Raw genomic sequence first — 72,089 nt, 5'->3', positions numbered from 1 at the left:
AATATATTGGTGTGAATTTCTGCACGACATGAAAACATGACATAAACCTAACATAGTAGGTTCGCAGGTTGACCCGTTTGACCCACTTGTTTTTTTTTTAAGTTTTTACTTTTTAAAGATGTATTTGATATCATTGTATTGCGTATTTTATGCCCAAATTTAAAACTATAAACAGAATTGAAATTGATATAAGATTTGATAGTATCGTTTCATTCTTTCATTTGTACTTTATCATATTTACGTTTTCGAGTTAAACAGGTCATGTTCGTGTCAACTCACAACTATGTATTGTGGTCGGGTTCACATGTTTAACACAATTTTTGTTCTTATCGGGTTGGACCCATCTACCCGCAAACCCAACCTGCTTAACGCCCCTAGTCCAATCCAACAACATCACAGATGTAATTTCAACGTAAGAGCAATAAATATTAGATTATATATTTATGAAATATAAGTTTACTAATTACGTCACACAGGTTATATTAATTCATGGTTTCCATATGAAGGTTTGAAATTGATAAACTGTAACTCTCATTAGCGGCGACATGTCGCCCGCTAAAAGTCTTTTTTCTTTTTTAATTATTTTGCTGTTTTTACAGTATTTCACGTATTTCACGGCATTTATGAAAACACAAAACCTAACGATTTCAAATTTTCAAAAACACACAAACAAACTACATAAACACAATAATTATATGTTCGTACATACTAACATTACTTAAAAGTTAGTCGTTTAATTCAGACAAAACATCCTAAAATTGCATAAAACATGAAAAACTACCCCATGTCGTCGTCTTCATCGTTATCGAAAATGTCATCATCAACGTCTACAGGTTGCTTTCCCCTCGAACCGAGATAGTCTTCAAGGCGGCTCAAAAACGACGGAGTTTGGAACAACCCCGAAACAAATTCCTATGATAAAAATATATCAAAACCCAAATTATCATATTAATATACATACTACTACCATATTTATACCAAAGTTACCAATATTTTCAAACCATAGCGAACGGTTTGGTTTACGGTTTATAAAAAAAAAAACAAACTGTACAAATCCGGACCGGCCGTAAGAATTGGTTATGTTTATTTTTTATTTATATCTCATAGTGTATATAGACCATATAAACCGTGAAACCAAACCGTTACTAATGGTTCGGTTTGGTTAGATTAGCAAATTATCTTACTGGCTAGCTTTAGGGTATACGGGGCACCATGTGGGGAGGGCTGCGGTGACCCAAGTCCCCAAGCGGGAACACCGCCGCCATCACTGCGGGGAGCGAATTCGGTGACCAAGATCGGTGTGTATTCACCGATGAGAGGAACGAGATTTAAACGGCTATATAGCCGTTATACATTTAAAAAAAATCCTAACCCCTATAAATACTACCTCTTTAATCATTTTATTTTTCAAACCCAAAACAACTCTCACCCATTCATATCATCTAATTTTTTTAACCAATCTTTAAAAAAAAAATAGATTCCAAGTTCCCGTTTTTTTCTCCCCTGCCCGACTTTCCCGACGATGAAGATTCATCGTCAAACGATGGTAGTTTAATTTTCTTCCAAAATCTCATCCAACAAGCGGAGCTACTAGACACCGCATCGTCTAGTAAAAAAAAATTGTCCGTCGAGATCGTGTGGGAGGCCACGAAACACTCATGAACGATTATTTTGTCGAAAATCCAAAATTTAATGCCAATATTTTTCGTCAGAGGTTTTGTATGTCCAAGTCTTTGTTCCTAAAAATTGTTAGTGACGTGGAAGCGAACAACGAGTGGTTTCAAGAGGGCTTGGACGGGAGAATGAAGAAAAGTTTCACGCCGTTGCAAAAAGTTACTTCTGCGATTAAACAACTTGCAGCCGGTAACCCACCAGATGAAAACGACGAGTATTTAAATATGGCTGAAAGGACCTCTCGTGAGTGCCTTGAATATTTCTGCGAGACGGTCTGTAAAATGTATGCCGGTGAATTCTTACGTAGACAAACGAGCCACGACGTTATATATGAGAGACGATCATCAATACCCGACAGTTATGTTAGAGGCGGTGGCGTCTCAAGATTTGTGGGTTTGGCATGCTTTTTGTGGCCCGGCGGGTTCACAAAACGACATCAACGTGCTCCAACAATCTCCGTTATTTCTTACTCAACGAAAGGGAACGGCGCCAAATTGTCCATTTCAGGTGAACGACCACTTATACAAACGCGGGTATTATCTTACTGATGAGATCTACCCTAACTGGTCCGTGTTTGTGAAGTCTTTTCCATATCCTCACATCCCGAATGAAAAAAAGTTCAAGAGGCAACACGAGGTCGCAAGAAAAGATGTGGAACGGGCATTTGGTGTGTTAAAGGCGAAGTGGGGAATGCTAAATCGTCCAATGCGTTCCAAAACGGTGAAAAGATAAGGTCCATCGTGTATACGTGCATTATTTTACATAACATGATTATAAAAGACGACGGAAGGGCGATAGCACCGGTACACATTCAAGATCCTCCAGTCGAAACCGTCTTCGATGATACAACTTATAGCGAGCTCATTGACGAAGAAACGCATTGGAGACTAAAACACGATCTCGTTGAGCATCTCGGACGTTTAGATCTACCTCACCTTGAAGTGAGTTCTGACGACGAGTAGTTTGTTTTTTTATTTTTCTAGTTTGAATGTAATTTTTATTTTTAATTTAATGAAATGTCTTTTATTAAATTTTATTTAATTTTTATTAATATTTGTTTAATTTATAAACATGCATAATTACAACAAATAAAAAAAATAAATAAAAAAACAAGTCCCCTAAGAGAGGAGTGCCGCTATCAAATTGAGGGTGTGAGGGGAGTTAAGAGGAAAGTTGACGTGGCGCGTGCTGATTGGCCGTACGTAAGAGAGGGGACTCTCCTAAGAGAGGAGTGCCCCTCTCACCCTTAGTTTGGTGTTCTTATTAAGGTTACAAACATTGTTAATCTCTACTTCCGTCTCTCTATCAGTAGAAATAAATAACCTTAATTGGTGATGGCGGTTTTAATGTAATAACGTTGACCAATAATTTTACCTTCATATTTGTTACATGAAACGGTGTGTATTCTCCGAGCCTATACAAAACACAGGGATGTATGAAAAGGACAGAGATGAAATTAAGAACAAATGGCAGTTTATTTCTGCAGCTTGTTGTGACATTTTACAATCATATCACATGCTTGCTATGGCCTTTTTTCGTCACGTACTCGTTTAGATGGTGTTTCGGATGTGCGTTTAAACTGGTCAATTTTCCGTGTCTGGGATTATGATTTACAAATCTAATTATTTGTGGTAAAAATAAATGGATTTAACGAATACTATGAATAATGAATGGTGAACCATAAGGCAATTTCTAACCTTAAGCCCCCACCCTTAAAATCGGTGCTTAATTTCCCCACAATAATTTCTTGAGAAAAAGTTTGATTGTTATCCAGATTTGAAGGATCTATTCCATACTTCTTTCTCCTTTTTGCAATTGTTTTTTCACCTAATTCTCCAATCACACCACCAACCATGGTATGTATTTCTTCACAAACTTTTTTTTTTTTTTTTTTTTTTTTTTTTATAAACTATTCAGAAAGTATATCTGATATTTGTTGATCATGATCCCATTAGGATGTATTGCCATTTGATTTCATTTTTTGTTCTTTGTTTTATGTTGTAATGATTGGTGGATCAGGCGAATGCGGCTTCTGGAATGCATGTTCATGATGACTGTAAGTTAAAGTTTTTAGAGTTAAAAGCCAAACGAAACTACCGATTTGTTACCTTCAAGATTGAGGACCAACAAGTGAGGGTTGACAAGATCGGTGGCCCTAACGAAAGCTACGAGGATTTCACAAACTCACTCCCTAATAATGAATGTCGTTATGCCGTTTTTGACTTCGACTTCACAACCGATGAAAATGTTCAGAAAAGCAAGATTTTCTTCATTGCATGGTACCTGTTATATAAGATCACCTACATAGGCATCAATCTTGGTTTCCTAAAATAACAAAAAAAAATTATTTATCTCAGGTCACCAGATACATCAAAAGTGAGAATGAAGATGGTATACGCGAGTTCAAAAGACAGATTCAAGAGAGAACTCGACGGGATCCAAGTCGAGTTGCAAGCAACTGATCCTAGTGAGATGAGCTTTGACATTATAAAATCAAGAGCGATTTAATCAATAAGAATGAACCATTATTTATGCCATATTTTTAACCCTTGATTAAATTTATGGTCAAATTTTCTTTAAGAAATAGTGTAATGCAACAGTACTATGCCTTTATTGTTACATTTATAATCAATTTGTACATTTAGTCAGCCTTCATGCATTTTCTCACCTAACTTCTAGACACAAAGTTAAAGAAGTTTTGCAACATAATTGTGATTTGGGTTATTTTGCCAGTTTAGTCCGAAGATTTCATCGTTGTCATTTTAGTCCACTGGGTTAAGTTTATCCATTATTTCTGTTAACGAGAAGTGCAATTCGGTCATTTTATATGACCGAATTGTCTTTCTAGTTAACAGAATTATATATAAAATGACCGAATAGCCTTTCTCGTTAACAGAAAAAATGGATAAAGTTAACCCAGTTGACTAAAATGGCAACAATAAACCTTTTAGACACACAGACGAAAAATAAAACTTTGGACTACACTTGGAAAATGGCCCAAACCACATGGACTAAAATCACATTTACCTCTAACCAATATAAGGTGTGAAGAGAAAACCATTTGCTAGGTAAAGTCAAAAGACTTATAAATTCCGTGTATTGAAATAGTCAAAGTGTATTTTCTTGACTTTACATATGGTGTCATCTTGTATAAACTATAAAGTACAACAAGATTGACCAGCTTGATTTATCATGGCACACCTATGGGGTAGTGGCTTCTTTCTCTTCTTCATCTTTGCAACTACAAACCCTTGTTTTGGCTGCTTAGAACATGAGCGGCAGGCTCTAACACAGTTTAAAAACAGTCTTACATCAGACTCTTCAAATCGATTATCATCGTGGACTGGAAACAACTGTTGCCAGTGGCTTGGTGTGGGTTGCAATAACGCCACCAGACGTGTGACTAGGCTTGATCTCAGAACCGATGCTGAGCAGTTACAGGGAAACGAGTTGAGCACGAGTTTGTCCGAGTTAACTCATTTGAGCTACCTGGACTTGAGTGGAAACTATTTTGGTGGCGGTCCGATTCCTGAGTTCATCGGGTTGATGACACGGCTCGAGATTCTGAACCTTTCTTCTGTAGGCTTTTCCGGTGTTGTTACACATCAAATTGGAAAACTTTCAAGTTTACGTGTACTTGATCTCGGTGATCATCATGGCGGTAGCCTGGAACTAATCGTTGATGATTTTATCTGGGTGTCGGGTCTTTTGTCACTGGAATATCTTGATTTGAGTAGGGTGAATGTTAGCGGTGCTCGCGATTTCGATAAGGTACTGTTGTATATGATCCCTTCTTTACTAGAGTTACACTTGTCGAATTGTGAGCTATCGAATTCTCATTTTGATCGAACTCATCTTGATTCTAATCTTACGCGTTCCACCATACAAACACTTGATCTTAGTTGGAATTTGTTCGAAGGAGAATTCCCCCGGTTTTTACAAAACTTGACCTCTTTAAGGGTTCTTGATCTTTCGGTCAACAAACTTAATTCTTCAATTCCTGTCATGAACAACGTTGTTGAACTCAATCTTGCGAGCAACAGATTCTCGGGTATTCAAGAAACCGAGGCGTGGAGACTCTGTGAGTTAAAACAGTTGGATCTTTCGTTCAACTATATGGAAGGGCCACTCACTATGGTGTCCGCATGCAGCCGATATGGACTCGAGAGACTGATATTAAACGACAACAAGTTACGTGGCGAAATCCCTGCATCTCTAGAAAGGCTTACATCCTTGAGAGGACTTTATCTTGATTACAACTTGCTGACGGGAACAATTCCGGAATCTTTAGGAAACTTAACAAGTTTAACAGAACTAGTTCTATCCGGAAATCAATTAACGGGTCCAATTCCTACGTCTTTAGGAAATCTAGTGATGTTACGAAGACTAGATTTATCTGAAAACGTGTTAAACGGGAGTATTCCATTCTCCATTGGACGACTACCGAATCTAGAGATCTTGTATTTGAGCTTCAATTCTTTGTCTTCAATCCCATTCTCCATAGGAAACCTGTCAGAACTCAAGTTTCTTGATTTATCATCGAACTTATTACAAGGGCCTCTTCCGGATTCCACCGGACAACTTTCTAAACTTCGGTTTCTTGACATATCGAACAATTCTTTATCTGGTGTAGTCACCGAAGCACATTTTTCAAACACATCCGCGTTGATACATTTAGCTGCAACCTCGAACCACTTTTTAAACCTCAAGATTTCACCCAATTGGAAGCCACCTTTCCAAATAAGAAACGTTCTGCTCGGATCTTGCAAAATCGAATCAGAGTTTCCTCCATGGATTCAAACACAAAAGAATCTGGCAATTCTGAGCCTTTCAAACACGAGCCTTTACGGACCTCTTCCAGATTGGCTTTATGGGCTACCTGTTATTGCCATCCTGGATCTCTCCCATAACTCTCTGAATGGTCCCCTGACAAACCTTCCATCCAACCAAACAACCAACACGACCAAGCAATCAATGACTTTTACTGAACGGTTGGCGGATTACGAGAGAGTGTCAAGATTACTACTTCTTAAGAACAATCTCTTCAACGGGTCGATTCCAGATTCATTGTGCAACACTGCAGATTTAGTTATTCTCGATCTTTCGAGAAATATGTTGTCAGGTAACCTCCCAGATTGTTTTGGAAATTTCAGTGATCTAATGGTCTTGATATTAAGTTCCAACCGGCTATCGGGAACCATTCCATCCTCTCTAGGGAAACTCGGTTCTTCCATACAATGGCTACATCTAAACAACAACTCTTTCCATGGTGAACTTCCAGAAACCCTATCGAATTGCACAAGTCTAGACGTTCTGGATTTAGGAGAAAACAGATTCTCCGGAACCATACCGAAATGGATCGGAGAAAAGATCAAATATCTAGTTGTTCTTAGGCTACACAACAACAACTTCACCGGTCAAATCCCCGAACAATTGTGCCAGAATACAGACCTTCAAATCATGGATTTTGGAGAGAACAATTTAACCGGGGAGATCCCTCGATGTTTCGAAAACTTACGTGGAATGACTGGAGGTGACTCCAACTTATATTTCTTCGGTGGGTTTGAGCAGAGTGTGATTCAGGTAATGAGAGGGGTACCACTTGAATATACAACAATAATGAGCTACGTAGTCAACCTGGACCTTTCAAGCAATAATTTGGTCGGAGAAATACCCAAAGAGTTGACTTCGCTTTCAGGATTGCTTGGTCTTAATTTGTCAAACAATCATCTAACCGGTCGGATCCCTGACGAAATTGGTGATTTGGGTTCGTTGATGTCGCTTGATCTTTCTGCAAATGATCTTTCTGGGATGATACCGCAGAGTATGTCGTCTTTGACTTTTATTAGTCACCTGAATTTGTCGTACAACAATTTATCAGGGCGGATACCGACTGGAAATCAACTCCAGACACTCGTGGACCCTTGGATATATGCCGGCAATAATGGGCTTTGTGGCAGTCCGTTACCCAAGAGTTGCAGCCGTAATGAAACCTCCGATACCGAGCCCGAAAACATGGACAAAGACGATGATGATGATGATGATGTAGAGAGGATATGGATTTACGCTATAGCGAGCGGTTTCTCAACGGGGTTTATTGGTTTCTTGGGGATTCTGGTGCTTATCAAGAGATGGAGACTTGCATTTTTCAAATTTTGGAGGTTTATGTAACGAAGATTGATAAGTTAAATAAGTTTGATTACAATTGTTTTCATTTAATATTTGTAAGTTAAATAAGTTTTATTGTTTAAATATAAAGTAGTAGAATATTCAACAAACTGGGCGTTGTGCAGCTCGGAATCACTAAGGGGGAGAGGGTGGTTATCACTTGCAAAAATTTCATCACTTAAAACATCCAATCAAGTTTCACCATGTCATCAACCATTATTCCATCACTCACAACCTTTTTTAGTGGCATTAGTATCACTCACCACCACACCCAACAATTTTCCCCACAACCAACAATTTCCCTCATCACTCAATACCCCATCACTCGTGAAAAGTTCCACACATTATTAAATTCACGCGTTATCAAAGTAAGTGGTGGTGGTGTTGTTTTTTGTATCACTCGTTATAAAAGCCCATCATATGCTAAAACTTCACCGCCCCGCCTCCCCTAATAAAATTGTTGACCAAAATAAGGTATATGGGACGGTGTATTTGGAACTCACGCGTTGTTGTAAAAATAAGCGTTAATAACGCGAAAGCGTATTTAAAACTAGAGAAGTAAAAATATATTACATTCGACCCAGCTTAGTTTTGAATACAATTTTCATCGAAACTTAGATGGTATCTAAAGAGAACCGCATGAAGTTGTGGCGGCTCGATTTTTAATAACGAAACGTTAAAGAATATGTGACGAAGGTACGTTTGAAATTAAGAAAAAGTTTCGTCGCTGTAAAAACAAGCGCTATGAGACACGAATGTGTATATAAAGAAAGAAGTAAACATATATTATATTTGAACCGACACGGTTTTGAATACAATCTATGTTGAAACATAGATAGGCTTAGTATTGAACAAAATTTATAATGAAACATAGACAAAAATAGCACACTTTTATTGTATGTTCAAAGTGGACAAATAAATTAACTATTTAAAAGTTATAAGGGATAAACATCTTTGTAAATAATTAAAAATACACGGATAGTCTATTTGTAAATAATTATAAATACATGGATGGTCCTATGTTTAACCAAAATTTTAGATTCAGTCCCCAGTTTTTTTTAAAAGTACACGGATGGTCCATGTGGTTTGCACTTTCTAACGCAACTAGTCTCTAACTTTTGCCAAAAGCATATGAATGGCTCATGTGGTATGCACTTTGTAATGCATTTAGTCACCAAAAGTTGGGGACTAAATGCGTTACAAAGTACAAACCACAAGAATTATCTATGTACTTTTGAAAAGGTAAGGACTAAATTCAAAGTATTGATTAACACAGGGACCATCCGTGTAATTTACTTTTAAAATAAGAAAGAAACAAAAAATAAAATAAATAACCGTGAATTGTGTGTAGCATGTGGGTGCGTATAAAAATATGCACAACAATGAGAGAACAGGATTCAAACGTAGGACACTTCCTTTAGTTGGAGAGGACAAACCACTCAACTAGATTACGGATCCACTACGTGGCAAAAGGTTAGACAAAAACATAAAGACTAACATGTAATTGTGTTCCTGTATTTTGGTGACGGGATCAACTTGCGTCCCTAATCTGAAGGGAGCTGAGGGAGAGTTGGTAAAGTGGATGTCAATCGCCGAAAGGAGAGTTGGCAAGATGGTGTGTGCAAATGGCCAGGAGCTAAATGGTGGGGTTGGTATATGAGATAGGGTTTGTGTTTGAGTGTTAAATGATCAAAGTGTCCCCATTTTGTTAAATACTAAATAGTTAACGAAAAAACTAACGTCGTATCTAAAAAGAACTCAGAATGTAGTAAAACGTAAATGTCAAAAGACATGAAATCAAAGACGAAAACTCTTATTAAGAACTTGAATATTTACAAATCACTGAAACAATCTCGAAAGAAAGATCTCACACACTCTTACACTCCTAACACACACAGATCAAACTTGATGATCTGTTATATACCTTGACTCACAAAACGAGATCTAAACACTAGATCTTTACAGCCGAAGAGAACAAGATAAACCCTAGGAGAGAGAGTGAAACAATACAGAGAACTCTAGAACAAATGATTGATTTTTCACAACAGATGCATGAAGAGTTTACTTGTACGAACAATAACTAATTCGGTCAATAAGTAAAGCCCGGTCCAGTCGAGTAGTCCACATGTAAAGCCCGACATCCAATCCAGAGTCCAGTAGCGTATCCCATGTCCAGTAGCATAGCCCATGTCCAGTAGTCTTCAAGCTCGTTAATACATGTCACTCAAACAACATATTAAATCAAATGTATAATAAAAATAATAAAAGTGAAATGTAAAGCGTTATATATTTTCAACACCCCCCCCCCCTCACTTTTATTACTAAATACATCGAACAGGTTTAACCACTTACACGCCTCAACATGTTGATGTACTAACAGCCCCTTTGTAAAAACATCAGCTACTTGTTTTTCTGAACTAATCCCAACAGTTTTAATGCTTCCAGTTTGTATTTTTTCTCTTAAAAAGAAAAGATCCAACTCAAAATGTTTTGTTCTATCGTGAAACACCGGATTAGCAGCAATTGATATTGCTGCAGTATTATCACAAAACACAGAAACTGGTAAAATAACAGATACATGTAATTCGGATAAAAGATTTATTAACCACAAAATTTCACATGTGGCAGCACACATCGCTCGGTATTCAGCTTCTGCTGTAGACCGAGATACCGTGGACTGCTTTTTACTTTTCCAAGCGACTAAAGACTGTCCTAAGAAAATACAATAACCAGACACAGATCTTCGTGAAACCAAACATTTGCCCCAGTCATATGCAGATAACTCGAAACCACCAATTTTACTTAACAATACTCCTTTTCCAGGAGAATTTTTAAGATATCGCAACACTCGCATAGCCAAAAGAAAATGTGCCTTTGTTGGTTTATGCATAAATTGACTCAAAACGTGCACAGAATATGCAATATCTGGGCGAGTATGAGACAAATAAATTAACTTGCCAACCAACCTTTGATACCCAGTAACATTAATAAAACTAGCACTTTCTTTTTCACACAAAGCATTAACCACAAAGTTTGGTTCAATCGGACTACTGACTGGTTTACACCCAGTCATTCCATAATCTGCTAACAATTCTAGACAGTATTTACGTTGTGACAAACATAAACCATCATTAACCTTAAGTACTTCAATACCTAAAAAATACTTAAGGGTTCCTAAGTCTTTAATTAGAAACTTAGAATTAAAAAACTTCTTAACCTCAATAATTTCGTTTTCAGAATTACCGGTAATAACAATATCGTCAACATAAAACAGGAGAACAATAAACACAGAATTAGAAGACTTCACAAACATAGAATGATCACATTTACTTTGGCAAAAGCCCAATTCAAACAATACACTTAACAGTTTAGCATTCCACATACAAGGAGCTTCTTTAAGCCCATATAACGACTTATTTAATTTACAAACTCTTGTTTCACTCTTTGAAAAATACCCTTCAGGTAACTTCATGTAAACATCCACAACAAGATCACCATATAAAAATGCATTATTTACATCTAATTGATAAATTTTCCAATTATACTTTACAGCAAGTGTTAAAACAGAACGAACAGTAATCATTTTAACAACGGGAGAGAAAGTTTCATCAAAATCAATACCTTCTCTCTGACTAAACCCTTTAGCCACTAATCTGGCTTTATATCTTTCAATTTCACCATTCAACTTATATTTTATCTTAAAAACCCATTTACACCCAATAGCTTTTCTATCAGCAGGTAAATCTACTAGATTCCAAGTATTATTTCTATTTAGTGCCTCTATTTCATCATTCATGGCATTAACCTGTAACACCTCGAAATTTTGTGTCCAATAATGTGTTAACACGTGTCGTTTGTTTACACGTGGCATTGATATTAAATAAAGGACTAATATTGACAAACCTTGAAAGTATATAAATTCGAGGGTTATAAATGTCAAACAAGGGTAAATATACTGTATAGTAACCCTAAATGGTGCTTGTACCTTCAAACGAATAAATCATGGATCGTACGGAAGCGAAACGCGGAAGAAAGTGAGTGATTACAAGCTACAGGGGTTAACTGTGTCAACATGTTTAATTATACCTCTGAGTGACCCTTTAACGCTCCCGAGGCCTTGTAACAGTATTATACGCTCACAAGAACATATTGTATAAATTCCGCGAAGTTCCGTTTTAAAATGAGAAAGTTATAATCGAATTCGTATAAGAAGGGTTAAAAGCGTCAATAATGAAAGTTAAGGCTTTCTGAATAATTAATAAACAAACCGGGGATTTAATAACGCGGGTAAATAACACGAGGTCCTTAGTTGTAATTAACCGAGGGCCAAACCGCAAAGTTATCCCTTCAAACCCGAAAGGTCAGGTAAATCATTACGAAAGATTTCGTTATTAATTATCAGAATTTCGTAATCATTACAAAAGATTTTAAAAACCTGAAATTTTAACCTATCGCGACCCGCGTAAGGATTAGGCTTAAGTTGAGGCGGGCCGCGAGCCACCTCTTTTACTCGCCTGATATTTGAATCTCAGGCGACCCGCATTAAACATGCATGGAACTCCCATGCGGGCCGCGTGGGACGCCCAGATGCAGAATGTTTGGACAGACTTGCCTTTTGAACTTGTGAACGATCATTTGGACAATTAGTGCAGCATGGGTGCCCCCTACACAACCCATAACCCTCTAGGACACATGCCAAGCATCCATGATCAGTTGTAGGGTGTTGTGTGATGATCTTGGACCTTGACTTTGGCTATAAATAACATACTTGTGTTCATAACTTTCATCACAACACAACAACACTTCTCTGGTCATTCTAAAGGCTCTCAAGTGTTCCTCATTGCTCTCTAAACAAGTCCTAACTTCTGTAAGTTCATAAGATCCTTTGTAGTTCAATTTATGCTTAGAAAATCACTAGAAACCAAACCGTCGTAAATACGGTTTGACTTTAAAATAAATCCGAGACGGTTCAGTCTTATGACGAATCAAAGGTAGTTATGAGTTGGTATTAATGTGGGTAATAAACCCCTAAAAGGGTTCCCTCTGATCACCACTCTAACTATGTCAAATGTCGAGTCAAACGTGCACTTAAAAAGTCAACAGAAAGCTATTTTGCCGTTTTATACATAATCTGTAATGTATATGTTATGGAACCTGTTTTGACACTCATAAAACATGATATTAAGTATATAAACTTGTTTACGCTCGTTTGAATCGACCGTTTGCTATATTGACCCGGTTCGGAGCCGAATGTCGCAAAAGTTTGACTTTTGCTTTGACTTCAGTTCTGACCCGTTTTAGTGAGGTATAGATATGCCTTAGGACCCTCTTAGGACCAGGTTACATGATGGTATAGACCTCTGTGATCGGTTAATGATTTGTCCGAGTCTTTTGCGCATTTCCGTTAGTCGCCTAAAAGTTGACCATAACGGCCTTTTAAAAATAAAACGAGTATTTCGGACACGTGAACGGACCATAACCTTGCTTACTAAATTATAAGCATGTCCTTAAAGTTTCACGTCAATCCGAGGTCTAGAATGAGAGTTATGCTAAATAGCGCGATTAAAATAAACTTTTGTAATAAAAGGCGCAATTAGCATAACACCTATCTAAGCCAAGATTTCGTCACCAAAACTTTTACCCACTGTTATAAAATAATATTTTGGGAATTTTAGAGATTTTTAATAATTTTTACCTTGCTCATAACCTGCGGTTATGGCTACGGTTCGGTAAAGACCGAATATGCCCTTTTCGGCCAAAACTTGAGTTCTACAAGGTCTTTTGACCCGATTCCAGTTGCTACTGATTTTAAATAATAAATAAAGTATTTTAGACTTTATAAACTGTTCGGGAAACTCAGATTCCCTGAAGAACTCGAAAAGCCCTTTAAAAGTCTTTAAAATGACCGAAAAGCCCCTACGGCGCATAATATTAACTTAAACTCGTTACAGGCATCACGGGAGGTATCCTACTGATACCACAACCTCTTCAAGGCATATTGACCTAGGAAATAAGCGTAGGACTCTCATGGTTAACCGTTTCGCCTATTGCGCGCACGGTTCGGCTTATGAAACTAGTTTTCATAAATTAGCCGATACGGGTCAAATTATATTATTTGGACCCCAAAATCCAGAGTGTGAACCTTAGACCTATATAAAACAAGTCTCTGAACTTGTTGGGTCAGAATCACACTCCATTCTCGGTTTTTGCCTTTTCGCGCGATTAAACCGTATTCACATATCGGAACCAACCGGTTTAGGCTACGGCCATTATAAAGACTCGTTAGGATTCTAAGAGGTTAATTAAAACCTTCGTTCCAGATTAGGAGCCTAGTAAAAGCTATCGGTGATTTCATCAAATTAAGGAAATATACTTGCAAAGGTAAATACTTTAACTTATTTCCCCTATACGGGCTTGGGTTACGGTATGTTAATACCGCTTGATTGAGCATTATATTTTTCCATCGCTTAGGTGGTTAATTAAATAGTATGATCGGCTCATTTAAACAGTTTTGTTTCTTAAAAGCCTTTGGGGGGTTTAATGACCGTTGTCCCGGATATCCTTGGCATCATTTTACGAAATGGCCACGACCATCGACATCCCGGTGTAGGCGTACACCCGGTATATATTGTCGACATTAAATTAAAAGACGTAGCCGTTGGTTTTTATACTACGGTTTTACGCAATGTGGTGTGTCTATAAATCTTTAACCCGGCACGACCCGGGCTACTGAACGCATAAAAGAACATGTAATACGTTCATAAGATTTTATTATGATTTTCCCAAGTTATAAAAGAGTTTGTGCCTTGTGCATTCAAATCAATTTTAATAAACATTTTCAAATGTGTCAGTTGAACGTATTTACCAGTGTAAACTGACGTATTTTTCCCCAAAAGATTAAGTGCAGGTACTATACGAAATTGGCTGGTAGTAGCTTCCTAAGCATCACGAATAGTCTCGCAAACTCGATGCCGAATCTGAATGAACAATATTTTATTATTTTGATCCGATGTGGATACATTCGACTTCTGTAATACATTTGATATTACAACCAGAGGTTGAAGTATATATTTATCTTTAAAGCTTCCGCTGTGCATTTATATAATTGTGTGGTTTGACTATATTGTTGCCAACATCGTCACGGTAATCCCCCACCGGGCCCACAGGTGATACACGTGGAAATCGGGGTGTGACAGGTTGGTATCAGAGCCAACGTTGAGCGAATTAAACACTATCCTATTGTGTTTAATCTCAATGACACAATTGCACATACTTGAGTCTAGACAAGAACTTAGGACAAATTCGAATTGTTATTCCAATTTTGTCTTCTTCTTTTATTATTGGTATTTAAAGTTTTATAAAGCAGGAAAAATGCCGCCCGTAATATTCCGAGGAAGAGGAAGGGGAAGAAGAGGCAGAGGAGATATCGTGACACATCACGATCATGAAGCTGGACCGTCAGGTACAAGACCTCCTTCAATGACAAGGAGCGAAGAACCACAAAGACGAAGAGACCTTTACGAACCCGCGAGGCATTCCACCTCGCACAGCTCGACGCCATCCTACCGGCACTCCTTTGGGCCAAATTCAGAGAATGATCCCAACAACCCACAACCTTCCTTCATACCTCTACAACGTTCGGTATCGCACCGAAATTACGACGACCCTACTCCATACTTCATAGGTCAGTTTAATCCAGCTGACTACATACAGGAACCTTCAGGCTTTGTTCCATTAGGGCCACAAGATCACTTCTCCGAGGACCATATGGATGAAGATACTGATCCAACAGAACCTGCTCGTGGTACGCCCACGCATCCGATAGAAGTCTCTGATGGGTCATCCTTCCATGGCACACCCTATCAGGGACCAGACAGTTTCCAAGCGTTGTTTGACCGACATGAGTGGTACTACACACCACCTCACCAGACATCACAACAACCGCGACATCCACAGGATCCCTCTGAGGATTCACGCTTTGAGGCAGTTACGCCACCACCTCCACCACCGGCGCAACCAGTAATGCCTGATCCGCCAAGGCGTAGGAGGACAAATGCTCGTATGTCCACACGAGGAGGAGGGGGTATCCACTTCAGCACCATCGACACTCTAGTAGTAGCCACTATCCGCCACTACAAGAAGAAGGACCTTCAAGTCCTATACAGGAGGCGAACTCCGCACCAGCTGCAGCAAATTCGCCACCATTTGGGTACGACCAACCCATACCTGCTTACACGGGTCCAACGGCTTACAACCCGTTCGAACCGTCACAAGCACAATACAACTACAATTATGAGCGCGACCCATATGTGGTGTCGGCTAGATATAATGCACGCTACCCTGACGGAGCACATGGAAACATGGGAGCTCCGGACTACTCAGCTCATGGGTATCCAATACCTCCCAGACCTCCAGTTCCGCAACAAGCGCCACAACCACGTTTCTCTCCTCCTGAACAGGAAGAGATACTCCATCGACTAGATCGTGTGGAGAGAGAGTTCGAGGAAGAGAAAAAGAGCCACCGAGGATTTCTCAAAGGCTTGGCGAACCTACTAAAGGGCAAAAAGAAGAAACGTGACCACTAGCCCTTAATAGTTGTACTAATATAATTTCTACTTTAAAAGAAGTCCCTGCGTGGACTTGTCACTTATTTTAAACCTCTATGGAGGTATGTACTATTTGAAAGACCCGTTTAGGGCAATATGTGATTGTATCTGAGATTATAAAATGTATGTTATGAATTTTGTTTTCATATGTATGAAATAAATCAAAACCATTCCTTTTAAATTGATCTGCCTAAATAAAGAATCTTACGAGTGAAACCTAGCCTGGTGTCTTTTAAGATCCGGCCAAGATGGTAGGACTTAATTAAAAGATTCAGATTCCCTGTTAACCGCTGCAAGCATGTTAACAATCATGGCAGAAGTGATTCGTTAAAATCACGCACGTCATTTTTATACAATAATCCTTTAAGGATTCCAAAACCCAACTAAATGATTTATAAATCATGGGTTAAAATCATCAGTAGAGATGATCACTTATTAAAACATCCATTAGTGATGTAGTGCCTACGGGCCAACCTTATTTAAACATCCATTAGTGATGTAGTGCCTACGGGCCAATCATATTAACATCCATTTGTGATGTAGTGTCTACGGGCCAACCTTATTAAAACATCCATTAGTGGTGTAGTGCCTATGGGCCGTAATAATTGTCTTATAAAGACAAAAGGCAGTGGTGGTCTATGACTCCCTGTCAGAAAGAGATAAAAAGAACTACGGTTCAAATCTCTATGCCTTTGATTCTCTGAAATCTCGGCTAATATTATAAAACATCCTCGTAATTAGGCTTTATGCCGCCAATATTATTGTTATAGCTAAAATAGGATGTATTCAAATCCTAAGATTTAATGAGTAATAAGTTAACCAAATATGGTCTCTGTTACCATGGTTGACAAATTGTCATAAAAAGACAATTATATAATAATCCCCTGAATAAAATTTTGTTATCTTCTGTAACAGATTCAAGTTACAATGGCGGATCCCAATGGAGAGAATAGCCATACAAATGAAGATGACTACGACAATGCGCCAATGCATCTGACAGGCGCACAGTTAAAGGCTCTGATTGACAATGTTGTTCAGGCAGCTTTGGATCGTCAATATACTGAGTCCCAAGGCAGAACCGTATCAAAACCACCCTCCAAACCAAAGTCACAACCCAAACCACCCTCTCAACCCAAGAAAGATGACGACAATCACTCGTCAGCTGAGAATAGTATTCGTCGTGAACGAGAGTACACTGATGCATCTGGTGCCAAGGGTTGCACCTACAAGTATTTTGTATCTTGTAAGCCCCGGGAATTTACGGGGGAGAAAGGTGCTGTTGATTGTATCACCTGGCTAGATGAGATGGACACTATTGTGGACATCAGTGGGTGCGCAGAGAAGGATGTGGTGAAGTTTGTGTCCCAGTCATTTAAGGGCGAGGCCCTGGCATGGTGGAGGGCGTTGGTGCAGGCATCGGGTAAGTCTGCTCTGTACAAAATGACATGGGAGGAATTTATTGCTCTCATTAAGGAAAACTACTGCCCTCAGCATGAGGTTGAGAAGATCGAGGCTGACTTTGTGCCACTGGTGATGACGAACCTGGACTGCCAGGCTTATTTGACGAGCTTCAATACGATGTCTCGCCTGGTTCCGTACCTTGTGACACCAGAGTCTAGAAGAATCGCCCGTTTCATTGGGGGCTTGGAGCCTGCGATAAAGGCGAGTGTAAAGGCCTCCCGGCCGACGACCTTCAGGTCAGTTACTGACCTCTCCTTGTCTCTCACCTTAGACGCTGTCCGTCTGAGGACACTAAGGAGCAAGGAGGCTGAGAAGAGAAAACGTGAGGATGATACCTCACGAAGGTCTGGGAAGAAGCACCGTGGAAACGGTGACGGCAAGAGAGGGGCTGAGATGAAGAAGGATGGGCAAGCTGGTGAAAGACCAAATTGCAAAATCTGCAAGAAACCTCACTCTGGGAAGTGTAGGTTTGCTTCGAACTCACAGTCTTAACCAAAGACTTTTTCCTGTGGACTATGCAAGTCCAAGGATCATAAGACTGTGGATTGCAAGAAAATCAAAGACGCAACCTGCTATGGTTGTAATGAAAAGGGGCATATCAAGAGCAACTGCCCTAAGAACGCCAAAAAGGCGGATGAGACCAAGAAGTCAAATGCGAGAGTCTTTCGCATGGATGCAAAGGAGGCGGTTCAGGACGACAATGTGCTTACAGGTACTTTTCTTGTAAATAATATATTTGCAAGAGTACTATTCGATTCTGGCGCCGATAAATCCTTTGTAGACCAGAAATTTTGCCAACTGTTAAATATGCCGATCAAAACCCTAGATGTAAAATACGAAGTAGAGCTAGCAGACGGCACGATAGAGACCGTCTCTACTATTCTAGAGGGATGTGAAATGTCCATTAAGAACCATTCTTTTCCCCTATCTCTACTTCCTTTCAAACTAACAGGTTTCGACATTGTTCTAGGCATGGACTGGTTATCCCATAATCAGGCCCAAATCATTTGCGGAAAAAGGCATATAGTGCTAAAGACTCCGAGTGGTGAATCACTCACCATTCGAGGAGATACGCAGTTCGGATTGCCCGAGGACGTATCTATGCTCAAAGCTTCTAGATGTTTGAACAGGGGCTGTGTCATTTACATGGCTCAGGTGATAATTGAAGAACCTAAGCCGAAGATCGAGGATCTTCCTGTCATTTCTGAATATCCCGAGGTTTTTCCTGAAGAACTACCTGGTTTGCCACCAGATAGACAAGTGGAATTCAGAATAGATATCATACCTGGAGCAGCTCCCATAGCAAGAGCACCTTACAGGCTAGCTCCTACTGAAATGAAGGAACTGAGAACCCAGTTGGATGAATTGTTGGCAAAAGGTTTTATCAGACCTAGTTCGTCTCCCTGGGGAGCACCTGTCCTGTTTGTAAAGAAGAAGGACGGATCGATGCGTTTGTGTATCGATTACCGTGAGCTGAACAAAGTTACCATAAAGAATAGATATCCTTTGCCAATGATCGACGATCTGTTCGATCAGCTGCAAGGAGCAAACTACTTCTCAAAGATCGACTTAAGGTCGGGCTATCATCAGCTAAGGGTCAGATATGAGGATGTACATAAGACTGCATTTAGGACTCGCTATGGTCATTACGAGTTCCTAGTGATGCCTTTTGGGCTCACAAATGCACCGGCTGCGTTCATGGATCTCATGAATCGCGTCTGCAAGCCGTATTTGGACAAATTTGTCATAGTCTTCATCGACGATGTCCTTATATATTCCAAGAACCAAGCTGACCACGAGAAGCACCTCCGTTGCATTCTCGAATTACTACAGCGTGAGAAACTCTACGCCAAATTCTCGAAATGTGAATTCTGGCTACGAGAGGTTCAATTTTTAGGTCACGTTGTGAGTGAGCGTGGTATCCAAGTGGATCCCGCTAAGGTGGAGGCGGTCATGAACTGGCAAGAGCCAAAGACGCCTACCGAAATTCGTAGTTTCCTGGGGTTAGCAGGATACTACAGGAGGTTTATTGAAAATTTTTCGAGGATTGCTGCACCCTTGACTTCCCTAACCAAGAAGAAAGAAAAGTTCATTTGGGGCCCAAAGCAGCAAGAGTCCTTCGAAGTTCTGAAGCAGAAGCTAAGCAACGCACCTGTGTTGACACTACCTGAAGGTACAGATGAATTCGTAGTTTACTGCGATGCATCACACACAGGCATGGGGTGTGTGCTTATGCAGAAGGGCAAGGTGATTGCCTATGCTTCAAGACAACTAAAGGTGCATGAAAAGAATTACACCACCCATGACTTGGAGTTGGGTGCCGTTGTATTTGCATTGAAATTATGGAGGCATTACCTTTATGGTATTAAATTTGTGATTTATTCTGATCACAAAAGCCTCCAGCACCTGTTTAACCAGAAGGAGTTGAACATGAGGCAGCGCCGTTGGATGAAAACCTTGAATGACTATGATTGCGAGATCAGGTACCATCCCGGCAAGGCGAATGTGGTCGCTGATGCCTTAAGCAGGAAAGAAAGGGTAAAACCTATACGAATCAATGCCAAGAGCATTGAGGTCAAGAACAATTTAATTGAAAGGATTTTAGCTGCACAGCGAGAGGCTGTGTTGGAAGCTAATTATCCTAATGAAAAGTTAGGAGTAACTGAGGAGCAGTTAACTCTTAGCAAGGATGGAATCCTTAGACTGAACGGACGTATATGGGTTCCGATTTATGGAGGACTATGAGATGTTATCCTCCAGGAAGCCCATAGTTCCAAATATTCGGTCCATCCTGGTGCAGACAAGATGTATCAAGATTTAAAGGCAAACTATTGGTGGATAGGCTTGAAAAAGTCTGTGGCCGCCCACGTAGCAAAGTGCTTGACTTGTGCTCAAGTCAAAGCCGAGCACCAAAAGCCGTCTGGCTTGCTACAACAGCCTGAACTTCCCGAGTGGAAGTGGGAATGCGTAACTATGGACTTCATAACCAAATTACCCAAAACCAGGAAAGGAAACGATACAATATGGGTCATAGTCGATAGGCTGACTAAATCAGCTCATTTTCTACCCATCAAGGAGACGTATAGCTCCGATATGTTAGCCCAACTTTATGTTGATAAGATTGTAGCCTTACACGGCATACCTGTGTCTATTATCTCCAACCGGGATACTAGATACACGTCTCACTTCTGGAAGAGTTTCCAGCAATCTTTGGGCACGCGTTTGAACTTCAGTACGGCTTACCATCCACAGACGGACGGTCAAAGTGAGCGTACTATCCAGACGTTAGAAGACATGCTTCGTGCATGTGCAATCGATTTAGGCGGTAACTGGGATAAGAATCTACCCCTGATCGAATTCTCCTACAATAATAGCTACCACACCAGCATAAAGGCTGCGCCTTTCGAGGCATTATACGGTAGGAAATGCAGATCGCCTGTTTGTTGGGCGGAAGTAGGAGAGGTCCAATTATCGGGACCAGAGATAGTTTTTCAGACAACGGACAAGATTGTCCAGATCCGGGAACGTCTCAAGGCTGCCCGCGATAGGCAAAAGAGCTACGCTGATCCGAAGCGTAAGGATTTTCACTTCGAAGTGGGTGAAAAGGTATTGCTTAAGGTGTCACCCTGGAAAGGGGTGATGCGTTTCGGTAAGAAAGGCAAGCTGAGTCCGAGATACATAGGACCTTTTGAGGTCATTGAACGTGTCGGGTCAGTTGCCTATAAGTTGAACTTGCCTGAAGAGCTCAATGGAATTCACAATGTGTTCCACATCTGCAATCTCAAAAAGTGCTTCGCCGATGAATCATTGGTGATTCCACACACAGATGTGCATATAGATGAGAGCTTAAAGTTTATAGAAAAACCTTTGTCGATTGAGGATCAACAGGTGAAGAAGCTTCGAAGAAAGCACGTACCGATTGTAAAAGTCAAATGGGATGCTCGTAGAGGTCCCGAATATACGTGGGAAGTCGAAGCCACAATGAAAGAAAAATACCCCTATTTATTTGAGTAAATCTCGGGTCGAGATTTATTTTAAGGGGGTGAGGATGTAACACCTCGAAATTTTGTGTCCAATAATGTGTTAACACGTGTCGTTTGTTTACACGTGGCATTGATATTAAATAAAGGACTAATATTGACAAACCTTGAAAGTATATAAATTCGAGGGTTATAAATGTCAAACAAGGGTAAATATATTGTGTAGTAACCCTAAATGGTGCTTGTACCTTCAAACGAATAAATCATGGATCGTACGGAAGCGAAACGCGGAAGAAAGTGAGTGATTACAAGCTACAGGGGTTAACTGTGTCAACATGTTTAATTATACCTCTGAGTGACCCTTTAACGCTCCCGAGGCCTTGTAACAGTATTATACGCTCACAAGAACATATTGTATAAATTCCGCGAAGTTCCGTTTTAAAACGAGAAAGTTATAATCGAATTCGTATAAGAAGGGTTAAAAGCGTCAATAATGAAAGTTAAGGCTTTCTGAATAATTAATAAACAAACTGGGGATTTAATAACGCGGGTAAATAACACGAGGTCCTTAGTTGTAATTAACCGAGGGCCAAACCGCAAAGTTATCCCTTCAAACCCGAAAGGTCAGGTAAATCATTACGAAAGATTTCGTTATTAATTATCAGGATTTCGTAATCATTACAAAAGATTTTAAAAACCTGAAATTTTAACCTCTCGCGACCCGCGTAAGGATTAGGCTTAAGTTGAGGCGGGCCGCGAGCCACCTCTTTTACTCGCCTGATATTTGAATCTCAGGCGACCCGCATTAAACATGCATGGAACTCCCATGCGGGCCGCGTGGGACGCCCAGATGCAGAATGTTTGGACAGACTTGCCTTTTGAACTTGTGAACGATCATTTGGACAATTAGTGCAGCATGGGTGCCCCCTACACAACCCATAACCCTCTAGGACACATGCCAACCATCCATGATCAGTTGTAGGGTGTTGTGTGATGATCTTGGACCTTGACTTTGGCTATAAATAGCATACTTGTGTTCATAACTTTCATCACAACACAACAACACTTCTCTGGTCATTCTAAAGGCTCTCAAGTGTTCCTCATTGCTCTCTAAACAAGTCCTAACTTCTGTAAGTTCATAAGATCCTTTGTAGTTCAATTTATGCTTAGAAAATCACTAGAAACCAAACTGTCGTAAATACGGTTTGACTTTAAAATAAATCCGAGATGGTTCAGTCTTATGACGAATCAAAGGTAGTTATGAGTTGGTATTAATGTGGGTAATAAACCCCTAAAAGGGTTCCCTCTGATCACCATTCTAACTATGTCAAATGTCGAGTCAAACGTGCACTTAAAAAGTCAACAGAAAGCTATTTTGCCGTTTTATACATAATCTGTAATGTATATGTTATGGAACCTGTTTTGACACTCATAAAACATGATATTAAGTATATAAACTTGTTTACGCTCGTTTGAATCGACCGTTTGCTATATTGACCCGGTTCGGAGCCGAATGTCGCAAAAGTTTGACTTTTGCTTTGACTTCAGTTCTGACCCGTTTTAGTGAGGTATAGATATGCCTTAGGACCCTCTTAGGACCAGGTTACATGAAGGTATAGACCTCTGTGATCGGTTAATGATTTGTCCGAGTCTTTTGCGCATTTCCGTTAGTCGCCTAAAAGTTGACCATAACGGCCTTTTAAAAATAAAACGAGTATTTCGGACACGTGAACGGACCATAACCTTGCTTACTAAATTATAAGCATGTCCTTAAAGTTTCACGTCAATCCGAGGTCTAGAATGAGAGTTATGCTAAATAGCGCGATTAAAATAAACTTTTGTAATAAAAGGCGCAATTAGCATAACACCTATCTAAGCCAAGATTTCGTCACCAAAACTTTTACCCACTGTTATAAAATAATATTTTGGGAATTTTAGAGATTTTTAATAATTTTTACCTTGCTCATAACCTGCGGTTATGGCTACGGTTCGGTAAAGACCGAATATGCCCTTTTCGGCCAAAACTTGAGTTCTACAAGGTCTTTTGACCCGATTCCAGTTGCTACTGATTTTAAATAATAAATAAAGTATTTTAGACTTTATAAACTGTTCGGGAAACTCAGATTCCCTGAAGAACTCGAAAAGCCCTTTAAAAGTCTTTAAAATGACCGAAAAGCCCCTACGGGGCATAATATTAACTTAAACTCGTTACGGGCATCACGGGAGGTATCCTACTGATACCACAACCTCTTCAAGGCATATTGACCTAGGAAATAAGCGTAGGACTCTCATGGTTAACCGTTTCGCCTATTGCGCGCACGGTTCGGCTTATGAAACTAGTTTTCATAAATTAGCCGATACGGCTCAAATTATATTATTTGGACCCCAAAATCCAGAGTGTGAACCTTAGACCTATATAAAACAAGTCTCTGAACTTGTTGGGTCAGAATCACACTCCATTCTCGGTTTTCGCTTTTTCGCGCGATTAAACCGTATTCACATATCGGAACCAACCGGTCTAGGCTACGGCCATTATAAAGACTCATTAGGATTCTAAGAGGTTAATTAAAACCTTCGTTCCAGATTAGGAGCCCAGTAAAAGCTATCGGTGATTTCATCAAATTAAGGAAATATACTTGCAAAGGTAAATACTTTAACTTATTTCCCCTATACGGGCTTGGGTTACGGTATGTTAATACCGCTTGATTGAGCATTATATTTTTCCATCGCTTAGGTGGTTAATTAAATAGTATGATCGGCTCATTTAAACAGTTTTGTTTCTTAAAAGCCTTTGGGGGGTTTAATGACCGTTGTCCCGGATATCCTTGGCATCATTTTACGAAATGGCCACGACCATCGACATCCCCGTGTAGGCGTACACCCGGTATATATTGTCGACATTAAATTAAAAGACGTAGCCGTTGGTTTTTATACTACGGTTTTACGCAATGTGGTGTGTCTATAAATCTTTAACCCGGCACAACCCGAGCTACTGAACGCATAAAAGAACATGTAATACGTTCACAAGATTTTATTATGATTTTCCCAAGTTATAAAAAAGTTTGTGCCTTGTGCATTCAAATCAATTTTAATAAACATTTTCAAATGTGTCAGTTGAACGTATTTACCAGTGTAAACTGACGTATTTTTCCCCAAAAGATTAAGTGCAGGTACTATACGAAATTGGCTGGTAGTAGCTTCCTAAGCATCACGAATAGTCTCGCAAACTCGATGCCGAATCTGAATGAACAATATTTTATTATTTTGATCCGATGTAGATACATTCGACTTCTGTAATACATTTGATATTACAACCAGAGGTTGAAGTATATATTTATCTTTAAAGCTTCCGCTGTGCATTTATATAATTGTGTGGTTTGACTATATTGTTGCCAACATCGTCACGGTAATCCCCCACCGGGCCCACCGGTGATACACGTGGAAATCGGGGTGTGACATAACCTAATTTGGATCTACACAAGCTTCAACATAATTTCTAGGTTCAGTTGACTTATTCAACCCATAAACAAAACAGAAGTTATCACACGAAAGTTTAGAGTAGTTTACAACTCTTTCTAAACAATACTTAACTTTACCTTCAACAGCATAATCATCTAACCGTTTAGGTAAAACAGAATTCCTAGTAGACCTTCTAACAGAAACACTCGGAGCTTGTGATGATGACATCCCCTTAGATAGATTATCATGATCACATCCTACCGAATCATGCTCAACCTTTCCTAAACAGGGACTCAATTCACTAGATTGCTGATCATTGGTTTTCTCAGGACTCTCACTAGATTCCTGTTGACTAGAACAACCTTGTTCAGCCCTATCTATAGTGACCTCAGATTCCCTGTTTGGTTGCTGAGGTTCACAAGACTTCAGATTACTACAATGATTAACCTCTTTTTCATCATCAGGATCATCCAACCCCCTAGAGTGTATAAAATCCAATTGTTTCCACATAATGTTCAACTTATGGTAATATTCAGCAACTGACAAGACATTTTGAGAAAAGGAATTAATCTTTTGATATAAATCAAACACTACAGACCCATCTACTTTATCATAAGTATCTCTCAACTCTTTCCAAACCTCAGCAGCAGATTTGGAATATACATAACCCAAATAAAGCTCTTCAGAAACTTAATTTAAAATCCAAGTTAAAACAACCGAATTGCATCTTTCCCATTGTGTACCAAGAATTTCATTATTATCAGGTTTAAAAAAAGTTCCATCAATAAAACTAGTTTTATTTTTAACCCTCAAAGCCAAACTCATTGCATTAGCCTATACAGTATAATTTTCAGTTCCTTTAAGCTTTATATTCACCACAGTCAAACTTGTAGAATCACTAGCATGCAAATACAAAGGATTATTTGGTTCTCGTTTACTTATTAAAGTTTCACCCAACAAGTTCATAAGATCTGCCATTATTAACTCAGTCACACACAATAGACAAATAGATATCAGTCAAAGTTCTACAACCAAAAAAAGACACCCTACACTGCAATGGTGCCTACCCAGGCCTTTGCACGGGGCTGTATGCTAGACAAACTGAACCAACAAAAAAAGACTAAAACAACAAACTTATTAACAGAATACACACAAACAAGTAGCCAAACAATATCACAAGATAACAGCAACAAATCTGTCAAAATTATAACAAACCCTAATGCAACAGACTGAACCCTGTCTGTATCCCAAAACAACAAACCGGCCCAACTAGTCCGGTAAGGGTGTAAGGGGCATTCCTCTAAGGGGGGAGTGACCTCTCTTACACACACCCAATCAGCACGCGCCACGTCAACTCCCCCCACACCCTCAATTTGATGGCGGCACTCCTCTCTTGGGGGACTTGCTTTTTTTGTTTTTTTTTTTTTATAAAAAAATATTTTTATAAAAGTAAAACATAATTTAAATAAAATAAAACTAAATAAAAATAAAAAAACCACATTTCATTAAATTAAAAACAAATTTTAGGGTCCTTTTAAAAGTAATAAAAAACTTGAGTGTTTTTTTAAACTAAAAACAAAAGTTTAGAGTTATTTTTGAAAAAAAAATTTCTCTTTCTCCAACCTCCTCCTTCTTCTTCTTTCTCCAACCTAATTCTTCACCTGCAAGATCCTCTCTTCTTCTTCTTCATCTCTTCTTCTTCATTTTTTCACCTGAATTCTTCATTTCTTCACCTGAAAAAACAAGGAAAAACAAAAACAAAAAAAAAGAAAAACTTGAAATCTCACGCTATGAATACCCACCGAGCCACCCTCCCCGCTTATGCTCCCCGAGGGGTCGGCGGCGGTGTTCCCGCTCGGGGACTCGCCTCACCGAACCCCTCCCCGCAAAGTGCCTCGTTCACCCTAACACGATACCTAAAATGCAAGACAAAAAAAAAGAAAAAAGTAATAACAAGGAACGATCTCACCGAGACAGCAAACCCTAGCAAGGGTTTCTCCAGTTCCGAAAAGAATTTTACAACCTTCAAGGGTTGAACCCTAAACAGAACAACAGCTTCCTTAAGTGTTCCTCTCCGAAGACACCAAAAATGGAATCGGCAAACCAAAGGTTCACCACGACTCTGCAGACCTTCAAGAAATCACCACATCCTGAATCAGCAAACCCAGGCTCACCAAGACTCCAGTATTGCTTAGATCTAACCAGATCTATTTGATTAACCACCGAGAACAATCCGATAACCAGATCCCCAAATCAAGAACCCTAGATCCGAACAACCGGACTCAAGACAAACAGCGAAAACGAATAACCAGAACGATCAGGGCTCTGATACCATGTGAAAAGACATGAAATCAAAGACAAAAACTCTTATTAAGAACTTGAATATTTACAAGTTACTGAAACAATCTCGAACAGAAAGATCTCACACACTCTTACACTCCTAACACACACAGATCATCAACTTGATGTTCTGTTATACACCTTGACTCACAAAACGAGATCTAAACACTAGATCTTTACAGCCGAAGAGAACAAGATAAACCCTAGGAGAGAGAGTTAAACAATACAGAGAATTCTAGAACAAATGATTGATTTTTCACAACAGATGCATGAAGAGTTTACTTGTATGAACAATAACTAAGTCGGTCAATAAGTAAAGCCCGGTCCAGCCGAGTAGTCTACATGTAAAGCCCGACATCTAATCCAGAGTCCAGCAGCGTAGCCCATGTCCAGTAGTCTTCAAGCTCGTTAATACATGTCACACTAACAACATATTAAAAACATATTAAATCAAATGTATAATAAAAATAATAAAAGTGAAATGTAAAGCGTTATATATTTTCAAGAGTAAATCACGAGGACTCGGGTAGTGAGATTTTCAAATTAGGACGCAATTTGATCCCGCCACTAACCCATAGAGACACATATTACACTTTATCCAAACACAAATGTACCTCATGCATAAAAGGTTATACGCTGGTTACACTAAGGTTATACAGAGTGTCCATATTTGCAAAGTAATATAAATTCAATAGTAAATATATTCTTTTCCTTTAACAAGTTAATTACTTCAAAACTATTTCAATTCCAAAATATTATTTCCTTCACCTTTTTTATAATCTTAAGTGTAAAAAATACAAAAGGTAATATTTGTGTTTTTTTTATCTTTGCAATTTAATATCTGGCTGCTTAATATTTCTGTTTTTGTGTTAATATTTCTGTCATTGTCTTTTGTAACATGTGCTTGGGTCGAGTATTGGTTTTATCATATGAGAAGCTGGGCTGCTGGGCTTGTTGATGAGAAGCTGGGCTGGGCTTGTTGATGGACTTTTAAGGCAGTCGCATAACAGGGCTCATTCACAGAGATAATAAAACAATATATTCAGATATTTTGGCGATGGTTTTCAATCATTCAAGAAGTGTGTCCAGAGTCTTCCTTTCTCTCTTCTCTCTAGGCGAATTAGGGTTTCATTTACTTTGATTCTCGTTCAAAGGTTGTAGAATAAATCTGTGTAGTTCGTATGAGAGATTATCGTATTGATAATCTCTGAGTGCTGAGAGTGTGTTTGGTAGATTGTTCATTGTCTTCTTGTATCTACAATCGTGTAACAGAGTATATCTTTGGGTTAATAAACTTAGGGCTGGATATTCTTGTTGATTGTTTGTGATACCTGTTATTGTTCACATGGTATCAGAGCCACAAACGGCTCTTTGGTTTATCGGTGCATATCTGTCTCCGATTGTGTTTCCGCTGTGGGATCTTTGATCAATTTTGGTTTCTTCTTGGTGAATCTGGGTAGTATTCGTGCTGCTGGTTCCGGGTTCTTGAAGATCTTCTGTCTTGGAGTGCGTGCTGGTCAAGATACTGAAAACCCTAGATCTAGGGTTTGGGGATTTGTCTGCGTCTTGGTGAACTATTCGTTTGCCGACATCAGATCTGATAGCTGAGAAAGTATTGGGAAGTTGCCGTTCTGTTTTAAGTTCAACCCTAAGTGAAGGTTGTAAAACTTAGAACACGAACCGGAGAAACCCTTGCTAGGGTTTGCTATTTGGTGAGATCGTTTCTTGCTTTACTTTCTTTGTTCTTTAATTTTTCTGCATTTAGGCATTTTTGTTGCCGGGGTAGTGTGGACCGGTTTGATTGATTGGGATACAGGAAGGGTACATCCTGTTGCATTTGGGCATTCTTATTTGCTGTTCACTGTCTATTACTTGTTTTGCTGTTATATTGTCTGTAACTTGTTTTGTTGTTATTTCTGGCTGTGTAGAGTGGGTTTAGGTCTAAAGGCTCCCTTGATAAGACTTGCAGAGGCACCTTTGAGTGATGAACCTCTGATCTGGTCCTGTCAAGGTTTCGCCGTAGTTGCTTACTGGTGTTATAGTTGTGACAGATTTGTGCTTTTGTTGATACTTCCTATTTTTTCGTTGTTGCTTGTTAGCTTCTGGTTTTGTGTTTACAATGGTTGATGGTCCCGTTGTCACAAGTGGTGGTTCTGGTCCTAGTGATCCACCACCTGAGACACTTGTGAGTAAACTAGACGCAAGTGACCCTTTGTACTTGCATCCGTCTGACTCTAGTAATTTGACGATTGTGTCTGTGAAATTAAAAGGATCTGAAAATTACATGATTTGGTCTAATGCAATGCAGTTAGCATTACAGGTTAAAAATAATTGGGGCATCCATCTGATCATGCTATAAAAGTCTTTAAAAATAAGTTGAACTTAGGAATGTCAGATTCTATGCTCCCTTGTGAGGTTTGTCAAAGAGCCAAACAACACAGGGAACCTTTTCCTTTGAGTAATCACAAGTCTAGAAGTTTAGGGGAACTTGTACACTTAGATGTATTGGGTCCTTACAAGGTTGCTAGTAGGGAATGGCATAGGTTCTTCCTAATAATTGTTGATGATTACTCAAGGGCTGTGTGGGTGTGTTTAATGAAAACCAAACATGAGGTTTTTGAAAATGTTGTTGATTTTGTAAATGTGGTTAAAACTCAGTTTAAAAGAAATATTAAATGTTTTCGAAGTGGTAACGGAACTGAGTTTATAAATACCCAAAGGAACTTATTTTGTAGACAAAGAGGTATACTTCATCAAACTACTTGTACGTACACACCCCAACAGAATGGAATAGTCGAAGGAAGCATAGACATTTGTTGAATGTTGCTAGAGCATTATTATTCCAAAGTTTTTTACCTATTAGGTTTTGGTCTGAATGTGTATTAACCGCTGCTTATTTGATTAATAGGACTCCGTCTTCGGTGCTAGGTGGTAGAACTCCCTCTGAGTTGGTGTATGGTTTGAACCTTTCCTAAATCACTTAAAGTTGTTTGGCTGTTTGTGTTTCTCTACTGTGTTAAATGATAGTGATAAACTCAGCAGTCGTGCTGAGAAATGTGTTTTCATTGGGTACTCCAATGAGAAAAAGGGTTATAAAATGTACAGTTTAGACAATAAAACTGTATTTTATTCCAGAGATGTTAAGTTTTTTGAAACAGTGTTTCCGTTTAAAGATAGAAATGTTTTTCAGCAAGATAATGAAGATGTTTTTAGTGATATAAACAATTTGAATTTTTTTGACACATATGAGAACACAGAAGCACAACAACTTAAAACTCCCAATGATGAAGGAAAGGAACCAAATGAGATGGGGACACATGAATCGTCTGATTTAGATGATAAGGATACTGATACTGTTGGCAGGGCTTCTAATAAGCAGCCCAGTGTGAGGGAACATGTATCTAATAGGAATGATCCTGTGATACCCATTTCTGAAGAACAAAATATTTCTGAGGGAAATACGAGTGAGGAATTAGGTAACCAAAGCCAACTCAGGAGATCTGTGAGGAGTTCTACATTACCTAGAAATCTTAGTGACTTCATAGTTGAAGGTAAAGTCAAATATGGGTTAGAAGTAGTAAACTACTCAAATTTGTCATTAGAACATAAGTGTTTTGTTTCAGTTCTAGATAAAAGCTATGAGCCAAAGAATTTTAGTGAGGCTTGTGATGATCCCAATTGGATATCTGCCATGAATGAAGAGATTGAAGCTCTTCGTCGGAATGATGCCTGGGATCTTGTGGACCTGCCTCCTGGTAGGTCTGTAGTAGGTTGTAAGTGGATCTTTAAAATCAAATACAAGTCCACTGGTGAAATAGAAAGATATAAGGCCAGACTAGTGGCTAAAGGTTATAGCCAGAAACAAGGGATAGATTTTGATGAAATGTTTTCACCAGTTGTTAAACTGGTTACAGTTAGATGTATAGAGTAAGGTTGACATACAAAAAGCCTTATCATACATAACGTAGGAGACAATGGTAACCGTTGGATCAGGGGTATAATCACGCATGGGACCACATAATCACACATGGGACCACATAATCATGCATGGGACCACATAATCACGCATGAGACTATAATCACGCACCTTCTATGATAATAACGCACGTTATATTTTTTGTCATGTATGTTAATGTAGGTTAAGCCCTGATGTACATTATACTTTCTCTATATATCTATTGCTGTTGAACGTGGTTGGAATTTGTTTCAACTAGATGTCAATAATGCTTTCCTTTATGGTCAATTACATGAAGATGTGTATCTGGCTTTACCTGATGGTTATTTTTCTAAAGATGAAAAAAGGGTATGTAAACTTAAAAAATCACTATACGACTTAAAACAAGCGCCTAGAATGTGGAATCAAAAACTGGTAAATGTGTTGTGTGAATTAGGATTTATTCAAAGTAAATGTGATTACTCTTTGTTTTACCAAGTTGGTCAAGGTGTTGTTTATTTGCTTGTATATGTTGATGATATCGTAATTACTGGTAATTCGCATAAGGAAATAGAGCTTGTTAAACAATGGCTTAAAACCAAGTTTTTTTATTAAAGATTTGGGAGAGTTAAAATATTTCCTTGGAATAGAAGTGATTAAGTCTGAAAAAGGAGCCTATTTGTCACAACAGAAATATTGTTTAGAGTTATTGGCTGAGTATGGCATGAGTGCATGCAAACCAGTAAATAATCCAATTGAACAGAATAGTGTAGCTACTGAGTTGTGCAAAAATAACAGTGATGTTGTGGATAGTATAACAGGGTATCAAAAACTAGTGGGCAAGCTAATTTATCTTGCACATACTAGGCCAGACATATCATACACTGTTCATTTTTTGAGTCAATACATGCATTGTCCGTCTCAGGGTCATTTAAAGATAGCTTTCAGGCTGTTGCGATATTTAAAACGGTCTCCTGGAAAAGGAGTGTTGTTCAGTAAGGGCTCATCTTTTGACTTAGTTGCTTATGCAGACTCAGACTGGGCAAAATGTCTTGAGTCTAGAAGGTCTGTTACTGGTTTTTGTATTTTTTTGGGAAATTCGTTAGTTTCTTGGAAAAGTAAGAAGCAGGCTACTGTTTCTAGATCATCAGCCGAGGCTGAATACAGGTCTATGTGTGCAGCAGCGTGTGAGGTTGTGTGGCTAAGAAATCTGCTACTTGAGTTAAATGTATCAGTTAAGTTGCCAGTTCAGTTGTATTGTGATAACAATGCTGCTTTGTCCATAGCAGTTAATCCGGTATTTCATGATCGCACTAAACATTTTGAAATCGATTTGTTTTTCTTGAGAGAATTAATTTCAAAAGGTGTTATAAGTGTTGGAGGAGTTCAGTCAGCCGATCAGCTAGCGAATTTGTTGATAAAAGGACTTCTAGTTGGACAGCATATTGAATTGTGTTCAAAAATGCATCTGGTTGATTTTTTTTGGATATTAAATTGAGGCGGGGTGTAAAAAATACAAAAGGTAATATTTGTGTTTTTTTTATCTTTGCAATTTAATATCTAGCTGCTTAATATTTATGTTTTTGTTTTATTATTTCTGTCATTGTCTTTTGCAACATGTGCTTGGGTCGAGTATTGGTTTTATCATATGAGAAGCTGGGCTGCTGGGCTTGTTGATGAGAAGCTGGGCTGGGCTTGTTGATGGACTTTTAAGACAGTCGCATAACAGGGCTCATTCACAGAGATAATAATAAAACAATATATTCAGATATTTTGGCGATGGTTTTCAATCATTCAAGAAGTGTGTCCAGAGTCTTCCTTTCTCTCTTCTCTCTAGGCGAATTAGGGTTTCATTTACTTTGATTCTCGTTGAATCAAAGGTTGTAGAATAAATCTGTGTAGTTCGTATGAGAGATTATCGTATTGATAATCTCTGAGTGCTGAGAGTGTGTTCGGTAGATTGTTCATTGTCTTCTTGTATCTACAATCGTGTAACAGAGTATATCTTTGGGTTAATAAACTTAGGGTTGGGTATTCTTGTTGATTGTTTGTGATACCTGTTATTGTTCACATTAAGAGTAACCCGTAATTTACGTTCATGTGGTTTGAAGGAATGATGAGATAATTCATGCAACTTTAGAAAGAAAAAGCCAAGGGTTAGACAAGAAGATATTTTCTCCACATTCATTGCTATCACTGATATAGATCTCGAATTGGAATAAAGCGCTGGTCATAATTGATGACAAAATAATATCTTATCTTCTCAACATTATTTTTACACATACACCACATGTCAATTTTCACATGTAAACATTTTAACCCACATCACTTTATAGGGGCATTCACACAAAAAAAAGGTCATATGGTCATTTGTTATGTGTACCTAAAATCTATAAAAAGGCAAACCCTAAAGAGACAACCTAGATCGGTCACCGTCTCATGTTTTCGCAACCCGATTTCACTACCAGAACCGTTGACGGTGGCTTTCCAGATCGGGTAGTGGGTACCTGACATAACTACCGACATAACTACCCGAGAACGCTCCATCCCCCCTTATTGATAATGGTTTCAGGTTTAATCAAAATCATTTGATTGATCACTAAAATTTGTATTTGAGTTTGCTACATATATAACCAATTTTGAGTTGGTTGTCTGATCAAGTATGGGTACATATTTATTACAAAAAAAAAAAAAAAAAATTATAAGTTGGTTGTTGGATCAAATATGGCCATATATTTATTACAAATAAAAACTTAAAAGTTTAAATACTTTAATTAACTTTTTTTTCAATTGCAAATATTACTCCTACTCTATTTTACACCAAGATTACACTTCTTGCCTAGGTTTGAACACATATCTTAACTTAGTGCATTTCATTTTTTTTTTACAAAGAGTGTAATAGGTTTAGTGCATTTTCTTTTTTTTTTTTTAACAAAGAGTGTAATAGATAAAACACATTTAAGTATTTTTATATTATTCGTATAATTATAAATTTAACGGCAAATTTCATAATTTATAAAACTCGATAAGTTATAATCAAATTAATATTTTCAGTACTCGTATGATTTATACATTCACTAGGTTATAACCCCGTGTATTACACGGGTTGAGTAAATAAATTTATATACTACATAATAAAACATTATATCTTTAAAAACTTCTTTTATTGCACAGGTTGAATGAATATAATTTTATATATTAAATAATAAAAAGTTATATATATAAAAACCATATTGTACGGGTTGAATTAATATAATTTTATATACCAAATAAAAAAATTTTTATTTTTAAAACCACATGTATTACACGGGTTGAATAAATGTAATATTGTTTACCAAATATAATAAAATAATACATCTTTAAAAAACCTCATTTATTACACGAGTTAAATAAATGTAATTTTATATACCAAATAATAAAAAAGTTAGTAAATGTAATTTTGTATAGTGAAAATAAAAATATTTAATATATTAATACAAAGTTTGGTTTTCGTGATAAATAATTTGTTTTATTTAAAATGTTTTAAATTAACAATTTACAATTTCGGATAACATTTTATTAGAAAAATAGAAGAAAGGTATTCGAAATTTAAAGTAGGATAAAATTTAATATTAGCTCATTATTCATTTATTTATTTAATTAATATAAGATAAGTTTGGAAGTGAGGCGAGAAAATCATAAAATAAATACCTACAATGACGACATGTGTCACACATTAATGTTTTATTATATAGTATAGTATAGATAAAAATTTAGATTGATATAAATAGATTATTTTGTTGTAGCAAAATTTGTTAACGAAGTCTCAATAAATTTAACCCATTATTTAAAACTCCGTAAATTTATAAATGATAAATAATATTAGTTAGAGTAAATTACGATTTTGGCCCATGTGGTTATATCACTTTTACCCTTTTAGCCAAAAAAGAATTTTTTAACATCTGAGCCCCCAACATCTTTTTTTCTAACCATTTTGGCCTCTAACACTAACCACATCCATTAAATGTTAGGGGCCAAAAGGGTTAGAAAAAAAAAGACGTTAGGAGCCAAAAAGATTAGAAAAAAAAAGACGTTGGGGGCTCAGATGTTAAAAATTCTTTTTGGGCTAAAAACGTAAAATTGATATAACCACAGGGGCCCAAATCGTAATTTACTCTATTTGTTAAATAAATAATATTATAAATGAGAAGGAGATTAAACTAAATAATAATTATCTATAAGAAATTAAACTAAATAATATTTAGTAGGTGGATTATCTATAATTAATTAGAAAATATTAAATTAAAATAATACTTATCTATAAAATATGGCCTAATATGATGATAAGTGTCTTCATAATTATTTCTTTTATTACATAGTATATAGATTAAATATTTAGTTGACTATTTAATTTAAAAAATGCAAGAATATATTCACGTCTTATAATACTCATCAGGTGTAAAATCGAATAAGATTGGTAGGTAAAGCAGCCGGCGTAAAAGTCGACACGATAATCGTAGAACTCTAGACCACGTGGACATCCATCTCCTACCTACCCCTATACGCCACGTCGACATTTCCATAATCCAACGGTCAGCCATGAATCTTTGATCTCCTGTCATCCAACGGATCACGATAATTTAATATTTATTTTTTGAAAATCTTCAATATATCGCGTACTTTATCCATCCATTAAAAAGCCCAAACAGAAGTAAGAAGAAACTGAGAGAAGCTTGAAGAAGAAGAAGAAGATATGGCGCTGCAAATGAAGGCGTTGCACCTGTCGTATGTGGTGCACGTGCTGGGTGTCGCCGGTGCGGTTATGGTTCTGGTTTGGAACATCTCTTTCAGAGGCGGTTTAGCTTGGTCATCTGATAACAAGAATCTCATCTTCAACGTACGTTGTTTCTTATCTATTTGCGTTTTGTGTCATTTTAAGGTTTAATTTTTATGTTTTGCTCTCTTACGACACGGAACTGGTTTGTTTTACTGTCTATTGTTGAAAAAATGTGAATTTTAGGGCTTCAATTTTCATCGCATCTCATCGTCAAACTGTTGACTTTTTGCATGAATTTTAGTTATCTTTGATTCTGTTACTTTCAGTCTGTTAATTTGGGAGCATTTTAAATGCGCATGTGGGTTTCATTTGCATATTTATATCATCAATAGTTGATAGATACTTATTATAGAAAAATTGAACTTAATGGATTAATAACAGAAAATTGTGAAGGACCTATTATACCTTTATGTTTGAAATTCCGTTAGGCTTTGTTGTTAGATATTTTAGTGTAATCGGGGATTGACTTGGTGATCAAAGCGAATTATACTACACATCAAGCAAGTTAGGAGGTGCGGGAGTGCACGCTTGTTTGAGTTATTATAATTCGAAGTGTACGGGCGAAGCCCGTACTCTACGGGGGTTCCAAGGGGGCAGCACCCCTGGGAGCAGGGTCCAAGGAGCGGCAGCCCCTGGCGGGGTCCAAGGGGCGGAGCATTAAATTGCCTTAATGAAACTGCATCAGAAAATTTTATTTTCTGGAATTTGTCACATTTTTGAAATGATGAAAAATGGCAGTTTTTGGCAATTTTTTGTCTGGAAAATAGAGGTAACTGCCTAATGGTAGACAGTTTGATTACATTCTTCTTCCTGGTTCGAAAATTCACACACACCAACATACCCTGGTTCAATTTCTCATAAAATCAGTGTTGTATCCGATTGAATTTTTCGGGTGAACCACCGAAATAATTTGATCTGAGAGTGATTTACACGCCTCTCTGATCATCCGGCAAATTGAAATTTCCCCAACATTTGTTAATCTTGTCACTTGAAGTTTGGTGGATATTAATGGCAAACCCAACCTTCAAGTACTATGGTGCATTCAAGATTTGTATAAGATAAATTTTGGAATTTGGCACCAGTTGTTCACCACCTACCCTATCATTGTCTATATTTAATTGTGTGTTTTAAAGATCTTGTTGATTAATTGCTTGTCTTGTCTATCTGAAATTTGAGGTCTCCAAATATGTGATTAATTTGTTGTGTCTTTTGTTACATACCTACCAGGTCCATCCAGTTCTGATGCTTATCGGTTTGGTTATTATGGGCGGTGAAGGTAACATTATTCGTTCTCATTTTATGGATTCCATGAAATATTTTTACTATGATTCATACTTAATATTCAAACGTCGTGGCCGGAAGAACTAGCTAGGGGTATTTTGACTCAAAAGACAAATCCTTCTTCGGATTTTTGATGATTGTCTAGGTAGTGAATTAATTTTCGCCTTTATTTTTGTATCTTGCAGCGATTATAAGTTATAAGGCTCTTCCTTTCAAGAAAGCCGAGAAGAAGCTTATCCATCTTATTCTACACGCTATTGCCCTCGTACTTGGTATTATTGGGATTTATATGGCGTTCAAGAACCACAATGAAAGTGGTATTGCAAATCTATACAGTTTACATTCCTGGCTTGGTATCGGGCTTATTTCTCTTTATGGCATTCAGGTAATCTGTCATTTACCCGATATTTGCTATTACAATTTTCGTACTGTAAGACTAATATGTAGAGTGCATTTTGGCAGTGGATTTACGGGTTTTTGGTGTTTTTCTACCCGGGTGGAACGGCTGATTTAAGAAGAGAGTCACTTCCATGGCACGTGTTGTTTGGGATGTTTTTGTACATTTTGGTTGTTGCAAATTCAGCACTCGGGTTTCTTGAAAAATTAACGTTTTTGGAGAATTCAGGGCTCGATAAGTATGGTTCTGAGGCTTTTCTGGTCAATTTCACTGCCATTGTTGCGATATTATATGGCACGTTTGTACTGCTGACTGCACTTTCCCGTGGCCCTGAGGAAGATAACCACAGCTATTCTGCTATATAAGTTGTGAATTACAGTTATTTGTAGTTCCAGCTCAGCTTGTTGTTGTATTATTTGAACATATATATGACGATCGCATATATTATGTTATGTATGTTGTCTTATAAAACTAGACAAACTTATTTAGTATTGCAAAGTGTGAAATATTGAATTTTCCCTTCTTAAACATTAAGTTAATGATCTTGAAACATTTAATATGCTTCCGTGATGGGTTTTGTTTAAGGCTAGTCATGATCTCTAAAATTATAAGTTTTGTTCAGTGTTTAATGATACAGTTGGCTACTTGAGGTCATATAAAGATATGATCCTGTATCAGTCATATGCTGGTGTGATGATCATCTGTCCGTAGTTATGAACCTGTATATATATGTCATAACTCACATCCTTGTGTGATGATTATCTGTTGTTTGTCCAAAACAAAAAATTGGATCTATTCTTCTTGTTCTGGAATCAAGGTGTAAAAATTTGGGCCAAACCCAGACATGTTCACCTAGACGGGTTACATGTTGCATGGTGTAACCTAGGGATGAGCAAATGGTACCGGTTTTTACCCTTAAATACTGGTACCGGTACCGTACCGGGTATATTCGATACAAGTACCCACTTTTGGGGATTTTCGGTACCGGTTGGTACCAAGTAACCAAGGGCATCCCTAGCGTAACCCGTTTAACCTATATATTTTTGTAGTTTCTTTAAAGAATGTGTTGTATGTCACAAACCAAAGTAATCGAGTATCATATACAAAAATTAAAATTTAAAAGACAAATAAGCAGGGCCGGCCCTGAGAATTTGTATACCATGTTCGAGCTCGAAAAAACGTGCCCTTAGACCTTAACGAAATTGGGTATTGAGCTCTCTAAAAGTCTAAACCTAATGCCAATGTGCTAAAAACTAATCTATAAACCATAAGAATCGTTTTGTAAGTGAGCCAATGTTGGTGTTTGTACGGGTATACCCTATTAAAAAATATTTCACATAAACATATTGGGCTTTTTTCATAAAATAACGTGCCCTTCAAAATATCGGGCCCTGGCCGGTGGTCTCCCCGCCCACCCCAGGGCAGGCCATGGAAATAAGTGTTAAGGTTTTATAGTTTAATTTAAAACTTTAAGCGTGATTGTTTTAAATAAAAATAATTTTTATTATTGCTATATATGTGCAATTATATCATTATAAAAAAAAAACATAAAATATAAAATCTTGTTGAATACCGCCCCTTGCTAACTCAGCAAGTTTGACACCCTATAGCGCGCCTCCCCCATTTCCCTGCCGCCAAAGGGGGCGCTTTGGCATGCATTCACCATTGGGCTAGCGGGCGTGAAAGATGAGAGAGAGTAATAGCCAGTCAGATTTCTTTTCTCTTTTTTTTCTTTTTTTTTCTTTTTTTATATATAGTAAATGGGGGCTTTAAAGGGTTTTATTCCACACCGTGCAAGTTAACAATAACGCCATTCAACAGTGATGGACCCAGGATTTTTTTTTTTTCCAATGGGGTCCATTTGTTTTGATTTTCAAAATTTGTATAACAAAATTTTCGGGTCAGTCCTTGTTTGGGTCGGGTCAGCGCGAGGTTTAAATTTAATTAAAAAAACTGAAAAAACAGGCTATACAAAGATTGAACCGATAACCTCTTGTTGGTAAACAAAAAAGGGTTTACCAATACACCAGTTTTTCTTCCCTTTCTATTGTGTCTACCTAATTGTATTTATAGGGTCCTTATAAAATTAATACACCAGATCTGCTAATTTTTTAAAACATTGGGGTCCGGGAATCCTGACCCACTCTATGTGGGTCTCCCCCTGCCCCTCGATTACGTGTCACCTACGTGGCGTGAGGGGCTTTATACTATCAGCCTTATATTCGTATCAGTTCTCGAATAAGCGTGTCATGTTCGTGTTTATGTATCTAATCCAATTTTTTAGTACTTGTTTTTCGAACCACTTGTCATCCTATTAAGCAAATCAAGACAAATTCTAGTGTTGACATGGATCAACATGATGTTAAATAAGTTGGCAACTCTGTTGAAGAAACACAGCGCCAATGATTTCAAAATCCTATCTGTCAACGCGCCCATTGATTTCAAGTTGCATATTCCACTAGAGAATCTCTTGTTCATAATTGTGCCACATAGACCCTCATCTATCGTATTATGTCAAATTGACAGCAAACATTTATGTTTCCTGATTTTTCTATTCTAACACATATGCATTAGAAAAGTGGGTTCCTCTATAAAAGAAACTAAATGTTACATAACTAAAAATAACTTCCTAATATCACGATCTAAATGACAAAAACTCTGATTGATGCGCTCATGAGAGGTTGGAAAAGTTCAAACAACCAAATGTAACTGTCCTTTTGCTTAGACAGTAGCAAGCTTTCTCGTTTGCAAAACATATGACCTCTTAAATTCAACGTTGTGCTTAACTCTAGTTTATGTTTCTTTCACCTTGATTGTCGGGTGTGTAATCTACCGCATAGCGTATGTGTTTCTTTTTTTTTTTCAAAATTCTACAATTGTTGACATATCCCACCGATGTTTGTAGATCAAGTATATCATGGTACAAGTTAAAGAAAATCATGAAAAAAATTGATTTGCACGCCACTACAATTGATTGATATAACACGATAACAATATCAAGCAACACATGCTACAACATATAACAATTTTTAGCGTGTGTAAATAGTTTTAATGACATACAAATCACATCCTTTACGAAAAACCAATTAAGTAGTATCCCGACCATAAACAGTTAATGGTTATTTTAAATTCAATAGTATATTTATGCTGGAACAAATATATGGTATTTCTGAAATGTTGTTTCCATCATGGTTTTGCTATTCAAAAGGGCGTTGCAACGCAAATTGTTGCACATTTACCTACGATTCTTAAGTAATTCCCGATTATGAGAGGGTATTATTTGAATAAAGTAATCTTCATAATATCTAAGTCAAAGAAGTATCATATATAGAATTGATTGGTTTAAGGATGGATTGTAATTGGCAAAGAAAAGAAATTCAGGGTTAGAAATGTAAAGCAACCAATAGCTGAAGTGCTTCTTAATACAATTAGTCGCTTGAAAAAGAATCTGCATCTCTGTGTTTCCTTGGAATCGTTGTCTTATGAGTTGGTGATAGTTATTCCTTATTCATGCCATTTATTTTATGCTGAGTTGGTGATAGTTATTCCTTATTCATGCCATTTATTTTATGCAATTGCTTTTCTATAATTCATAAATGTTATTTTTGTAATACTATACACATTTCCTAATTTTACACCACTTAACATCACCTAAATATAGGGCGAAGGTTAGAAGGGGCGTCCGGGGGACTCCTGAACTTTTCGGTCAATAGTATTATGTATGTAGTTTTCGTATAGAAATTTTTGGATATATACGTTTTCGACCCCCCGGTTCTGTAGAAACTTTTTGGTATATACGTTTTGCCCCCCCTCACCCCCCCCCCCCCCCTCCAGTCGGAAATCTCAAGATTCGCCACTGCCTAAATACCAACCTCGTCACTTGATTGAAGTTCACCAATGTCATTGGGCAAAAGGCCTCTTGCCTCTATGATCCAGTATATTCTAACAAAATTACAAGCTTACAGTCTTACACATTACGTTTAAGTTAATTTACTTCCCTTCGGTACCAAGCTCATCTCTAATAAAAACCAATTTTGATGATTATAACGTTACTCTAAACACGGACCTAAACGAGACCAAAGAGTTTACTCAAGTTAGGGGTTAGAAGGTCCTAAGTGCAAACTCTTGTAAACTAAACCAAATTCCAAACTCATTGAATGAACACAACTCAATGGATTAAAATGAAGTTTTAATTACGTTTAGAAAAATACCAACATTTATAAGATGATATTATTTTGGGAAAATCACAAAAATGACCTTTGACCAATCAAATTTGCAAAACTAGCCCACTGTAGCGGCTTAGGGAGCCTCTTCATGGAAAAACATGACACTGAAACGTCTCTAAAAAATCTCTTCAAACTTCAAACCAACCAACCACGCTCCGCCGTGTGTCAAAAAAATGAATATACAGGCTGAAACGGCTCTAAGCCTCTACAATCATTTTTTGACACATGGCGGAGCGTGGTTGGTTGGTTTGAAGAGGCTTTTTAGAGACGTTTCAGTGCCATGTTTTTCCGTAAAGAGGGTCCCTGAGCCAATACAGTGGGCTAATTTTGTAAATTTGACTGCTCAAAGGCCATTTTCATGATTTTCCCTATTTATTAACTAAGTCGGCTTTTTGACATTTATACTAAATCAGTTTTGGTAAAGGCTGACATTATCTAGCTCAACTTAAAGGATGTTCACTAAGTCACCATATAATTTCTAAATTATCATCTTTGGTTAAAGTTGAAAAAACGTTGGTCAACTGAGTTAGATACCAGAAAAGTACCACAATTAATGTGTATACACATATATGTTGAGTATTGATCTTTATTCGTAACCATCAAATGTTCTAAAATTGAATTAGCATACAACACAGCTATTACTTCTTGGTGTTCTAAAACTCAAGTGGTGTTTCTTGGATCATTATGAAGTTGATTTCTTCTTCTTTTTTGAAATGTGAAAACGCACCTCACAAAATCTACTCTTAAAATTCATCTAATGTCCATTTTATGAAACTTTAACCCGCAACATGTGATGGATGTAAACACCAGCTGATCTCATGCAACCCTAAACATTTATACTTAGGGAAAACGTAAAGAACACAACAATAATTATTACAAGCTATTCTATAAATTCTTGAACACCTTTAAACCATATTTTCTCCACCGGTTAGTACTATATAAATTAAGACAACGCAATAATCACGATAAATGATGTTTCAAAATGAGACGTGTTGTGTTGGTGGTACGTTAAAGTTTAGTTATATAATATAACAATAATAAAATTAAATAACAAGCTGTGTTTACATGATTAAGAGTAGACAACTCACCAACCAAACTTTTGGCTTGGGAGTTGTGACATGATCCTCTGTATTGCATAAACTACGCTGCTTTACAGCAATTCCATACCCCGTAGATAAGTAATCACTAATTAGTAATTACGCAAACAAATGAACTAAATAGATTGTTATCTATTATTTGACCTATATTATATACTATTATGAAATTATTTATTTGAAAAGGATATCTAGAAAACTCTGTTAAGTTAAGAAAACTTTGAAAACTTAATCTCCACCCTTCATCAAAAAAAATCTATGGTTGAAACTAAATGTTTCATAAAGCAACTTTTTTTACCATATAACAGACTGACCAAAAATACACGTAACAGTTTTTTGTTTTTTCACTTTTCTGACTGACACGTTGACATGTAAGAGGTTTGTCTGTTACACTAATTTTTTTCTATAAAACATGTAACATTTTTTTTACATGCACTACACATTGAAAATTCGTAAAATCTAAGTTCAAAAATATTACGCTTCATAAAACTTGCGAACTTTGCTATTGAAAACAAAAAAATGTAACATGTGATGTTACGTTTACGTAACAGGCGAAAGAGATGTAACATATCAACTTTCTCTCTTCTGACAAAGCTGATACAAGAGAAAAAAAGTTGTAACACATGGCAATATGTGATCCATTCATTAAGTTTCTTGAGTTTTTTTAAACTTAAACGGGTTTTTCCTCTATAATTGCCCATTTATTATTTACTTATACTTATATATGTTATATATTGCATGTTTTTATACATAAATATCTATGGATTTGTGCATGTTTTTATGCATAAATATCTATGGCTTTGTATTAGTTAATGAAAAAAGAAAGGAAAAAGAAAAAGCAAGAAAAAGGGCATGCTGCTTTTTTTTATTTAAAAAAAAAAAAGCCAACGGCTCTTCGTCCTCTTTATACAAAATCTTTAATTTGAAAAAAAAAAATTATAGGAAAACAAAAGAAGCAACAGTCTGTTAATGGTAGGTTATGCCAGCTCTATTCATAATATATATAAATCCAGCAATCTATATAAGTATCACACTCTTTGTTCTTCCAACCTACACCTTGAGTCATTTGTTTCCACATTCCTTAAAAGATTATCCTCCTAAATTCAACAAGATATGGCCGCCGAAGATACCAAGAAGGTGGAAGCAGAACCCGAGTGCCAGCAGGAGACTCCCGTCAAGGAGGACGAGAAAGCCATCGTCCCTGTCGAGCCTATCGTTCATGACGAAAAGCCCGTTGACGATACTAAAGCTCTCGTCATCGTTGAAAGTAAACTTATCTCAAAACCCCCTTTATTAGTATTAATCCTTATAAAAGTTTAAAGGTTAACGAATATTTATGTCTCTAAGTCTTAACTGTTTAATATAATGACAGAAGCAGCAGAAGTTTGTGAGGAGAAGCCTGTAGATGGTTCTGTTAACAGAGGTAATCTAACTATCTAAGCAATCTAAATTCAACTAAAAATAATTTGGTTTTGAGTTATTGTTTAACAATGAAAGAAGATTAATATGTTTGTTTGTTTGTTTAGATGATGTTCTTGCTAAAGTAGCAACCGAGAAGAAAGACGCACTTATTAAAGCATGGGAAGAAAGCGAGAAATCTAAAGCTGAGAACAAGTAAGATTTTCATAACCCGAAAACGATTTGTGGTTTTTAGTTATTAAATTTTTATGAATGAAACTAACTGATATAACATGATTGAATAGAGCTCAACAGAAGCTATCTTCCATTGGAGCATGGGAAAACAGCAAGAAAGCCGATCTAGAAGCCGAGTTGAAAAAGATTGAGGTAAATAAGCATCATGAATACTTTATCAACTGTTCAATCACTTACTAAAGGAATAAAAATATGAAATCAGATCTAATAAGCCTTTGAAATTGGTTAAACAGGAGGATCTGGAGAAAAAGAAGGCGAAATATATTGAAAAGATGAAGAACAAGATTGCTCTAATCCACAAAAAAGCAGAAGAAAAGAGGGCACTCACGGAAGCCAAACGCGGAGAAGATCTTCTCAAAGCAGAAGAAATCGCAGCTAAGTGTCGGGCTACTGGCGAAACGCCAAAGAAACTCCTCGGATGGTTTTAGAGCTACATTGTTTGTCACCGAATTTGCATTTGTTTGATTTTATTCATTTCTTGAAGTGTGTTTTCTATTCTTATGGTGTATGATTTTATTCATTATTTCGTGTGCATATGTGTATGTATATTATTATATAACTATGCTAGCCATTTATAAAAAAAAAAAAAAAAAAAAAAAAAAAAAAAAAAAAAAAAAAAAAAACAAGTTTGCAAGTTACAACTTTATTCCATAATGTTTTAAATATCTGTTCTAATTTAAACACCATTAATACTTGTCATGGCAAGAGTTATGTTATTACGCGACTCACCTTATTCGTACTGCAAATACTCGCCATCGCTAGGAAAATCGAGCAGCAGATCCAACGTTATATCCGACGAATTATCTCCTTCAAACGAGTTCTGCGACTCACAAGCATTTACAATCTCCTCTGCTTCCTCCTTCACTCGAATATGCCCCTTGATGACACCCTGATCACACGATTCACTAGTGGATGTAACCGCCAAATGCGGCACCGTAACAACAGATTCGGATTCGAACTTCATCGCTCCAAGAGTTGGGACTTCACACGCCACCTTGTCAAAATTCATATGTTTCTGAAACGCATCTCCATCGCAAGAACTCCATTCATGTAAGATGTTATTGCCGTCACTTAATCCAGCTGGACTAAGAAGCATGGGATCCATCGACAACCTGACCTCGTTCTGATTCTCCACTGCGGTGGTCTCCAACTCTGCCATGTGGCGAGTAGGTGGGACGACGAAGGCGTGTTTCGCATCTGCTGACTTGGGGATCCGCTTTCTTAGATGAGAGTTCCAGAAATTCTTTATCTCGTTGTCGGTCCTTCCTGGTAACCGCGAAGCAATGGCTGCCCACCTGAATCATAATTCAATGTTTAGTTTCTTTGTACCGATAAACCGACAATACACAAGTTACAATAAAAGGCTTGTATCGATCACTTGTTGCCGTGCAAGCTGTGCAGATTGAAGATTGTTTGTTCTTCTTCAAAACTGAAAGCTCCACGTTTAATATCCGGACGAAGATAGTTCGTCCAACGAAGCCTGCAACTCTTTCCGCATCTTCGTAGTCCTAAACCACGTCGCACAAACAAACTTAACGTATTACTGTTACAAATAATATGCGGCGATTCATCTTTCTAGATCAAACATATAATAAAACCATATATCTGCAATTCGACAACTAAGAAATAATAATGAAACCTGCGAGTTTAGGAAAAGAACGCCAGGTGCCATGACCGTTTTTCGTGATGTAATCAACAAGTATCTTATCTTCTTCAGGAGTCCAAGCACCTTTCTTCACTTCACCTTTGTTACAACATGGTGCTCGTCCCATTTTCTCCGCTTTTCTTCCCCTCTTTCTCATTCAAAAACTTTTTTCTTTTTTTACAAAATTTAACCGCAATTTTTCTTTTTACAAAAGGAGTTGAGTAGCCGCTTGTTACCCGTACCCTCTGCTGTAAATTTCTAATGGTTTAAATTATCTAATAAATAATAAGAACAGCAATAATAATACTAAAATCTTACTAATGGAACCCAATCAAGCAAATCTTAACAATCTGCACCTCCGGACTTGCATTTACTGTTATGAATTTGCACTATTGTATTTCTGCAGAGAAAAAATTTCATCAAATCGCCAGAAATACTGTAAAAAGATAGATGGATAGATAAATGTGATTGAAAATTCATAATGAAAACTATAAACAACCGAAAAAGTACAATAATTGAAACAATTAGACGTGCTGGTTATGGCGTCTTGACACAAAAGTCAAGATAATATTTCTAAAAAAAGATACAAGTAGAACTTAAAAGTACAGAGGCGTAGTAAGCTCATGTGAGCTCCGGTGATGGGTGCTCACCGGAAAGTTATGACGAGCACCGACGACGGAAGATGTGATTTCGCAGAGAGAGATCGGAAGGGTTTCGTTGAGGGATTTGGGTTTTGTTGATTTATGAAGAGAAAGACATTACAGTTCTGTTCTCTGCCCCCCAACAAAGAACAGGACAAAAAATTCAGACTTTTCCCGTAAACATTACTCCCACGTGTCTTTTAAAATCTCTTAACAAGCGTTTGCGTACACAACTTATTATACATACGTAGGATACCTTGTTTTTAGTAGGACAAAATTTTACAAACCAGCCAGCCTTTATATATTTCAAAAGAGTCAAATGTTATTTTACTTCCTATTTTTTGCATTATTTTGTCAATTTAGTTCAAATGGTTCATTTTTTGTCCGTGGGTCTAAAAAGGTTTCACCATCGACATTTTAGTTCAATTGGTTAACTTCATCTATTTTTTCTGTTAACGAGAAAGACAATTCGGTCATTTTATATGTAACTCTGTTAACTAGAAGGGCAATTCGGCCATATAAAACGACTGAATTACCCTTCTCGTTAACAGAAAAAATGGATGAAATTAACTCAGTGGAGTAAAATGGCGACTGTGAAACCTTTTTGGACCCATAGGCGAAAAATAAAACATTTAGACTAAACTGATAAAATGGTCCAAACCACAGGGACTAAAATTGGCTTTTAACTCTATTTCAAAAAATGCATGTTATCTTTAGCATATGAGACGATTTAAATAAGAAACTTAATGGTTTTAGTTTAAAAGGTTGATTCTCATAACAAAATATCAAGTTAAAGATTAATCTAGTCGATTTTAAAATGAAAGATATAGCATACAGTTTAGGGAATAATAGTTGTTTTGTGTAATTTTATCTTTTTGTAAAGCTCGTTTGAAATTGACTCTGTTTATAAACTAGCTGACCTGAGCTAGTCACGCCCAGCTAACTAGCTCAATGTTATATTAGAAAACATCTATATTAATTTTGTAATTATTATTTTAACTTTTTAAAGTCGAACCTGACTCCAATTCAAAGTTTTAGGTTGAACTCAGGGTTTGACCGAAGCCAAATTTAAGTTGGCGTTGGCTCGGCCTGTGAACAAAGTTGTTAAAAAAGTTGCTTATTTATAATTATAAGATTTTTTTAAGTATTTTATTAATCAATTTTATAATAGGTAAATGAAAATGTTATAATTATTAAATGGTTAAATATAAATACTAATTACTCTTAAGTTTTCTTATACTTGTCATGTTAAATAATAGTCAAACATTTAACACTCTTAAATATTATTTAATTTATTACAATTATAATGTCTTGCTCTCAAGTCATATCATTAAATGTTGCTACGCATAGGTTTTCAAGGATGTGATACTTCGTCTTTTGAAATGTATTATGTTTGTTTATGAAAAATATTTCTTGTAGTATTTAATCATTATATAAATTTACAAATATAAACAAGTATTTCTTAATGGAAACTTAAATACCTTAACTTTGAACTTTTATATATGACCTGTCTATTTCTCATAGAAATTCAATGAGTGATTTCTTTGTTAACTTTACACGTGAGAATATTTTATTGAAGAAAATATATTATATTTTTTTTTTTATGAATGTTATCTTTTAATAAGGTAATTTGTTGTACCTTTTCATTTAAGCGTTATGTAAACGTGCTTACATTATTCTTAGTTTTCTTAACATATTTTATATTGGTACACGCTATTTTTTTATAGATTCTCAAATATTTATATCATTTGCAGTTTTGACAAAATGTTCTCAGTTTATTTCTATTGGTTTGAAATTAGAATTTCAATTAAAACATTGGTCTGGCCTTTTGGTTCAACTAATATGTTGGTTATTTGTTAGTTCCAACTGATTTCAAGCGATTTCGGTCAAATAGTTTTATTTGAGACCATCCAAATCAAACCTTAGTGACCATCTAAAACTAGATCATTCATATAACAAGTTTCAGAGATATAAATATTTCAAACGATTGTAAACTTAAGAGATTACAGAGATTTCATATACACAGAAATGATAATTTATATAATTTACTCGAGTACAGTTAATATGATTTTTTTTACCAGCGGATGGTTGAGAGTGGGGACAAGAGGGAGGAGCCTAGAGGGAGCTTGTGGGCAAGAAACGACCAACATAAATTAAAGAGGCGTAAAACATATTTAATTCAACGTCTTTATAATCTTCATTTCATTCATGAATGGAAACTTAAATCCAATTTTTTTTCCATCCGTCTAACTATATACCGTGAAGTTTGTGGGGATTTTTATGATGTTATAAAAAGTAGTGATGTTTATTGAACTGAGTTTCAATTCCTTAAAATTAATCCACTCGAGTTATCTAAATTTGAAGTTGGATCCAAATTTGAGATAGACTCAATAAACCCGATTTGAATTTGAACATTAGAATCTGAATCAAATTCGAGTTAATTTAATTCAAATTAATTACAAAAGAAACTTAAAATACTCTCTGAACATTCATTCAATTTTCATAATATGGCAACATTAGAATTTCTTTGGATAACAAAAACAAATCTATTATCAATTAGACAAATAAAAGATCATATGAGTATATGACCAAAATTCTTATTGCAAAATCCACTAAAGTACCAACATAAGGTTAATTGCTTCATATATGAAAAAAAAAAAAAAAAAAAAATTATAAGGTCTAGTTCAGTACGAAATTAGAAATCTGAAATTCAAATTCGAGACTATTTATGTTTCAAGTTTGTGGGGGTCTTATTCAGAATATTTGCATGGCTCAAACTATCTAGATAACAATCCAAAAAAATGTGTTTTTTCTCCTATGTGCATACCCTGCAGTGTCGAGCTGTGGCTAAAGCGTTGAGTTTTGGTCCGATCAATTAGACAAAGACTGACGGGTGTCTGACGGATCTGTTGACCGGACCAAAACGCCGAGCTTTGGCCGCGTTTTGGTCCTGTCAACCAGACCGGGTGTCAGTCTTTTGTCTGGTTGACAGGACCAAAATGCGGCCAAAACTCGGCGTTTTGATCCGGTCAACAGACCCGTCATACACCCGTCAGTCTTTGTCTGGTTAATCGGACCAAAACGCCGCGCTTTGGCCACAGCTCGACACTGCAGGGTGAGCATATAAGACAAAAAACACCTTTTTGTGTGTCAATAGGCAAATGAGTATGCAAATAGATACACCCATTTGCATAGTCATATCAGAATCTAGAAGGGGTAGTTCGGACTTTTGCGTCCCTACTCTTAGGTACTGCTAAACGTGGACTAAAGAAAAAACGTTAATATCGATTCCTTGATGGGTACCAATAATTGTCAACAAAACGGCACACATAAACGTTAGTTACTTTTTAATTCAAAACGAGTGCGATATTATTACATTTTCAAGAAACATTTGTTTAAGATTTATTTATTTAATACTAAAAGATGTATAATTTCATCATAATTAGTGTTTTAATTAAAAAATAATACTATACTTTTTTTTAATCTGACCGTGATGTTACTTATGTTTTTTAAATATTTTCTTTTTAACCAATCATACATTTTTTCTTTTTTTTTTTATAAAAAGTTTACCTAAATCCCATTAGGTAACCACCACTAACGGTATTGAGCATTAGGTAAATATTTTAGGTGAATTGACATGACACAATGTGATTAGGTGAATTAGAAGTTTACCTAATACAATTAGGTAACCACTCCCTTCACCCTTAGACCACCCGTAGTGGTGAACAAAAATAATGCGCCCACCATGGGGCATTATCCAACACATGACATCCTAGTCAGCGTTGGGCATTATAGCAAAAGCGGCGTAGTGGGGCATTATTCCAGTAACGTCCATATTATTTTTAATGCAAAAAAAAAAAATCAAATGGATGTCAGGTTGAAAAGTGAAGTGTCGGAATTGAGGCATGTGGGTATCTCAAAAGTCATTGGTGGACAAAAGTGGTTGTCAGAGGCATCTCAAAAGTGATTTGTGGGTCAAAATATATACAAAGCAATTTGAGCGTTTTAAATAAAACGCCAGCAACAAAATTTTTCAAAAATAACGCCGGAAAACGCCGGCCGTAATGGGGGTGGGAGCGTTTTCGGGCGTTTTTTTTTGCAATTTTTTTTTTTTAAATCACGCCCCACTACGGATGATCTTAGTATGACCAATTGCTTTACTGTTCATAAGCTTCTACCCTATTTGTTATAGTATAGTAATTACAAGGTTTTGGATCAAATACATCATATCCTAAAAATAGTAAGTTATAGAAAGGGTATCAAACGAACTTCAATTGACCTTATTCAAGCGGCATTGAAATTGTCTTATCAAACTCTATGATATGACATTTTAGCAATGTTTTAAAAGCCGGTTTTTAAATCAGACCGGATTAGACTAAAAAATGGTTCAACCGGTTAAACCAGGTTGTACCGAGCGGTTCAACCGGGTTGACTATCTAACACTATAATTTCATAAATTACAACACTAGCTCAAAAGTTAATCAAAAAATGTATGATTACATATTAAAATATGATCTAAAAGTAAATATATAATAAAAAAAATTATACAAAAGATAATCGAAAATCATTCAATTTTCCAAAAAGCTCTTTTAAATGAAAGTGTACAATATGTTTAAGCCATTTGAGTGTTGAATACATCAAGTTCACGATCGCATAAAATATGAAATTCATTATTATCGCCATCATCAACAACTAGAGGATAACTATTTTCGTTTCATACAATATTAAATAAGAACTTTAAGTTACGAATAATCATAACATATAAAAAATTACGTAAGATAAGTAACATATATAATAAAAATAAGTAACAACTCAAACTAAAATATTCATGGGCTGGGACCGGTATTACATTTCAAACCGGTATATCAGATTTTACCGCCGGTACAAACCTTATGCCGTTTCACTTATTTACCGGGGTGTTTCGTACCGGATTTACATATAGAAACGGTAATACCGGTATAACCGGTCGGTATTTACCCGTTTTTAAAACATTGTCATTTTAGGTTATACTTTTGGATGTTTAGCTTGTAAATTTTAGATTTTTTTATTAGATCATTGCGTCTTTTTATTTGGCATTGTGTATTTTTTATATTTGAGTCATTTTTATATTTCTCGGTATTATGTTATATTTTACTCGAACTGTACTATATTTTGTGATCCATTGTGTCTTTATACCATTCTCATATTTAAAAGAATTTATAGAATAACTTTGCCCATATTATATATTAGTATGTCTTTTTACAAGGGTTTTGAGATTTAAATACAGCTACATAGAATATCAATTTTTTATGTCACTGTATAGAAGTAGAAGACTTTGTTAATCCAAATATCCTAAAATACCGAATATTCACTAAGAAAGAGTTACAATTGGATTGCTTGAAACGTTGTCTACAAGTTTCAACTTATCAATAAAACTAGTTTTCATAAATTGCTATGTGTCACGGAGTTACCGTTCGATCTTCATGTGGCATCCCAGGTTGTTTAGGATAAGCCAATCCATCGTGCTCTTGATCTGGGTCATTGGTTTCATCCTACCTCATATTTATCAGGAGAGCGGCAACAGCTCTCGACCAGTAGTGCGTTCATCGGGTAGACACGACTAGACACGTACACCTTCTTAATCCGCTGAGGGTGTCCTTGATAAAGTCCCAAACTCACAAGTAACCCAAACGTTCGAGTACAATCCTTAGCAAAGCGACCTTCGAACATTTAGTCTGTGACCCTTCCACCACCATTTCATGCACGTCCTCGTGCATGTGCCTCGCAATCATGTTAGGTCGCCATAAGACAATGCATCTTCACCCCGTAAGTTGAGCATGATACACTTTGGTAAGAAGGACACAGTAGCACAGAAACAATGATCTTCATCCGAACCATTCGATATATTGCATCAAATTACTTTAGATGGCGCCGATGTTCGCCAGTAGTTTCAGAAATACGGGGAACTTGAAGAATGTGCAACCTTCAATTTGGTTACCGTGCTGCTGAACCATAGTTGCTAAACTGAATCTTGATGGGCTTCATTGATAATATACTAGAGCGACACTCACGATCCTATACTAGCGGCTGATCGACGTCGAAGTACCGATCAAAGATAAAAGATAAATACTCCTAAGTACCCTAAATTAGTAGTGGCAAATAGGGTGTCGAACCACGAAGAGCTAGTGGTTGGTGTAAGATCCCAATCAATTGCAAAACATGGTAAAAACTTAAAATTGGATTTGTGTTTTATCACAATGCCAGGATGAAGAAGCTAAACTTGGTTACAGGGGATCTAGTCCTGAGGGACAATGAAGCCAGCCTACAAGAAAGCACTGGAAAGTTAGGGCCAAATGGGAGGGGCCCTACATGGTCAAGTGGGCGAATGGAAAAGAAACTTGCAAGCTGGAAACACTATAGGGAAAAGAGATACCGAGAACGTGGAACTTAATGCAACTTAGAAAGTACTATATATGAAGGGTCGCCCTAAGGAGCGGGGATGAGAGAACAAGAAACGGGGTCTAAGTGCCCATTTTGTGAAACTAACAATGAGGAAACAAATTCTCTCTTTTTGTTGTGTATTTTAACAAAGACCATGTACTGGAGTGTCACTCCAACTTTATGGTAATGAATAGTTTGCTTTATAATTGTTCAAACACCTAAAGACTACCAAAACACAGTCCAATAACAAGGCGATACACTGTGGTAGACGTGCCCAATGGTTCTAAACCTTATATATATAATAACATATATGTGTACATAGACATAACAAACCATGTCAAAAAGCCCGGCCGTGGGGCAAGGACAAAGTCGACTAATCCAAAAAGACAAATACAATTCAATGCCACAATGAGCAATTACAAATTGAAAAAACTCTCTTGTAAAAAAAAACTATAAACTAAACATGGTCAAAAGACTATATTACCAACAAAGGAGGATTGACAACACCCCACTCAATAGGATTTACAACCAATAGCCAAGGTTACAAATCAGGGACCAAAAGCCCATGGTACTGGGAACGCTTGAATTCCTCCAGAGCACATGAGCTAGGCCTCAGCTGCAAACGGTTCATGCAAAAAGGGGGGCATACGAACATTCCCCACAAGTGCCCACACACAAGAACAAAATCCAAAAAAGCAAACATTAAAAACAAAGCATAGTAAGTGGTAGCAGCCAACAAGATTCTAGAAGGCCCCAACATAAAGGCCTTCAACCCACACAAAAACGAGCATCAATGTGACACCTGTGTCACCACGAACACCAAACAAATGCCAAACCTATGAAACATTGTGTTTCATACCTGGGATTTGTATAAATATGTGTATCCTTTGCACATATCAATTCTTGTTCAATTCCGAGCTTTAAATCGCTTTCTGGAAAGTTATATGCGCACTGGTGCGTAAACGTAATCAGTTTTAGCGCAACAAACACTCCGGAATAGTGAAATAGGCTTAACATACTTTAAATGACCTTTACATAACTTAAAAATAAGTTTTGGAAGGTTTGGTATGGCAAAAACAAGTTTATTCAATCGCAGACTATTTGCGTCAAACTGCGAAACTATACCGATTCGTATGGTGTCGAACAGTCCAGAACTTGATCATAAGTTAAACATACCATTATAACCTAAACATAGCTTAGAAATAAGCTTTGAGTGGTTCGGTGTGCGAAAACATGCTTACATGATCTTTCAGGGACTAAAAGTGTCAAAAACGACGTAAGTTTGCATTTTCGCGCATATCTTACATTCTGACCACATCTGGACATCCAAAATTTTTGTACACACTAAAATATTTTTATTTTAGTGATCTCCATGCAAAAATTCCATTCGTCGCTTAATTTGGATCGATTTTGCGTTCGTTACGATTTCCGTCGTAATTAACCGAACAACGCGATTGTACGATCAAACGAACCGACATCCGAGATATTTTTGAGCATGTTTTGAGTCCCCTATGCTTTAACTTCATTTTAGAGCCTTGAAATGAGGTTAACGGGGTTTAAACGCATCGAAAAAGGCTTTAAACACGTGCAGGGACCATTTCTGCCATTTTTGAAACTTTGCTGAATCAGACACATGGTAGCGTAGCGCGAGCACCTCCTGCCTATGCCCTCGCGCTACGCGAGCATCACATCTGGGCAGAAAGTGTGTTTTCAGCATCAGTTTGTAAATTCAGGGGCCAATCTTGCAATTTCTTTGTGTGGTAACCAAGTTACCACCTCTCCAAGGCTTTGCACCTGCTCCTAACACATGTATGGTTGTGATTCAATGCTTAATGACCAAGCAAACCACTTGTCATGATCTTGTTGATCACCAACAAGTATAAATAGTTGGCCAAACTCCTCAATTCTTTGCTCATTCCTCTCATTTCTCATCTCTTATCTGATTTGGGAGCTTTCTAATCTGCTTGGAACTTTATTCTTGTAGAAAAGATAGCTAGGACCCTTTGTAAGTCTTCTTTCATGCTTGTTCTTTATGTTTAAGCAGAAAGTCAAACAGTTTGACCAACAGTTTGACTTTCGGTTTTGACCATCAATTGGTCAAGTCAAGGTTCAATTGAACTTTGACACGTGATTGTAATCACGATAGTTATAATCCTTCGTGATTATAACCGCTGATTACCACGTTAACTAGTTGTAGTGTCGAGTCAAAGTTTCGGTCAAAATGCGTTTTAGCACGCATTTTGCAACGGAACTACTTTAGAGTATCAAAACACTTTGTTTTGATACCAAATCAGTAGGTTAGACATGTTTTGACATGTCTAACTCGACACTATTAGTTTAGTGCTTGTTTAGGGTCGTAAGGTAAGCGGTCTAAACAACCGCTTATACTTCCGAACCCGACCCGTTTGGTCGATCTTTAGGATCCGACCAAGCTTAGTTAGTGATCATAGTTGCATAGGGAATAACCACTGAGGTTATACCTTATGATCACATAGGATTGGTTAGTCGTATGCTAGTTAGCTTGTATGCCCATAGGAAATGACCAAAATGCCCTTTTGAAGCTAAAATCCATATTTTGATTATGTGAACATATTTTTGACATATAATCTGAATTAGTAACATGTTTAGGGATAATTGGGCATGTAAGACTTGACATAGCACATAGTTAACCATCCGAACCTAGTTTTACGCAAACGACGCATTATAGTGGCTTATACTACCATAATGGGTCGAAACGGGTCAAAAGCACTTAGGTAAACTTCCAAATCAGAATGTTAGGTCCATTAAATCATGCCATATGAGTTGCAATACTCATTTGATTTATAGAACTTCATTCTATCCTATCTTCCGATTTAGGATCCGATTGTTTAACATAGTGATCCATACTAGGTGCCACTTGATTCCTTGATTTTCCCGAGCTTTGTTAGGACACTTAATCAAGGATACTTGCAATCTCAAGTGAGTACATAGTCCCCTCTTTTACTGTTTTCAATTGTTTTGGGGTGAAACATATATGCCTATCTGTTATTTTCCTGATTTTAAACTATATGATTACACATGCTTAATACATATTCTTTTGACAAATTAAACAATTACCTATCTGATTTTCCAAAACTTAATAAACAAATTGTTGGATTGTACCATTTTTATACATTCACCCAGCCGATTGGTAGTATGATATAGCGCTATAGGACTAGACACCCCATTCCTGTTGTATGGAATGTCAGAAACCAAATTTAAACCAAATAGAAATTGCCTTCGTGGTATTTCTATAGTCTCCAAAGTGTAGTTTGATACACTAAGGCTTGTTGAATACCAAATCACACTCTCTTTGTATATGTTGATATACTACAAAAGTACAGTTTGATGTGCTCTCAAATGTGATATACCAAAGTATATTTTGATATACTAAGTACAAAATCCAACATATGTTTTAACATACTTTGTTATTTTAAACTAAAGTATATTTTGATATACTATCCAAAGCATAGTTTGATATGCTACTATTTCCCAAAGTATAGTTTGATATACTACCTACTTTGTTATTTTAAAACTAAAGTATATTCTTGATATACTATCTAAAGCATAGTTGATATGCTACTTTTAAACCAAAGCATAGTTGATATGCTACTTTTAAACCAAAGCATAGTTGATATGCTATTTTCAAACCAAAGTATAATTTGATATACTACCAATACTTTTATTCTTAAACCAAAGTACACTTGAGATATACTACCAAAACTATTATTTTAATTACTAAAGTATATTTTGATATACTATCCATTTAAATATTTCAAAACTAAAGTATACTTTGATATACTATTTATACAAACTTTTCAAAACCAAAATATATTTTTGTCTATACTATAAACCCGTTTTCTAAAACGACACGTTTTCAGAAACAAAACTTTTACATTAGATTCATGGCTATTTTGAAAACATAAAACCTTTTCTCGTATTATCTAAAGCCATGAATCTAATACACAAAAACCTATGTTACTCACAGGCATTTTTATGCTGACGTACCATATTTTCATATATGTTTCAGGTACTGCTATGTGATGATTGTTGATGCACGCTACATATAGGATGGACTTGTGCCTTAGCGACTTAAAACTGAGAAACAATTATTTGTTTTATTATAAATTGTACCAAAACATTGAATTCAATAATTCAATAAAACAAAACTATTTAATCCATGGTTGTGAAACAATGATTCTGTTACAACACTCCCCGACGTTTCCGCCACGTTTTGTTGTTTTACGTGGTCGGGGTGTGACAGAAAAGTTGGTATCAGAGCCAATGGTTATAGGGAATTAGGTTATTAGTAATGCTTTGACCTAGACTATAACCTTCCTAGGACCCTAACACAAGTTATCTTGTGTTTAGTCTTAAAACAATACACTTCACCTATCCTTAGGTGATAACCACAACGAGAACACAATAACGAATCCGCTTCGAAAATTAATCATCTGTTCTTGGAAGATTGATTTCTAGGTTTTGAACCCTTTGTTATGAGGTTTTGAACCCTTCCAGTTTGATTCATCTTTAGCTTTGTGCCTTTTGAGTTTTCAAAATCCCGTCAAAGTTTGGGTCTAAATAATGTGAACACATGCAAACTAGAAGAGTGAATGCCTGTACCCTGAGTTTTCTGTCTAAGGCTAGAGTGTTCGTACAAATCCGCAGTATCGGACCAGTCACTCTTACCTGGGAACTCTTGGGGTGAGTGTTCACTTATAGGCGAGCATGTCTTCAGTGATACATTATATTGACCCATTTACTTTGATTTGTCACAGTGTCGTTTGTTTGTTTTAAGTAACGAACAAATGGTCACAATCCTTATGCTTTGTCGATATTCTTAACATCTAGTTTTGAATATCCAATAGCATCTCACTCGATTCTCCCTCATGTTTCTTTGCTCTTTTAGAATATGCCTCCTCGACGTGATCAAGCTCAGGATGCCGCCTTGGCAGCCTTAATCGCTCAGCAATTCGCTGTTGTACTCCCGAACCTTATCACCCAGATAAATCAGGCAAACAATAACAATGTTCGGTGCACCTTTAAGACATTCAACTCAGCTAAGCCACTCACATTTACTGGGTCTGAAGGGGCCACGGGGCTCCTACAGTGGTTTGAGAGTCTCGAAAGCACGTTTCGTCATGTGCAATGCCCAAACGAGTGAAAAGTTGAGTTCGCGTCAAGTGTGTTCCAGAAAAGAGCACTCACATGGTGGAACGGCATAATGAGGGATCGAGGTGCCGATGTAGCAATGGCACAAACCTGGGAAGAGCTTCGGGCTCTAATGATGAAGGAATTCTGTCCTCGTCATGAGCTTAGGGCTCTAGAACGGGAACTTGATGATCTCAAACAAGACAGCGGTGAACATCGAGCCTACACTGATCGATACGAGGAATTGAGTCTGTTATGTCCTACCATGGTTACGCCTTTGGATAAGGCAATTGAAAGATACATCGATGGCCTTCCTGATCCAGTTCAGGATATTGTTACTGGTAGCAACCCTACTACCGTCAGACAAGCCATTGAACTATCTGCCACCCTGACTGAATCTCAAATCAGGAAGGGTAAGCTTTTCCGAAAAGGCGATCCGAGACCATCTGACAAGACAGCACAAGATAAACTAAAGGATAAACAGACCGAGTCCTCTAAGAAGTCGAAGAAGCGTAAGGCTTCACAAAACTTCGCAATAGTCGCTCAGAATGATCAGGTTGCACCAAATCTACCAGCACAGCCTCGTGCTAGGAAGAACTATATTGGTACTGCACCTTTGTGCAACAAATGCAACCGTCATCATGTGAATCAGACACCGTGTCAGAAGTGTACCCACTGTGGGCGTTTGGGACACTTGGTCAATACATGTCGCCATGTTATCCAAAACCAAAATGCTGCAAATCCTGCCGTTGTTCGAGCACAGTTTCCTCCTGGATCGTGCTATAACTGTGGTGACCTTACTCACTACAGGAACAATTGCCCAAGACTTGTTAATACAAATCCAGCACATGGACGAGTATTCAACATAAACGAGGCAAATGCAAATGACAACGCAGCAGTGAACAATTAGTCTTTTGTATTTCCTTTGTTTGTTATCTTTTGACATTTGAGACAATTCAGTTATTATAAATAAAATGGTTGTTCCAAATTTTATTTCCAAAACTGATACGATTGTGTATATGTGTCGACATACCCCTACAATATCGACACCAAAGAACCATGTTCTTTTCAGAACAAACTTCTCGTGTGATTCCTTTATTCTATGATCATTTGTGATCTCCCCAAAAATCCTAAGTACTAGTTTCTTTTAAGAAACAAAGTACGGGTGCAATTCTTAATCAGATACTTGAAGTACCATTTCAAATCTTTGATTTGATAAAGGTGCTATCGTAAGTCCTTAATTGGATTCTTTATGTGTCCTAATACGAATATTATAACACGACAGAAACAAATTCCAAATCCTTATAAGATCTTCCTATCTTCATAGTTAGATTCTTGAGGATATTTTAAAGTGCTAATTGAAGTCCGTGATTGGATTTCTAGTGTACCTCAAAATACATTAATTCACAAACGAGCTAATAACTAAATTAACGAATACACAATTTGGTGATTTTGTGTTTATGTGTAACTCCAAAGCTCGTTATCTAAGTCCTGGTGGAATCTTCCGTATTTTCATATGTTAGATTCTCAGAAGGATACTCAAAGTACTGTCTTAAATCCTTAAGGGGCTTCTATGCAAATAGTAAGAACCTTGGATTCCAAAGTACTGATTCAAAACGATTACTTGGTTCCGAGTTATAAAGATCCCTTAAATGGTCTATTTAAAGAGATCATACGACGATTTAGATAAGGAGATCATGTGTTGATCTAGTTAAAAAGATCGTTCGTTGATTTAATTAAAAAGATCTTTTGGTGATCTAGTCAAGTCATTTCATGTTTATTCGATTGATTTTACCCCACACATTATGAAATGAATTGTGCGGACTGTGCAAGGGATTACGTAATTATGGATGCATACGTAATTATGGAATTCAGTGCACAGAAACCACAACAAATTTTGTCATGTCTTAAGACCTATAGTGATGAGAATAACGAGACGGGAGCAATGTAAAAGGGCATGGTGGATACGCCGCTGGTACTTCCTATATATAAGTGTTCCTTATTACATTGCGAAAGTAGCGTTATTTAAATTACTAGAAGTCCTGGACCTTGGCCAATGTCATTTATTTTGCATTCTCCGACTCTGATTTCGAGCACACACAAGTTTCCTATAATAGTCTTCATAGGAAACATTCTCCTATCCGTTGTTCAAAACCCCATGTTTTTGGTACTACAACAACGACATTTTGGCAGTTAACAGATTCGCTAAGAATCCAAACGTGACCTAGAGTTCTACTCGGGAAACGAAGGATTCATTTGAAAGCGAAACGATCACAGTTGTCTTCACAAGTTTCCTCTAGAATTAAATTTCGGGACGAAATTTCCTAAAGTAGGGGAGACTGTGACACCTGTGTCACCACGAACACCAAACAAATGCCAAACCTATGAAACATTGTGTTTCATACCTGGGATTTGTATAAATATGTGTATCCTTTGCACATATCAATTCTTGTTCAATTCCGAGCTTTAAATCGCTTTCTGGAAAGTTATATGCGCACTGGTGCGTAAACGTAATCAGTTTTAGCGCAACAAACACTCCGGAATAGTGAAATAGGCTTAACATACTTTAAATGACCTTTACATAACTTAAAAATAAGTTTTGGAAGGTTTGGTATGGCAAAACAAGTTTATTCAATCGCAGGGACTATTTGCGTCAAACTGCGAAACTATACCGATTCGTATGGTGTCGAACAGTCCAGAACTTGATCATAAGTTAAACATACCATATATAACCTAAACATAGCTTAGAAATAAGCTTTGAGTGGTTCGGTGTGCGAAAACATGCTTACATGATCTTTCAGGGACTAAAAGTGTCAAAAACGACGTAAGTTTGCATTTTCGCGCATATCTTACGTTCTGACCACATCTGGACATCCAAAATTTTTGTACACACTAAAATATTTTTATTTTAGTGATCGCCATGCAAAAATTCCATTCGTCGCTTAATTTGGATCGATTTTGCGTTCGTTACGATTTCCGTCGTAATTAACCGAACAACGCGATTGTACGATCAAACGAACCGACATCCGAGATATTTTTGAGCATGTTTTGAGTCCCCTATGCTTTAACTTCATTTTAGAGCCTTGAAATGAGGTTAACGGGGTTTAAACGCATCGAAAAAGGCTTTAAACACGTGCAGGGACCATTTCTGCCATTTTTGAAACTTTGCTGAATCAGACACATGGTAGCGTAGCGCGAGCACCTCCTGCCTATGCCCTCGCGCTACGCGAGCATCACATCTGGGCAGAAAGTGTGTTTTCAGCATCAGTTTGTAAATTCAGGGGCCAATCTTGCAATTTCTTTGTGTGGTAACCAAGTTACCACCTCTCCAAGGCTTTGCACCTGCTCCTAACACATGTATGGTTGTGATTCAATGCTTAATGACCAAGCAAACCACTTGTCATGATCTTGTTGATCACCAACAAGTATAAATAGTTGGCCAAACTCCTCAATTCTTTGCTCATTCCTCTCATTTCTCATCTCTTATCTGATTTGGGAGCTTTCTAATCTGCTTGGAACTTTATTCTTGTAGAAAAGATAGCTAGGACCCTTTGTAAGTCTTCTTTCATGCTTGTTCTTTATGTTTAAGCAGAAAGTCAAACAGTTTGACCAACAGTTTGACTTTCGGTTTTGACCATCAATTGGTCAAGTCAAGGTTCAATTGAACTTTGACACGTGATTGTAATCACGATAGTTATAATCCTTCGTGATTATAACCGCAGATTACCACGTTAACTAGTTGTAGTGTCGAGTCAAAGTTTCGGTCAAAATGCGTTTTAGCACGCATTTTGCAACGGAACTACTTTAGAGTATCAAAACACTTTGTTTTGATACCAAATCAGTAGGTTAGACATGTTTTGACATGTCTAACTCGACACTATTAGTTTAGTGCTTGTTTAGGGTCGTAAGGTAAGCGGTCTAAACAACCGCTTATACTTCCGAACCCGACCCGTTTGGTCGATCTTTAGGATCCGACCAAGCTTAGTTAGTGATCATAGTTGCATAAGGAATAACCACTGAGGTTATACCTTATGATCACATAGGATTGGTTAGTCGTATGCTAGTTAGCTTGTATGCCCATAGGAAATGACCAAAATGCCCTTTTGAAGCTAAAATCCATATTTTGATTATGTGAACATATTTTTGACATATAATCTGAATTAGTAACATGTTTAGGGATAATTGGGCATGTAAGACTTGACATAGCACATAGTTAACCATCCGAACCTAGTTTTACGCAAACGACGCATTATAGTGGCTTATACTACCATAATGGGTCGAAACGGGTCAAAAGCACTTAGGTAAACTTCCAAATCAGAATGTTAGGTCCATTAAATCATGCCATATGAGTTGCAATACTCATTTGATTTATAGAACTTCATTCTATCCTATCTTCCGATTTAGGATCCGATTGTTTAACATAGTGATCCATACTAGGTGCCACTTGATTCCTTGATTTTCCCGAGCTTTGTTAGGACACTTAATCAAGGATACTTGCAATCTCAAGTGAGTACATAGTCCCCTCTTTTACTGTTTTCAATTGTTTTGGGGTGAAACATATATGCCTATCTGTTATTTTCCTGATTTTAAACTATATGATTACACATGCTTAATACATATTCTTTTGACAAATTAAACAATTACCTATCTGATTTTCCAAAACTTAATAAACAAATTGTTGGATTGTACCATTTTTATACATTCACCCAGCCGATTGGTAGTATGATATAGCGCTATAGGACTAGACACCCCATTCCTGTTGTATGGAATGTCAGAAACCAAATTTAAACCAAATAGAAATTGCCTTCGTGGTATTTCTATAGTCTCCAAAGTGTAGTTTGATACACTAAGGCTTGTTGAATACCAAATCACACTCTCTTTGTATATGTTGATATACTACAAAAGTACAGTTTGATGTGCTCTCAAATGTGATATACCAAAGTATATTTTGATATACTAAGTACAAAATCCAACATATGTTTTAACATACTTTGTTATTTTAAACTAAAGTATATTTTGATATACTATCCAAAGCATAGTTTGATATGCTACTATTTCCCAAAGTATAGTTTGATATACTACCTACTTTGTTATTTTAAAACTAAAGTATATTCTTGATATACTATCTAAAGCATAGTTGATATGCTACTTTTAAACCAAAGCATAGTTGATATGCTACTTTTAAACCAAAGCATAGTTGATATGCTATTTTCAAACCAAAGTATAATTTGATATACTACCAATACTTTTATTCTTAAACCAAAGTACACTTGAGATATACTACCAAAACTATTATTTTAATTACTAAAGTATATTTTGATATACTATCCATTTAAATATTTCAAAACTAAAGTATACTTTGATATACTATTTATACAAACTTTTCAAAACCAAAATATATTTTTGTCTATACTATAAACCCGTTTTCTAAAACGACACGTTTTCAGAAACAAAACTTTTACATTAGATTCATGGCTATTTTGAAAACATAAAACCTTTTCTCGTATTATCTAAAGCCATGAATCTAATACACAAAAACCTATGTTACTCACAGGCATTTTTATGCTGACGTACCATATTTTCATATATGTTTCAGGTACTGCTATGTGATGATTGTTGATGCACGCTACATATAGGATGGACTTGTGCCTTAGCGACTTAAAACTGAGAAACAATTATTTGTTTTATTATAAATTGTACCAAAACATTGAATTCAATAATTCAATAAAACAAAACTATTTAATCCATGGTTGTGAAACAATGATTCTGTTACAACACTCCCCGACGTTTCCGCCACGTTTTGTTGTTTTACGTGGTCGGGGTGTGACAGAAAAGTTGGTATCAGAGCCAATGGTTATAGGGAATTAGGTTATTAGTAATGCTTTGACCTAGACTATAACCTTCCTAGGACCCTAACACAAGTTATCTTGTGTTTAGTCTTAAAACAATACACTTCACCTATCCTTAGGTGATAACCACAACGAGAACACAATAACGAATCCGCTTCGAAAATTAATCATCTGTTCTTGGAAGATTGATTTCTAGGTTTTGAACCCTTTGTTATGAGGTTTTGAACCCTTCCAGTTTGATTCATCTTTAGCTTTGTGCCTTTTGAGTTTTCAAAATCCCGTCAAAGTTTGGGTCTAAATAATGTGAACACATGCAAACTAGAAGAGTGAATGCCTGTACCCTGAGTTTTCTGTCTAAGGCTAGAGTGTTCGTACAAATCCGCAGTATCGGACCAGTCACTCTTACCTGGGAACTCTTGGGGTGAGTGTTCACTTATAGGCGAGCATGTCTTCAGTGATACATTATATTGACCCATTTACTTTGATTTGTCACAGTGTCGTTTGTTTGTTTTAAGTAACGAACAAATGGTCACAATCCTTATGCTTTGTCGATATTCTTAACATCTAGTTTTGAATATCCAATAGCATCTCACTCGATTCTCCCTCATGTTTCTTTGCTCTTTTAGAATATGCCTCCTCGACGTGATCAAGCTCAGGATGCCGCCTTGGCAGCCTTAATCGCTCAGCAATTCGCTGTTGTACTCCCGAACCTTATCACCCAGATAAATCAGGCAAACAATAACAATGTTCGGTGCACCTTTAAGACATTCAACTCAGCTAAGCCACTCACATTTACTGGGTCTGAAGGGGCCACGGGGCTCCTACAGTGGTTTGAGAGTCTCGAAAGCACGTTTCGTCATGTGCAATGCCCAAACGAGTGAAAAGTTGAGTTCGCGTCAAGTGTGTTCCAGAAAAGAGCACTCACATGGTGGAACGGCATAATGAGGGATCGAGGTGCCGATGTAGCAATGGCACAAACCTGGGAAGAGCTTCGGGCTCTAATGATGAAGGAATTCTGTCCTCGTCATGAGCTTAGGGCTCTAGAACGGGAACTTGATGATCTCAAACAAGACAGCGGTGAACATCGAGCCTACACTGATCGATACGAGGAATTGAGTCTGTTATGTCCTACCATGGTTACGCCTTTGGATAAGGCAATTGAAAGATACATCGATGGCCTTCCTGATCCAGTTCAGGATATTGTTACTGGTAGCAACCCTACTACCGTCAGACAAGCCATTGAACTATCTGCCACCCTGACTGAATCTCAAATCAGGAAGGGTAAGCTTTTCCGAAAAGGCGATCCGAGACCATCTGACAAGACAGCACAAGATAAACTAAAGGATAAACAGACCGAGTCCTCTAAGAAGTCGAAGAAGCGTAAGGCTTCACAAAACTTCGCAATAGTCGCTCAGAATGATCAGGTTGCACCAAATCTACCAGCACAGCCTCGTGCTAGGAAGAACTATATTGGTACTGCACCTTTGTGCAACAAATGCAACCGTCATCATGTGAATCAGACACCGTGTCAGAAGTGTACCCACTGTGGGCGTTTGGGACACTTGGTCAATACATGTCGCCATGTTATCCAAAACCAAAATGCTGCAAATCCTGCCGTTGTTCGAGCACAGTTTCCTCCTGGATCGTGCTATAACTGTGGTGACCTTACTCACTACAGGAACAATTGCCCAAGACTTGTTAATACAAATCCAGCACATGGACGAGTATTCAACATAAACGAGGCAAATGCAAATGACAACGCAGCAGTGAACAATTAGTCTTTTGTATTTCCTTTGTTTGTTATCTTTTGACATTTGAGACAATTCAGTTATTATAAATAAAATGGTTGTTCCAAATTTTATTTCCAAAACTGATACGATTGTGTATATGTGTCGACATACCCCTACAATATCGACACCAAAGAACCATGTTCTTTTCAGAACAAACTTCTCGTGTGATTCCTTTATTCTATGATCATTTGTGATCTCCCCAAAAATCCTAAGTACTAGTTTCTTTTAAGAAACAAAGTACGGGTGCAATTCTTAATCAGATACTTGAAGTACCATTTCAAATCTTTGATTTGATAAAGGTGCTATCGTAAGTCCTTAATTGGATTCTTTATGTGTCCTAATACGAATATTATAACACGACAGAAACAAATTCCAAATCCTTATAAGATCTTCCTATCTTCATAGTTAGATTCTTGAGGATATTTTAAAGTGCTAATTGAAGTCCGTGATTGGATTTCTAGTGTACCTCAAAATACATTAATTCACAAACGAGCTAATAACTAAATTAACGAATACACAATTTGGTGATTTTGTGTTTATGTGTAACTCCAAAGCTCGTTATCTAAGTCCTGGTGGAATCTTCCGTATTTTCATATGTTAGATTCTCAGAAGGATACTCAAAGTACTGTCTTAAATCCTTAAGGGGCTTCTATGCAAATAGTAAGAACCTTGGATTCCAAAGTACTGATTCAAAACGATTACTTGGTTCCGAGTTATAAAGATCCCTTAAATGGTCTATTTAAAGAGATCATACGACGATTTAGATAAGGAGATCATGTGTTGATCTAGTTAAAAAGATCGTTCGTTGATTTAATTAAAAAGATCTTTTGGTGATCTAGTCAAGTCATTTCATGTTTATTCGATTGATTTTACCCCACACATTATGAAATGAATTGTGCGGACTGTGCAAGGGATTACGTAATTATGGATGCATACGTAATTATGGAATTCAGTGCACAGAAACCACAACAAATTTTGTCATGTCTTAAGACCTATAGTGATGAGAATAACGAGACGGGAGCAATGTAAAAGGGCATGGTGGATACGCCGCTGGTACTTCCTATATATAAGTGTTCCTTATTACATTGCGAAAGTAGCGTTATTTAAATTACTAGAAGTCCTGGACCTTGGCCAATGTCATTTATTTTGCATTCTCCGACTCTGATTTCGAGCACACACAAGTTTCCTATAATAGTCTTCATAGGAAACATTCTCCTATCCGTTGTTCAAAACCCCATGTTTTTGGTACTACAACAACGACATTTTGGCAGTTAACAGATTCGCTAAGAATCCAAACGTGACCTAGAGTTCTACTCGGGAAACGAAGGATTCATTTGAAAGCGAAACGATCACAGTTGTCTTCACAAGTTTCCTCTAGAATTAAATTTCGGGACGAAATTTCCTAAAGTAGGGGAGACTGTGACACCTGTGTCACCACGAACACCAAACAAATGCCAAACCTATGAAACATTGTGTTTCATACCTGGGATTTGTATAAATATGTGTATCCTTTGCACATATCAATTCTTGTTCAATTCCGAGCTTTAAATCGCTTTCTGGAAAGTTATATGCGCACTGGTGCGTAAACGTAATCAGTTTTAGCGCAACAAACACTCCGGAATAGTGAAATAGGCTTAACATACTTTAAATGACCTTTACATAACTTAAAAATAAGTTTTGGAAGGTTTGGTATGGCAAAACAAGTTTATTCAATCGCAGGGACTATTTGCGTCAAACTGCGAAACTATACCGATTCGTATGGTGTCGAACAGTCCAGAACTTGATCATAAGTTAAACATACCATATATAACCTAAACATAGCTTAGAAATAAGCTTTGAGTGGTTCGGTGTGCGAAAACATGCTTACATGATCTTTCAGGGACTAAAAGTGTCAAAAACGACGTAAGTTTGCATTTTCGCGCATATCTTACGTTCTGACCACATCTGGACATCCAAAATTTTTGTACACACTAAAATATTTTTATTTTAGTGATCGCCATGCAAAAATTCCATTCGTCGCTTAATTTGGATCGATTTTGCGTTCGTTACGATTTCCGTCGTAATTAACCGAACAACGCGATTGTACGATCAAACGAACCGACATCCGAGATATTTTTGAGCATGTTTTGAGTCCCCTATGCTTTAACTTCATTTTAGAGCCTTGAAATGAGGTTAACGGGGTTTAAACGCATCGAAAAAGGCTTTAAACACGTGCAGGGACCATTTCTGCCATTTTTGAAACTTTGCTGAATCAGACACATGGTAGCGTAGCGCGAGCACCTCCTGCCTATGCCCTCGCGCTACGCGAGCATCACATCTGGGCAGAAAGTGTGTTTTCAGCATCAGTTTGTAAATTCAGGGGCCAATCTTGCAATTTCTTTGTGTGGTAACCAAGTTACCACCTCTCCAAGGCTTTGCACCTGCTCCTAACACATGTATGGTTGTGATTCAATGCTTAATGACCAAGCAAACCACTTGTCATGATCTTGTTGATCACCAACAAGTATAAATAGTTGGCCAAACTCCTCAATTCTTTGCTCATTCCTCTCATTTCTCATCTCTTATCTGATTTGGGAGCTTTCTAATCTGCTTGGAACTTTATTCTTGTAGAAAAGATAGCTAGGACCCTTTGTAAGTCTTCTTTCATGCTTGTTCTTTATGTTTAAGCAGAAAGTCAAACAGTTTGACCAACAGTTTGACTTTCGGTTTTGACCATCAATTGGTCAAGTCAAGGTTCAATTGAACTTTGACACGTGATTGTAATCACGATAGTTATAATCCTTCGTGATTATAACCGCTGATTACCACGTTAACTAGTTGTAGTGTCGAGTCAAAGTTTCGGTCAAAATGCGTTTTAGCACGCATTTTGCAACGGAACTACTTTAGAGTATCAAAACACTTTGTTTTGATACCAAATCAGTAGGTTAGACATGTTTTGACATGTCTAACTCGACACTATTAGTTTAGTGCTTGTTTAGGGTCGTAAGGTAAGCGGTCTAAACAACCGCTTATACTTCCGAACCCGACCCGTTTGGTCGATCTTTAGGATCCGACCAAGCTTAGTTAGTGATCATAGTTGCATAGGGAATAACCACTGAGGTTATACCTTATGATCACATAGGATTGGTTAGTCGTATGCTAGTTAGCTTGTATGCCCATAGGAAATGACCAAAATGCCCTTTTGAAGCTAAAATCCATATTTTGATTATGTGAACATATTTTTGACATATAATCTGAATTAGTAACATGTTTAGGGATAATTGGGCATGTAAGACTTGACATAGCACATAGTTAACCATCCGAACCTAGTTTTACGCAAACGACGCATTATAGTGGCTTATACTACCATAATGGGTCGAAACGGGTCAAAAGCACTTAGGTAAACTTCCAAATCAGAATGTTAGGTCCATTAAATCATGCCATATGAGTTGCAATACTCATTTGATTTATAGAACTTCATTCTATCCTATCTTCCGATTTAGGATCCGATTGTTTAACATAGTGATCCATACTAGGTGCCACTTGATTCCTTGATTTTCCCGAGCTTTGTTAGGACACTTAATCAAGGATACTTGCAATCTCAAGTGAGTACATAGTCCCCTCTTTTACTGTTTTCAATTGTTTTGGGGTGAAACATATATGCCTATCTGTTATTTTCCTGATTTTAAACTATATGATTACACATGCTTAATACATATTCTTTTGACAAATTAAACAATTACCTATCTGATTTTCCAAAACTTAATAAACAAATTGTTGGATTGTACCATTTTTATACATTCACCCAGCCGATTGGTAGTATGATATAGCGCTATAGGACTAGACACCCCATTCCTGTTGTATGGAATGTCAGAAACCAAATTTAAACCAAATAGAAATTGCCTTCGTGGTATTTCTATAGTCTCCAAAGTGTAGTTTGATACACTAAGGCTTGTTGAATACCAAATCACACTCTCTTTGTATATGTTGATATACTACAAAAGTACAGTTTGATGTGCTCTCAAATGTGATATACCAAAGTATATTTTGATATACTAAGTACAAAATCCAACATATGTTTTAACATACTTTGTTATTTTAAACTAAAGTATATTTTGATATACTATCCAAAGCATAGTTTGATATGCTACTATTTCCCAAAGTATAGTTTGATATACTACCTACTTTGTTATTTTAAAACTAAAGTATATTCTTGATATACTATCTAAAGCATAGTTGATATGCTACTTTTAAACCAAAGCATAGTTGATATGCTACTTTTAAACCAAAGCATAGTTGATATGCTATTTTCAAACCAAAGTATAATTTGATATACTACCAATACTTTTATTCTTAAACCAAAGTACACTTGAGATATACTACCAAAACTATTATTTTAATTACTAAAGTATATTTTGATATACTATCCATTTAAATATTTCAAAACTAAAGTATACTTTGATATACTATTTATACAAACTTTTCAAAACCAAAATATATTTTTGTCTATACTATAAACCCGTTTTCTAAAACGACACGTTTTCAGAAACAAAACTTTTACATTAGATTCATGGCTATTTTGAAAACATAAAACCTTTTCTCGTATTATCTAAAGCCATGAATCTAATACACAAAAACCTATGTTACTCACAGGCATTTTTATGCTGACGTACCATATTTTCATATATGTTTCAGGTACTGCTATGTGATGATTGTTGATGCACGCTACATATAGGATGGACTTGTGCCTTAGTGACTTAAAACTGAGAAACAATTATTTGTTTTATTATAAATTGTACCAAAACATTGAATTCAATAATTCAATAAAACAAAACTATTTAATCCATGGTTGTGAAACAATGATTCTGTTACAACACTCCCCGACGTTTCCGCCACGTTTTGTTGTTTTACGTGGTCGGGGTGTGACAGAAAAGTTGGTATCAGAGCCAATGGTTATAGGGAATTAGGTTATTAGTAATGCTTTGACCTAGACTATAACCTTCCTAGGACCCTAACACAAGTTATTTTGTGTTTAGTCTTAAAACAATACACTTCACCTATCCTTAGGTGATAACCACAACGAGAACACAATAACGAATCCGCTTCGAAAATTAATCATCTGTTCTTGGATGATTGATTTCTAGGTTTTGAACCCTTTGTTATAAGGTTTTGAACCCTTCCAGTTTGATTCATCTTTAGCTTTGTGCCTTTTGAGTTTTCAAAATCCCGTCAAAGTTTGGGTCTAAATAATGTGAACACATGCAAACTGGAAGAGTGAATGCCTGTACCCTGAGTTTTCTGTCTAAGGCTAGAGTGTTCGTACAAATCCGCAGTATCGGACCAGTCGCTCTCCTTCCCAGGCCATCTCCCCCTCCTTCAACAGAGCTCCAGCATGCTACATAGAGGGAACCATAAAAGGAAACACGAGAAAAATATGGATAACTCAACTCCATTAATAAAGAAGGATACATAAAAAAGAGGAGGGGTAAAAAGGGGACATGCCTCCT

At 37.0% G+C, this 72,089-nt stretch overlaps 5 protein-coding genes across 7 annotated transcripts in view; 4 read left to right on the top strand and 1 right to left on the bottom strand.

The window, feature by feature from the left end:
• LOC110905116 (actin-depolymerizing factor 7) overlaps nt 1-4,323 on the top strand; it is a 6,738-nt gene extending 2,415 nt beyond the window's left edge. Inside the window, exons 2-4 of one of the 2 annotated variants that reach the window (XM_022150999.2) lie at nt 3,449-3,530; nt 3,694-3,953; nt 4,032-4,322. In XM_022150999.2, coding sequence (XP_022006691.1) covers nt 3,528-3,530; nt 3,694-3,953; nt 4,032-4,182 — 414 coding nt within the window. In that variant the 5' untranslated portion in view covers nt 3,449-3,527 and the 3' untranslated portion in view covers nt 4,183-4,322. Of the gene's footprint in view, nt 1-3,448; nt 3,531-3,693; nt 3,954-4,031 lie in introns of both variants that reach the window. The other variant, XM_022150998.2, reaches the window with a different exon arrangement.
• A 543-nt stretch (nt 4,324-4,866) lies between these two features.
• On the top strand, nt 4,867-7,845 carry LOC110907898 (receptor-like protein EIX2). Its single transcript, XM_022152816.1, has one exon. It carries the CDS (start codon nt 4,867-4,869, stop codon nt 7,843-7,845), a length of 2,979 nt encoding a protein of 992 aa, XP_022008508.1.
• Nucleotides 7,846-36,240: 28,395 nt separating this feature from the next.
• Nucleotides 36,241-38,673, top strand: LOC110905117 (transmembrane ascorbate ferrireductase 1). The gene is made up of 4 exons (XM_022151000.2): nt 36,241-36,498; nt 37,666-37,714; nt 37,905-38,104; nt 38,182-38,673. The coding sequence occupies exons 1-4, from the start codon at nt 36,355-36,357 to the stop codon at nt 38,479-38,481; spliced, it is 693 nt and encodes a 230-aa protein (XP_022006692.1). The 5' UTR covers nt 36,241-36,354; the 3' UTR covers nt 38,482-38,673.
• A 4,648-nt stretch (nt 38,674-43,321) lies between these two features.
• On the top strand, nt 43,322-45,623 carry LOC110905119 (remorin). Its single transcript, XM_022151003.2, has 5 exons — nt 43,322-44,703; nt 44,809-44,859; nt 44,963-45,050; nt 45,140-45,221; nt 45,323-45,623. The coding sequence occupies exons 1-5, from the start codon at nt 44,550-44,552 to the stop codon at nt 45,515-45,517; spliced, it is 570 nt and encodes a 189-aa protein (XP_022006695.1). The 5' UTR covers nt 43,322-44,549; the 3' UTR covers nt 45,518-45,623.
• An 81-nt stretch (nt 45,624-45,704) lies between these two features.
• Nucleotides 45,705-47,567, bottom strand: LOC110905118 (transcription factor MYB17). 2 transcript variants are annotated; one of them, XM_022151002.2, is made up of 5 exons: nt 47,385-47,567; nt 47,053-47,134; nt 46,729-46,979; nt 46,468-46,597; nt 45,705-46,384 (listed from the first exon to the last, which is right to left on the bottom strand). In XM_022151002.2, the coding sequence occupies exons 3-5, from the start codon at nt 46,889-46,891 to the stop codon at nt 45,820-45,822; spliced, it is 858 nt and encodes a 285-aa protein (XP_022006694.1). In that variant the 5' UTR covers nt 46,892-46,979; nt 47,053-47,134; nt 47,385-47,567; the 3' UTR covers nt 45,705-45,819. The 2 variants fall into 2 exon arrangements, with proteins under 2 accessions (XP_022006694.1, XP_022006693.1); XM_022151001.2 differs by having other exon boundaries at nt 46,729-46,982; nt 47,385-47,566.
• Nucleotides 47,568-72,089: the final 24,522 nt, after the last annotated feature.

This window comes from Helianthus annuus, chromosome 14 (assembly GCF_002127325.2).
Source record: "Helianthus annuus cultivar XRQ/B chromosome 14, HanXRQr2.0-SUNRISE, whole genome shotgun sequence".
NCBI classification, from domain to species: Eukaryota; Viridiplantae; Streptophyta; class Magnoliopsida; order Asterales; family Asteraceae; genus Helianthus; species Helianthus annuus.
Note: the sequence above shows the minus strand (reverse complement) of the source record. Positions and strands in the feature narration are given on the sequence as shown.

What these genes read in the sequence shown, in the direction of transcription:
- LOC110905118 (XM_022151002.2), bottom strand. Translation starts at nt 46,891, where the DNA reads ATGAGAAAGAGGGGAAGAAAAGCGGAGAAAATGGGACGAGCACCATGT. An exon ending in TTCTTTTCCTAAACTCGCAG is followed by an intron (nt 46,598 to 46,728) that starts GTTTCATTATTA and finishes GACGTGGTTTAG; the next exon opens with GACTACGAAGATGCGGAAAG. An exon ending in CACAGCTTGCACGGCAACAA is followed by an intron (nt 46,385 to 46,467) that starts GTGATCGATACA and finishes ATTATGATTCAG; the next exon opens with GTGGGCAGCCATTGCTTCGC.
- LOC110907898 (XM_022152816.1), top strand. Translation starts at nt 4,867, where the DNA reads ATGGCACACCTATGGGGTAGTGGCTTCTTTCTCTTCTTCATCTTTGCA.
- LOC110905119 (XM_022151003.2), top strand. Translation starts at nt 44,550, where the DNA reads ATGGCCGCCGAAGATACCAAGAAGGTGGAAGCAGAACCCGAGTGCCAG. An exon ending in AGATGGTTCTGTTAACAGAG is followed by an intron (nt 44,860 to 44,962) that starts GTAATCTAACTA and finishes TTGTTTGTTTAG; the next exon opens with ATGATGTTCTTGCTAAAGTA. An exon ending in AAATCTAAAGCTGAGAACAA is followed by an intron (nt 45,051 to 45,139) that starts GTAAGATTTTCA and finishes ATGATTGAATAG; the next exon opens with AGCTCAACAGAAGCTATCTT.
- LOC110905117 (XM_022151000.2), top strand. Translation starts at nt 36,355, where the DNA reads ATGGCGCTGCAAATGAAGGCGTTGCACCTGTCGTATGTGGTGCACGTG. An exon ending in ACAAGAATCTCATCTTCAAC is followed by an intron (nt 36,499 to 37,665) that starts GTACGTTGTTTC and finishes CATACCTACCAG; the next exon opens with GTCCATCCAGTTCTGATGCT. An exon ending in GGTTATTATGGGCGGTGAAG is followed by an intron (nt 37,715 to 37,904) that starts GTAACATTATTC and finishes TGTATCTTGCAG; the next exon opens with CGATTATAAGTTATAAGGCT.